This window comes from Arvicola amphibius, chromosome 10 (assembly GCF_903992535.2).
Source record: "Arvicola amphibius chromosome 10, mArvAmp1.2, whole genome shotgun sequence".
Classification (NCBI taxonomy): domain Eukaryota; kingdom Metazoa; phylum Chordata; class Mammalia; order Rodentia; family Cricetidae; genus Arvicola; species Arvicola amphibius.
In genome coordinates, this window is record NC_052056.1 from 21,534,970 (window position 1) to 21,607,058 (window position 72,089).

Genomic DNA, 72,089 nt, shown 5'->3' on the forward strand with positions numbered 1-72,089 from the left:
GATTTAATGTGATTAATATTATTATGAAGAGGAGAAATTTGAAGACAGACATTCATATAGGGAAAATGCTATGATCATTGGAAGACTGAAATTGAAGTCATGTTCTGCAAACCCCAAAATGACAAAGCTTATCAGCAAACCATTAGAAACCAAGAGGGAGCCATGAAGGAGGCATTACCCAGCGTACTCAGCTAGAATAAAACTAATAACACCTTGACTTCAGCGGTACCGCTTCTAGAATCATAAAGTAAGAAGTTGTCTTGAGTTCACCTAGATTGTAGTTCTTTATAAAAATATCCTTGGAAGGACGCAGTCAAATATTTTCTCTTAAAATAGCCCACAGAATGGAAAAAGATCTTCACCAACCTCCCTGTCAGACAGAGGACTGATCTCCAAAATATACAAAGAACTCAAGAAATTGGTCATCAAAATAACAAATAACCCAATAAAAAAGGGGGTACAGACCTAAATAGAGAACTCTCAATAGAGGAATCTAAAATGGCTGAAAGACACTTAAGGACATGCTCAGCATTCTTAACCATTAGAGAAATGCAAATCAAAACAACTCTGAGATTCTATCTTACAACTGGAAAAATAGCCATGATCAGAAACACTGTTGAAAACATATGCTGTAGAGTATGTGAAGTAAAGGGAACACTCCTCCATTGCTGTTGGGAGTGCAAACTGGTAAGCCCCTTTGGAAATCAATAGGCCAATTTCTCAGAAAATTTGGAAACAGCCTACCTCAAGACCTAGCAATATCACTCTTGGGTATATACCCAAAGGATGTTCGATGTTACCAGAAGAACATGTGCTCAACTGTGTTCATAGCAGCATTATTTGTCATAGCCAGAATCTGGAAAGAACCTAAATGCCCCACGACTAAAGAGTGGATAAAGAAGATGTGGTACATTTACATAATGGAGTTCTATACAGTGGAAAAAATTGTATCTTGAAATTTGCAGGCAAATGGATGGATCTAGAAAACATAAAATTGAGTGACATGACCCAGACCCAGAAGGCTTTTAGGCATAAATCAAGGAAAACCAGCCAACAATTTACAATCCCATAGAACTTAGACAACAATGAGGACTCTAAGAGAGACATACATGGATCTAATCTACATGGGATGTAGAAAAAGACAAGATCTGAGTAAATTGGGAGCACGGAGATCATTGGAGAGGGTTGAAGGGGAGGGGGAAGGGAGGGGAGTGGAGAAAACTATATAGCTCAATAAAAACAATTAAAATACTTAAAAACATATCTAGGGAAGATGAATACTGTCCCATTTCACTTTTGTCTTAACTTTCTGTACTATGGTTATCTACCTACATTAAAAAAAACTTAAAAGGAAGAATGGCTTACTTTGTACCATAGCTTCAGAGATTTCCTATTATGCTCCTTTGGTCACATTTTCCTGTGCATTGTGTGAGGCAGAATATCCTGGTGGGAACACATAACAAAACAAGGTTCCTCATTTCCTAGTGTCCAGGAAACGAAGAGAAAGGCACACAGAGTCTGGGCTCCTAATATACTAAAGAAAATCTCCCCTCTCAAAATTATGACCCTTTTTCATTAGACTGGCCCCTCCCCATGGTTCCACAAAGTTACTGACTTGAAAATTCCCACAAATGGACCCATAGGAAACACTTAAGATTCAACTGTTATCACCTGCCTATAGAATTTAGGGTGGTTATACAGCCCGAATTTCTCAATATGAGACATGAATAGTGATTATGAGCACGTTTTACATAGTTTTTTCTCTATATCTTAACCCGTGTCTTCCCCTACCTTAAGTAAATTAAATACAAGCCTAGCATCCTTTTGTCTTGTATCTTATTGTTCCATTCTTCAGAAAACCTGAATATTCTGCCTTCTCCTCTGTTTTATTCTTCTGTATGCTTTGTTTATGCTGAAGCTACTTGCCTGAGAGATGCGCTGAGCTGATTTCTTTTTCCTATAAAGTCAGTACATAGTTCTTTATTTTATTTATTTATTTATTTATTTACTTATTTATTTATTTATTTATATGTAGACAGTGTTCTGTCTGTCTGTAAGCTTGCTGGCCTGAACAGGGTGCCAGATCTCATTACAGATGGCTGTGAGCCACCATGTGGTTGCTGGGAATTGAACTCAGGACCTCTGGAAGAGCAGTCAGTGCTCTTAACCTCTGAGCCATCTCTCCAGCCCATTTCTTTATTTTTTGATGTGTTCCTTGGCCCTGTTTTGATATTGCCCATTCACCCAGTTGTATTTATTCCTGCCTCTCTGTGCTTGTTATAACTCTGAGGTTTGGAAAGCCATATACTATCTCTTAGCGTTTCCTTTAAATCAGTGTCTGACTTATAGCACTGAATAATTTTGTTGTTCAACAGACTCCTACCTATGTATTGTCTTGAACATGTCAAACAGTCTTATGCTAAATAATATAATACAGACAAGACTATCTTCTATACATGGTATTGATGTTTCACAATGTTTCACCTTGTTACAATGTATAAACAAGTCTGTGGGGCCACATGGGTAGCATTCAAACAGTGAAACTCATAACAATATAAATTCTAAATGAAAAGTATTTCTTTTATAAACAGTAATAAAATTTATTGACTGCACAAATACTCAGCAATTTTAACATGTTCTCTATACACAATTTAAGAAGAAAAATGTGTCTTCATTAATAAAATCAATTTATAGATTTGAGTGTGAACTTGCTCAAATAGGCTGCTTAACATCATAAATATTTCATCACACATTGATTCCAGGGCTGCCAAGAATCTGTCAGTCATGTTGCAGTCTGAAGAGGGGAGGGATCCACTTCCAGTGCCCTAAGCTCAGAAAAGCAAAATGGCAATATATAGGGGACCGAGCAGCAGAATACTGAACATTTGTCAATTGCTATTTTTGTCAATTGCAGATCAGCTTCACATGGATTGATCACAAGTGCACCTGAGGAAAAAAAGATGAAGAAAACACAGTTTCAATACATGGGTTACAGTCTTAGCTCATGGGTTGATGCTCTGGAAATCCCTGATCTAGGCAAACTCAGGATCTATGAACCGGCTGAATCTCTTAACTGATGTTGCAGAGCAGCAATGTTCCCGTACTTGTAATCATTTCTGTCGGAGTTAGATATTTCTTTGGAGTTCTCCTGCCTTGAAAGAAAAATATACTGAAAGAAATGATTTGAAATACAATTATTTGAACCAAGGCATGTTTGCTGCCATTTGACCCATAGTGATGGACTACAAGTTTGAACTCTGGTAACTTTTCTGAAGTAATAATCGTATTTGAAACACTTTGATTGCAAAGACCATAAAAAACCACCAAAATAGTAACCGAGTTAATCATGAATGCTGTTAGCAAAATAACACTGCTGTTTAAACTTTCTTGCATATTTTATGATCATAGAACACAGCCAGACTTTTCCAATACTTCTAGCCAAGCTACAACTTTCCTCAAGCAAATTCCCCCTTCCAGCTCTTTTCTAAGTATTCCAAACCTTACAGTCCCTCTCCAACAACCCATCCTTCACTATATATAGTCATATACTTTATTTTGTAGTGAAAATAGATGTCAGTATGTTCAACCAGCAGCTACATAACTGAATAACCTACTTATCTTTGTCCCTTCACTATTTTTCTGAGTAGGAATTGTCTTCTACCTTTTTGAGGCTTTCTCAAAAATCTTGTTGTTGAATATGGTTCTTCAGAATATCCACATTTACATTCTTTACTAGGTTCATTCATTCCCTCTTTCTTCCAATCACCTAATCAAAACTCTCAGGGTGGTATAATTAGAATAACAAATTGCATAGTACATGGCAGGTAGCTCTCTCTACCTCTCCTAGTCCACCGCACAGTAGGGAGTGTCTGTGTAGAAAACTGTTCTGAGCCCAGCCATTGCGCTCATGTTGTTTAACTCTCAGATCGAAAGATGAAGCAAGTGTGCTCTATATAGCAACTCCATATTTTCACTTGTATCCTACCTTAGTTATTCACTAGTTTAAGGTAAAATTCATACTATATATCATTATCATCTCCCTCAATCCTTTCAGACTCATGTTACATTGTGAACTTTTTTGTTATTCTTTAAAAACAAAAGGTGTTTCTACTTTGTACATACATTATTTTTTTTTTTTATCTTTTTTTTTTTTTCTCATGGTTTATTTTTTTTATATATATATTTAAAAATTTCCATCTCCTTCCCTCCTCCTCCCCCCTCCCTCCCCTCCTTCTCCCCTTTCTCTCCCCTCCTTCTCCCCCTTCCCTCCCCTCCCCTCCACCCATACCTCCCCTCCCTCCCTCTCAAGACCAAGGAGCCATCAGGGTTCCCCACTCTATGCTAAGACCAAGGTCCTCCCAACTCCCCCCAGGTCCAGGAAGGTGATCGACCAAGCTGAGAAGGCTCCCACAGAGCCTGTCCATGAAGAACAATCAGAGCCCAGAGCCATTGTCCTTTGCTTCTCAGTCAGCCCCCGCTGTTGGCCACACTCAGAGAGACGGGTTTGGTCGCATGATCCATCAGTCCCATTCCAACTGGAGTTGGTGATCTCCCATTAGTTCTGTCCCACCGTCTCCATGAGTGAACGCACCCCTCTCGTTCCTGACTTTCTCCCTCATGTTCTCGCTCCTTCTGCTCCTCATCGGGACCTTGGGAGCTCAGTCCAGTGCTCCAATGTGGGGCTCAGTCACCTTCCCCATCTGTCGCCAGCTGGAGGTTCCCTCACGGTCCTGACTTTCTTTCTCATGTTCTCTCTCCTTCTGCTCCTCATCAGGACCTTGGGAGCTCAGTCCGGTGCTCCAAGGTGGGGCTCTGTCATTTTCTTCATCTATCGTCAGGTGGAGGTTCTATGGTGATATGCAAGAAATTCATCAGTATGGCTATAGGAACTGGCCTTTTCAGGCTCCCTCTCCTCAGCTGCCCAAGGAACTAACTGGGGGCGTCTCCCTGGAAACCTGGGAACCCCTCTAGGGTCAAGTCTCTTGACAACCCTCAGGTAGCTCCTTAAATTCAGATATATGCTTCCCTGCTCTCATATCCACCCTTCCTATATCCCAAGCACCCCATTCCTCCGAGCTCCCCCCCGCTCTCCCCTTCACACTTTTCTCTCCCCATCTTCCCTTGGCCCAGTCTTGCCCAACCCTCAAGTTCCCAATTTTGCCTGGCGATCGTGTCTACTTCCAATATCCAGGAGGATTACTATATCTTTTTTGGGAGTTCACCTTCTTATTATCTTCTCAAGGATCCCAAACTTATAGGCTCGATGTCCTTTAATCATGGCTAGAAACCGAATATGAGTGAGTACATCCCATGTTCATCTTTATGGGTCTGGGTTACCTCACTCAGAATAGTGTTTTCTATTTCCATCCATTTGCCTGCAAAATTCAAGATGTCATTGTTTTTTACCGCTGAGTAGTATTCTAGCATGTATATATTCCACAGTTTCTTCATCCATTCTTCCACTGAAGGGCATCTAGGCTGTCTCCAGGATCTGGCTATTACAAATAATGCTGCTATGAACATAGATGAGCATATGCTTTTGTTGTATGATTGGGCATCTCTTGGGTAGATTCCCAATAGTGGAATTGCTGGGTCCTGGGGTAGGTTGATCCCGAATTTCCTGAGAAACCGCCACACTGCTTTCCAAAGTGGTTGCACAAGTTTGCATTCCCACCAGCAATGGATGAGTGTGCCCCTTACCCCACAACCTCTCCAGCAAAGGTTATTATTGGTGTTTTGGATTTTAGCCAATCTGACAGGTGTAAGATGATATCTCAAAGTTGTTTTGATTTGCATTTCCCTGATAGCTAGGGAGGTTGAGCATGACCTTATGTGTCTTTTGGCCATTCGAACTTCTTCTGTTGAGAATTCTCTGTTCAGTTCATCGCCCCATTTTTTAATTGGGTTAATTGGCATTTTACCGTCTAGTCTCTTGAGTTCCTTATATATTTTAGAGATCAGACCTTTGTCAGTTGCAGGGTTGGTGAAGATCTTTTCCCAGTCAGTAGGCTGCCTTTGTGTCTTAGTGACAATGTCCTTTGCTTTACAGAAGCTGCTCAACTTCAGGAGGTCCCATTTATTCAATGTTGCCCTTAAAGTCTGTGCAGCTGGGGTTATGCATAGGAAACGGTTCCCTGTGCCCATTTGTTGTAGAGTACTTCCCACTTTCTCCTCTATCAATCTCAATGTGTTCAAATTAATATTGAGGTCTTTAATCCATTTGGACTTGAGTTTTGTGCATGGTGATAGATATGGATCTACTTTCATTCTTCTACAGGTTGACATCCAGTTATGCCAGCACCATTTGTTGAAGATGCCCTCTTTTTTCCATTGTGTACTTTTGGCTCCTTTATCAAAAATCAGGTGTTCATAGGTTTGTGGTTTAAGATCCGGGTCTTCTATACGATTCCATTGGTCAACTTCTCTGTTCTTATGCCAATACCAAGCCGTTTTCAATACTGTAGCTCTGTAATAGAGTTTGAAGTCAGGGATGGTAATGCCTCCAGAAGTACCTTTATTGGATAAGATTTTTTTGGCTATCCTGGGTTTCTTGTTTTTCCATATAAAGTTGATTATTGTCCTCTCAATCTCTGTGAAGAATTTTAATGGGACCTTGATTGGGATTGCATTGAATCTATAGATTGCTTTTGGTAGAATTGCCATTTTTACTATGTTGATCCTCCCAATCCACGAGCAGGGGAGATCCTTCCATTTTCTGGTATCCTCTTCAATTTCTTTCTTCAAAGACTTAAAGTTCTTGTCAAATAAATCCTTCACTTCCTTGGTTAGCGATACTCCCAGATATCTTATGCTATTTGTGGCTATTGTGAAAGGTGATACTTCTCTGATTTCCCTCTCTGCTTCCTTATCCTTTGTGTATAGGAGGGCGACTGATTTTTTGGAGTTGATCTTGTATCCTGCCACGTTACTGAAGGAGTTTATCAGCTGTAGGAGTTCTTTGGTGGAGTTTTTGGGGTCGCTTATGTATACTATCATATCATCTGCAAATAATGAAAGTTTAACTTCTTCCTTTCCAAATTGAATCCCCTTGATTCCCTTATGTTGTCTTATTGCTATTGCTAGAACTTCAAGCACTATATTGAAGAGATAAGGAGAGAGTGGACAGCCTTGTCGTGTTCCTGAATTTAGTGGGATAGCCTTGAGTTTCTCTCCGTTTAATTTGATGTTAGCTGTCGGCTTGCTGTAAATAGCTTTTATTATATTTAGGAATGACCCTTGTATCCCTAATCTCTCCAAGACCTTTATCATAAAAGGGTGCTGAATTTTGTCAAATGCTTTTTCAGCATCTAATGAGATGACCATATGGTTTTTTTCCTTCAGTTTGTTTATATGATGGATTACATTAATAGATTTTCGTATGTTGAACCAGCCCTGCATCTCTGGGATGAAGCCTACTTGATCGTAATGGATAATTTTTCTAATGTGTTCTTGGATTCGGTTTGCCAGTATTTTATTGAGAATTTTTGCGTCAATGTTCATGAGTGAGATTGGCCTGTAATTCTCTTTCTTGGTTGAGTCTTTGTGTGGTTTAGGTATCAGGGTAACTGTAGCTTCATAGAAGGAATTTGGCAGTGACTCTTGTGTTTCTATATTATGAAATACCTTAAGGAGTATAGGAATTAGGTCTTCTTGGAAGTTCTGGTAGAATTCCGCATTGAAACCATCTGGTCCTGGGCTCTTTTTGGTAGGGAGGTTTCTGATAACAGTTTCTAATTCTTCGCGACTAACAGGACGATTTAGAGCATTTACCTGGTCCTGGTTTAACTTTGGTATATGGTATTTATCTAAAAAACTGTCCATTTCTTTTACATTTTCCAATTTTGTGGCATACAGGCTTTTGTAGTAAGATCTAATGATTTTCTGAATTTCCTCTGTGTCTGTGGTTATGTCCCCCTTTTCATTTCTGATCTTGTTAATTTGCGTGTTCTCCCTCTGCCGTTTGATTAGTTTGGCTAAGGGTTTGTCAATCTTGTTGATTTTCTCCAAGAACCAGCTTCTTGTTTCATTGATTCTTTGGATTGTTTTCTGTGTTTCTATTTTGTTGATTTCTGCCCTCAGTTTGATTATTTCCAGTCTTCTACTTCTCCTAGGTGAGTCTGCTTCTTTTTTTTCCAGAGCTTTCAGGTGTGCTGTTAAGTCACCAATGAGTGCTTTCTCCGTTTTCTTTAAGTGGGCACTTAGTGCTATGAACTTTCCTCTTAGCACTACTTTCATTGTGTCCCATAGGTTTGAGTATGTTGTGTCTTTGTTTTCATTAAATTCAAGAAAGACTTTAATTTCTTTCTTTATTTCTTCCTTGACCCAGGTGTGGGTCAGTAGTTGACTGTTCAGTTTCCATGAGTTTGTGGGCCTTCTGGGGGTAGCATTGTTGTTGAATTCTAATTTTAATCCATGGTGATCCGATAAGACACAGGTGGTTACTAATATTTTTTTGTAACTGTGGAAGTTTGCTTTGTTACCAAGTATATGGTCAATTTTCGAAAAGGTTCCATGAGCCGCAGAGAAGAAGGTATATTCTTTCCTATTTGGGTGGAATGTTCTATAGATGTCTGTTAAGTCCATTTGGTTCATTACCTCCATTAAGTCTTTCAATTCTCTGTTAGGTTTCTGTCTGATTGACCTGTCCATTGGTGAGAGAGGAGTGTTGAAGTCTCCAACTATTAGTGTGTGTGGTTTGATGTCTGCCTTGAGTTCTGGAAGTGTTTCTTTTACATAAGTGGGAGCTTTTATATTAGGGGCATAGATATTCAGGATTGAGACTTCATTCTGAAGGATTTTTCCTGTTATGAGTATAAAGTGTCCCTTTCCATCTCTTCTGATTGATTTTAGTTTGAAGTCAACTTTGTTGGAAATTAGTATGGCCACACCCGCTTGTTTCTTAGGGCCATTTGCTTGATAAACCTTTTCCCAACCCTTTACTCTGAGTAGGTGCCTGTCTTTGTGGTTGAGGTGTGTTTCTTGTAAACAGCAAAATGTTGGATTCTGTTTTCGTATCCAGTCTCTTAGCCTGTGCCTTTTTATAGGTGAATTGAGTCCATTGATATTAAGTGATATTAATGACCAGTGGTTGTTAACTTCAGTCATTTTTAGTAGTAGAGTTTGTGTGTTTCCCTTCTTCTAGTTGTGCTGGTGAAGGGTCGCTAGATGCCTGAGTTATTGTCGGCGTTGTTGGACTCCTTGGTTTGTGATTTTCCTTCTATTACTTTCTGCAAGGCTGGATTTGTGGCTGCGTATTGTTTAAATCTGTTTTTGTCCTGGAATATCTTGTTTTCTCCATCAATGGTGAATGCAAGCTTTGCTGGGTATAATAGTCTAGGCTTGCATCCATGTTCCCTAAGTGTCTGTAGCACATCTATCCAAGCTCTTCTGGCTTTCATGGTTTCCATTGAGAAATCAGGTGTAATTCTGATAGGTTTCCCTTTATATGTTACTTGACCTTTTTCCTTTGCAGCTCTTAATATCTGTTCTTTATTCTGTATGTTTTGTGTTTTGATTATTATATGGCGTGGGGATGCTTTCTTTTGATCCAGTCTATTTGGTGTTCTGTAGGCTTCTTGTACCTTCATAGGAACATCCTTCTTTAGGTTGGGGAAGTTTTCTTCTATAATTTTGTTGAATATGTTTTCTGGGCCTTTGAGTTGTAATTCTTCTCCTTCTTCTACCCCAGTTATTCTTAGGTTTGGTCTTTTCATGGTGTCCCAGATTTCCTGAATGTTTTGTGTTAAGAATTTGTTAGATTTGTTTAGTTCTTTAATCTGTGAGTTTATTTCCTCTATAGTATCTTCAGAGTCCGAGATTCTTTCTTCCATCTCTTGTATTCGGTTGGAAATACTTGTCTCTGAAGTTTCTGTTCGTTTACTCAGAGTTTCCATTTCCAGTCGTCCCTCAGATTGTGTTTTCTTCAATACCTCCATTTCATTTATCAGGTCTTGTACTGTTTCCCTTACTTGTTTGATTGCTTTTTCTTGTTTTTCTTGTTTTTCTTGGGTATCTTTGAGAGATTTATTTATTTCGTCTACCTTTTTGTTTGTCATCTCCATTTCTTTATGGCAGTTTTTTACCTCCTGTTTAAGGTCCTCTATTATTTTTATAAAGTACTGTTTAATGTCGGTTTCTTCTATATCTTCTGGGGTAGGGTGTTCAATTCTTGTTGTTTCGGGATGTCTGGCTTGTGGTGATGTCATGTTGCCTTTCATGTTGTTGGAGGAGCTCCTGCATTGGCGCCTGCCCATCTCTTCCTTCAAAAGGAGCGCGGAGGTGTTTGGTGTCCCCAAAGAATGATGGATCCTCCTGCAGACTGTGAGGTCCCCTTGCAGGCCAAGCAGCTCTCAGACAAAGGCCTACCTTGCTCCGGGCAGTCAAATGAAGGAGGGGACCTCCCACCGGCCTGGGTGCACTCAATTCCAGGTCCCCAGAGCCCAAACAGGCGGAGCTGTGGGATTTTGTGGCCCCAAAGACGGGAGGATGAGGCAGGGGGAGGGGGGGAGGATTCTGGGTGCAAGCTGGGAAGGGACAGGGAGAGAGAGGCCGTATCCGGGGAGAATAACCCCTGCAGGAAGAGCAGGAAGTGTGCTGGTGGCAGGGGGAGTTGTGGAGAGTCGGTGGTCCCTCTCCGGGCAGCTGCCGCGGTTCGGGCACTCACTCCTCACTCACCCCAAAGAACGATGGGTCCTCCTGCAGACTTTCAGGTCCCCTTGCAGGCCAAGCAGCTCTCAGACAAAGGCCTACCTTGCTCCGGGCAGTCAAATGAAGGAGGGGACCTCCCACCGGCCTGGGTGCACTCAATTCCAGGTCCCCAGAGCCCAAACAGGCTGAGCTGTGGGATTTTGTGGCCCCAAAGACGGGAGGATGAGGCAGGGGGAGGGGGGGAGGATTCTGGGTGCAAGCTGGGAAGGGACAGGAAGAGAGAGGCAGTATCCGGGGAGAATAACCCCTGCAGGAAGAGCAGGAAGTGTGCTGGTGGCAGGGGGAGTTGTGGAGAGTCGGTGGTCCCTCTCCGGGCAGCTGCTGCGGTTCGGGCACTCACTCCTCACTCACCCCAAAGAACGATGGATCCTCCTGCAGACTTTCAGGTCCCCTTGCAGGCCAAGCAGCTCTCAGACAAAGGCCTACCTTGCTCCGGGCAGTCAAATGAAGGAGGGGACCTCCCACCGGCCTGGGTGCACTCAATTCCAGGTCCCCAGAGCCCAAACAGGCTGAGCTGTGGGATTTTGTGGCCCCAAAGACGGGAGGATGAGGCAGGGGGAGGGGGGGAGGATTCTGGGTGCAAGCTGGGAAGGGACAGGAGGAGAGAGGCAGTATCCGGGGAGAATAACCCCTGCAGGAAGAGCAGGAAGTGTGCTGGTGGCAGGGGGAGTTGTGGAGAGTCGGTGGTCCCTCTCCGGGCAGCTGCCGCGGTTCGGGCACTCACTCCTCACTCACCCCAAAGAATGATGGATCCTTCTGCAGACTGTGAGGTCCCCTTGCAGGCCAAGCAGCTCTCAGACAAAGGCCTACCTTGCTCCTGGCAGTCAAATGAAGGAGGGGACCTCCCACCCTCCTGGGTGCACTCAATTCCGGGTCCCCAGAGCCCAAACAGGCTGAGCTGTGGGATTTTGTGGCCCCAAAGACGGGAGGATGAGGAAGGGGGAGGGGGAGAGGATTCTGGGTGCGAGCTGGGAAGGGACAGGGAGAGAGAGGCGGTATCCGGGGAGAATAACCCCTGCAGGAAGAGCAGGAAGTGTGCTGGTGGCAGGGGGAGTTGTGGAGAGTCGGTGGTCCCTCTCCGGGCAGCTGCCGCGGTTCGGGCACTCACTCCTCACTCACCCCAAAGAACGATGGATCCTCCTGCAGACTTTCAGGTCCCCTTGCAGGCCAAGCAGCTCTCAGACAAAGGCCTACCTTGCTCCGGGCAGTCAAATGAAGGAGGGGACCTCCCACCGGCCTGGGTGCACTCAATTCCAGGTCCCCAGAGCCCAAACAGGCTGAGCTGTGGGATTTTGTGGCCCCAAAGACGGGAGGATGAGGCAGGGGGAGGGGGGGAGGATTCTGGGTGCAAGCTGGGAAGGGACAGGGAGAGAGAGGCGGTATCCGGGGAGAATAACCCCTGCAGGAAGAGCAGGAAGTGTGCTGGTGGCAGGGGGAGTTGTGGAGAGTCGGTGGTCCCTCTCCGGGCAGCTGCCGCGGTTCGGGCACTCACTCCTCACTCACCCCAAAGAACGATGGGTCCTCCTGCAGACTTTCAGGTCCCCTTGCAGGCCAAGCAGCTCTCAGACAAAGGCCTACCTTGCTCCGGGCAGTCAAATGAAGGAGGGGACCTCCCACCGGCCTGGGTGCACTCAATTCCAGGTCCCCAGAGCCCAAACAGGCTGAGCTGTGGGATTTTGTGGCCCCAAAGACGGGAGGATGAGGCAGGGGGAGGGGGGGAGGATTCTGGGTGCAAGCTGGGAAGGGACAGGAAGAGAGAGGCCGTATCCGGGGAGAATAACCCCTGCAGGAAGAGCAGGAAGTGTGCTGGTGGCAGGGGGAGTTGTGGAGAGTCGGTGGTCCCTCTCCGGGCAGCTGCCGCGGTTCGGGCACTCACTCCTCACTCACCCCAAAGAACGATGGATCCTCCTGCAGACTTTCAGGTCCCCTTGCAGGCCAAGCAGCTCTCAGACAAAGGCCTACCTTGCTCCGGGCAGTCAAATGAAGGAGGGGACCTCCCACTGGCCTGGGTGCACTCAATTCCAGGTCCCCAGAGCCCAAACAGGCTGAGCTGTGGGATTTTGTGGCCCCAAAGACGGGAGGATGAGGAAGGGGGAGGGGGGAGGATTCTGGGTGCAAGCTGGGAAGGGACAGGGAGAGAGAGGCCGTATCCGGGGAGAATAACCCCTGCAGGAAGAGCAGGAAGTGTGCTGGTGGCAGGGGGAGTTGTGGAGAGTCGGTGGTCCCTCTCCGGGCAGCTGCCGCGGTTCGGGCACTCACTCCTCACTCACCCCAAAGAACGATGGATCCTCCTGCAGACTTTCAGGTCCCCTTGCAGGCCAAGCAGCTCTCAGACAAAGGCCTACCTTGCTCCGGGCAGTCAAATGAAGGAGGGGACCTCCCACCGGCCTGGGTGCACTCAATTCCAGGTCCCCAGAGCCCAAACAGGCGGAGCTGTGGGATTTTGTGGCCCCAAAGACGGGAGGATGAGGCAGGGGGAGGGGGGGAGGATTCTGGGTGCAAGCTGGGAAGGGACAGGGAGAGAGAGGCGGTATCCGGGGAGAATAACCCCTGCAGGAAGCACATTATTTTTTTTAATTAAAAAAATATATCGCTCTATGATTCTGTCCACTCTACTTGAAGTTCATTGATACCTGCCTTATTACCTGCCAGGAGAATTTGTACCCTAGCTGACATTTATGTTTCCCTATGGCAATGATAAATTGCCTCTTTTTTGGCTTTCAATTGTCCCATATGTAATGGAATTCCATTTTATTCCACAGGTGTGGAAACCTGTTCTACACTATGCATTCTTCCTCAATATATTTCAAGCATACCTTCAGTCTAAACAGAAAGAGAAACTTTGTCCCAGGGCACAGAAATATTTGTTGCTTTAATTTGGAAATTACATGCATTTTAGGGACACTGTGGGCAGACATAGAGTGGATGGTAGTGACGAAATGTTAAATTCATGACTGTTTTCCCAGGAATTCTTTGAAATTAAGGCATTTTTAGAAGTAATGAAGATAAAGATATAAAGGATCAGGCTGTGTCATACTCCAGTGGGTCTTTACGTTTATTAGAGATAAAAGGGTGGATATGTACACAAAACACATTGAAACACTTGGGAAAATGCCACGTGACCATGGGAAGAGAATGGAACGATCCCAGTCGAAAGATATCCAGTGTTGCAGGCAGTCAGGATAAGCATAGATGCCCTCTTCTCTAGATATCTCCGAGCACGAAGCCCGTATGGCTTTGCTGATCTCTGCTTTGGATATCAATCTTCTCAAAGTGTTAGGGAATAAAGTAATTTTGCCATGGCCGCCCTGGAGAACTAATACAGATTGTGGAAACCTATTCAGAGTAGTCGGCTCAGCATTTGCGCTAAGCAAACAGAGCATCCAAAATTCTAACTTAAAGAGACATGAATGTTTAAAGCGACCCTCAGGATAGCTTGCTAAATTTGGAGAGCATGAACTTAGAACCTGCTCTGTGTTTTAACTTGTCGCGTTTGCTTTAAGGTAACATTCAGAAAATTAGCATTGCCTTTTCTACTATCACCTACTGTACGTGCTGTCGGTACAAGGCTTCGAGACTATTAATTGCCTCGTAGGTGTCAGAAACAGGAGAATCATAGCCTTTTGCTGCTTCTTTGAGGAGCAAGTATATAGGTAGAGTCATAGGTGACTATTTCTACCTACTTAAATGAAACCTATAAGTAAGAAAAGAAATGGAATGATTGAGCAAAGCAAGAAAATGAGCATATCTAAGTTATGTGAACTAACATGACCAAAGGAAATAATTGACTCTTATGCTCTTTAAATGAAGATTAAGGAAACCAATATAGAATATTAAATTTCACTTACTTCATTAGCCATTGCCTTTCAAATAAATCAGGGTTTCAATTGCAATTGTTTTGTTGAATTTAATTGATGGCTCATTGTTCAAAGTAAAAAAAAAAATAAAGCAATGATTTAATTGTATTTTCTAGACTCTTTATAATGTCATCTTTTTAATATTTATAATATAATTTATATTGGATTGGGATACATTCAATTTTGCATGAAAGTATCTAATACCTTGTCTTCTAACAATTTTACAGTTTTGTCTGTATTTATAAATATTTAATGGTGTATAGACAAATGCAATCATGTAAATTTTTCTACTGCCTTTTTTTCTTATATAACCTAACCTTCTCTCTCTCCAAAAATGTGTCCCTTAAATATAAAATGAGGAATAAAAGGAATTCTGTGATCTACTGGTACACACTGCTATATGTAGTGGTCAGATTTAATCTAGGTAGTTGAATTCCCCGATAGCTACGTCTGAGAAGCCCCTTATGAAATTGATAGGAGAGATTTGAACACCAGTTAAATGATTTTCCTCCTACCTATGCTAAGAAAATTAGTGCTTCCAAAGATTTTGTGTTTCTTTTTCCTCGTTGGTATTTTTGAAACACATTTTTAACTGTGTAGACCAGGTTGCTTAACTGACACCCATAATCTCCTGCTTCTGCCTCCTGGACCCTTAGGTTACAGGTGTGTGGCAGCACACTCAGGTGTAGTAGTGTCTAGAGATTTGATAAATTTTGTAAATAAAAACACGAATAGATATCAAATTTATGAAAATCGAGATGGGATATTTTCTTTCACAAAGGAAACAGTATTAAAAGTTTGCTAAGTTACACATATAATAACAACCATTTGAAAACTTAAGAATTATGTAAGGAAATAAAGGATAATATTATATAATGTAAGACTTTAGAAGGAAACTCACCACTGTATGGATAACTTCTTTTTCTTAGGTTGTAAATATTAATTAAAAATGACTTATTAAAAATGGTTTTAGACTATAAAGTTTGGGTAGTCCAACATTGGCTCTCTTATGCTAGAGGTTCTGAGCACCCAGTTACTGTTTAGTCTACATGACTGAGTCTCTTGGCTACCCAAATGTGGCGCTCAAGCCCTGTAGGGACCTGGGGAATCAGTAGTCCTACATCCACACTGGAATTCTGAAGTAGCCTCTCTCTGCCATTCCTGCTTTGAGTTTACTGTGATAACACCACAGGTCGATGAGCTCACCAGAGAGAATGAAAACAAATAAGCAAAAGCAGTATTTCTGTTTTCCATATCCTTTCATCTGGGCTGCCGCCAACAGTTATGATTCACTTTTGGAGTGGGTCTTCCCACTCCAAATAACATGATAAAAAAAAATCCTTCACAGATGTGCCCAGTAACTTGTATCTTAGTTAATTCTGGATCCAGGCAAGTTGACAGGATTGTAATTAATTATCACAATGTGGAACTATTTGAAAATTAATTATTAAAACCTAATTCCTTAGTAGTCACATAGATTAATATTATTTTAGTTGTTTCTAATTTAAAATACTTTTTTATTTTTATGTTTGTGTAAATAATTGGGAAACGGTAACATACATGACAGTTTAAACCCTTAATTGGTGAATGATAGCAAGATGTAGTAATTCCCTTAGTTACAGGAGGGATTAGTTGTGTGTCCTTGAAATAAATGAATTATTTTTTCCAGATCTACTTGACATAAAATGAAAACATAAAGAAATTTTGATTTTAAAGTCACTATGATTCTGAAATTATGACAAAATATTTGAATTATTCATAATTTGGTCACTTGAACATTTAATTGAGCAAGGCTATCATTGAAAAACATTTTCCTTTTCTTTACTTGTATTATAATTTAAATGATTAAATATTCCTTGAGTCTTTAATGAAAGAAATTTTTAAAGCTCATATTTCATTATTCCTCTTTTGGAAGATATATATATATATATATATATATATATATATATATATATATCCTGTATAATACAAAGTTTGAGCAAATACATGTTCATGAGAAGAAATAGAAAAATAGTATCTGGATTGCTCTTGAACTACTGCCTTAAATTCCAAGAGTGGCTAAGAGGGATAATTAAGGTATTGTCTACTAAGAATTTCACCTTAATGTATCTTTGTCCTAATGAAATGGAGGAAAGAATGTTACTATTGTATGGATGAAACCAATGGAACTTTGCAAACAATGAAGTGAAATAATGTGTCTCAAAAGTTCCCACTTTCTATTTGGTAAAGCCATTCATCCAACATGCCTTCCCACCTCAATGAACTATATTCTCCCAAACTGTGATCCAAAACAAACAGTTAGATCTTTAAGTTGCTTATTTCAGTATGTGGTCATAGCATAGAGACAATTTAATACACTCCCTGTGGGGAAAGGAACTCTATTTTGATATGCAAATACTTCTTTTACCTTGCAATACATGTATACTGCTTGGGAGGAAACAGATGTTAGACGGCAGGTTTGTATGCACCATTGTGGTTTATGGAACTTTTACAGGAGAAATAGACAGTAGCAACAATGTAGAATCCCATTAGGTGGTTATCTTACAGAAAAATGGCTATCTGGAATGACAACATAATCCTAGTCCTCAGAAATATTGCCTAGACTACTGGACTGTCTAGAGATAGCTGCTTCTCTGTGGCCTGGTACCTGACTCTTAGAATGTGAGCAAAAATACTCACATGAATAAGAAAAATTTAAAAAGAGTACACAGCAGCCATCTGTAAACACATTTCTATTCCCCGAATGACTACAGACAGAATGTTTACTAAGGACAAGGAGTTTCCCTAGAGGACTAGTTGAAGAGGCATGGGGAAAAATCCTGAATTATTTCTTAACGAATCGTGTACACCTGAATATTGGAATATTAAGAAAATCACCTTCACAGCTCAAACTCTTGATTGGGAAAATGGTTTGGCTTGAAGCTTATGCTCAGTTATGCTCCTAAGCGAAGAGAGTAGCCCATTTCACACCTTAGCCGTCAAATCTCAGTAGATGAAAAACATGCGGCTGCACAAAAAGTTTCGATGTATTCCTGAAACAAATGGTGTGTGATAAAAAAGCTCATTTGCAGATCGTTGCTAATTGTGTCTCCTATATATCCCTTTGCTCCGTTCCATGTGAATTACAGTGGTAAAACTGATTATGTATTTCAATGGAGGAAAAAAATTACTGCCTATGCACAATAAAATTTAATGGCCTCTTCCTGAGTAATGTTTAACATTGGTTCCAATGGCTTAGGACAAGTTTCTTGGTGGAATTGTGAATAATTATGTATTCACATGTGAACCAAAGTGAGAAGAGATTAGAGTTCTATTTCAGGGACACTAGAACTGCCAGATATTATAAATAAAATATAATGAGTAGAAAGCAACTAATGTCCTGATTACTCCTCTGAAATATTATTATAGTAGTTCCTGAAATGTGATTTCCCCTCTTCTAAATGGCTCTGAAAACTTTGAGACATTCCTTCTGCCTTTTTGTATTAAGTGGTTAGAAGATGGATCTTGGTTAATGCATTTTCTTATAGCCAGATATAGCAATCATCGTATGAAGGTGCTTCCTAAAATAATACTTGGCCGTGTTTCAATAAGTTGTATTATGAATCTGTGCACCTTCATCTCAGGTGTTCTCGGGGTTAGACGCATAAACTCACAACTGCCTACTTCTACACGGAGTACCCTAACCAAATCAGGCTATCTGCCATCATCCCATGCTATTCCCATTCTGTGGGGCAGCCTTGGCCATATTCTATTAATATTACAACAAAAGGCTGTTACTTGCTTTGTGATGACTTAGGATCCCGAGTTTCCCTCATGCAGTTAGGGAGAAGCTAACCTTCAGCCCGAAGCTGACCTCCAACCCAAATCTTTTAAAAACCATGTCGGCTCTATCTTACCTGCATGTTGCATGACCTTCTCTGCACTCTCCCAAGTAGATGTCCAAAAGTATGTTTCTGTCCTCAAGCTTTTTCCTGTGGAACACACCATGGGATGCCAATTGTCCATAGAAGTTATTAAATTAGGTACTGCCTGACCTGTTTTCAGGTCTTTACTGGCTCTTTAAATCTGAAGAAAAAAAATTGCATTGACCCTAAAACAACTAGAAAAGAGAACACATTTAATGGGGTTCTCATTCTCTTACTGTCCAATTTGTTCCTCAGTTACTTGATTAACCTTTTCACTTGGACTTCTAGTGCTAGATTACAAAACAGACTTCAATAGCCACTTTTCTCTGGTGCTTATCCCTTCTTGTAGATTAAACTCTGCACTTCTGCTTCCAGCTTCTCTGCTTCTGGGTCATCATTTCTTTTAAGAATACATCCAGTTTCCATTTGCTCAGACTGCATAAGATTATAGGGACAATGAGGCTGTGTTTTATTTTCTTTTGTCTTAGTAAAACATAAAGTAAGAGAAAATAAGAAAATATATTTTCTTGGATCATGGAATAGAAATGTTTCAAAATATTATGAATAATCTACAGAATACTATTACATAGTAGTACCCAAAGGACCCCCAAAGAGAAGAATTTCCTTAGGAAAGGGCTTTTCTTAAGTACTTAATCAAACATTAAAGAGGATGCACACTGCAGGAGCCATGAATGTAAGAGTGAAAATCCATGCAGGGCCATCAGCAGAAGGCTGAGTATGAACAGATGCATTATGGATGAGAAAGTGGTGGTTATTTTTTCTGCTGCTGTTGGTCTCATGCTAACTGATGGGTTAAGATACTGCCTTCTCTCAAGATGCTTTAATTTCTTAGAATAATTCAATTATAAACTAAATGTATTATCTTTTCCAATTAAGTAGATTAAAACCTTTAGAATTAGTAACAATTTAAAACTAGGAATAATAAAAGAAAATATGAACAAACGTTTTTGCATATATACACATAATATATTTATTATATAATAACAAAGTAGAGATTATTTAACATTTCTTCCTCTACTTCCTCCTCTTCCTCTCCCATAGAGAACATCAGAGAACAGACTGGGGCTATTCTGATTCTCTTATTAAAGTATAGTAAGAATAAAGAATATCTTACAATTATATATTTACTCTTCCTGACCCTCTTTATAGCAGTTTACATAGATCTAACTGAATCCCTTTAACAAATCTAAAAGCCAAAGCACATCTTTTTTTCTGTTTTAAGGACAAGTTAAGGATAGGGGCTGAGATTAATCTGACCAATAATAGTTACACAATATGATGAGATAACTATGCAAAGAACTTGGGAAGAGATTCTGAAGATAGAGCAAAGACTGGCTGCTTACTTCACTAAGAATCCTTTTTTTTTCTTTTTTTTTTCACCTTGGAAGACAGACTATAAATGATGGTAAGAGTGATTAGGTACGAAGCAGAAAGTATGAGGATATGACTAGTGGGAGGGTACCTTGTGAGGCTCCTAGGCCAGGGCTAAGGGGAATGAACTCCTGTTTTCCAACCTCTCCAATCCACTTTCCATTGTCTGGACTGCAGACAATGTGGTTTTGATGTGGGATGTCCTTATGTATATGTGTTGCTTTTATTTGTTGATGAATAAAACTATTTTGGATTTTGGTGAATGACTTAGAGTAAAGCCAGGCAGGAAAACTGAAAAGAGATTTATATAGAGAGTAGGAAGTGTCAAAACTGCCATGTAACTGCTGAAGGGGAAAGACACCAGAACATTACCCATATGCCACAGCCTTCTTGTCTGAGTTTTCTGTCCTGCCTGGTTCCTGCATTTATTAAGTCCCAAAGAAATCACACAGAGGTCTACATTAGTTATAAACTGATTGGCACATTAGCTCAGGCTTCTTATTAACTCTTATAAATTATATTAACCCATTATCATTATTCTTGACTATGTTAGCCACATGGCTCAGTACCTTTGTCAGAGAGGCAGTTACATCTTGCTTCTTCTGTAGCCGGGTCACAACTGCAGAGGAATGGGCTTCCTCCTTCCCACAATTCTCCTTTTTCATTGAGTCACCTCTACTTCCTGTCTGGTTGCCCCACCTATACTTCCTGCCTGGTTACTGGCCAATCGGAGTTTATTTAAAATATAATTGACAGAATACAGACCATTCTCCCACACCACAGCCTTGTTTTGATACTTATACTAATAGAAATATGTTAATCCAAGATGTACAAGCTTGCTAGGAATATGCCTGAGCCATTGATCAAACAGTGTCTACTACTTTGCTTGACTAATATTCTATTTGGAACTTTTTCTAGAGAAGTATGCCTTAGACACTAAGTAATTTACAGAGAGTGGTATACCAAAAGATGCAGCTGTCTTAGAATTAGTAGGAAAATATGGATATTCTATTAATAAGAAAGCAAAGTGTAGCTACAGAGAAATGATTAAAGGTAAAATATATGAATCAAAGTAGAATGAAAAGAAGGTCCTTTCCAAATGATAGGTGATGTGTTTCCAAAATGTAATTATAACTAGTCAGACAGCATACTTTGGTATATGTGAGATCTGTAATGAATCGAGCCTTTCATATCTACACGTCACAAATGAGCTTAATTGTTTAATAATTATTTTTTCAAAGTTATATTTGTACCAAGGTGATGTATGTATATTTTTAATATTAAATTTTATCTAAAAATTTAAATGTGCTGAGAATACAACTGTCATTCCTATCAAAACCTTTCCTTGAGATGCTTGTATCACATTGCATATTTGAAAAAGTAGACACATTCAGCACATTTGAAACAGGCAAGCATAGAAAGTGGCTGAGCTACCTGGGATTCTATTTGCCTTAATTTATTCACAAGACTTCTTCTAACAGTGTCCATGGTTTCCTAGGTAACTCCTCTGAGCACCCAATATATACAAATACCATGTTCCTAATATTGTACCTACCAACCTTTGGAAACCTGAGACTCTCACAAGCACCTGGCTATACTAATAATTTTTTTAAAGAATGGGAATGAATAACTCACCCTACCAACCCCATTTCTGTCCAAAAAATCTTTCATAACATATAATGAATTTAAGGGAAATGGGCTGATTTTATATATACTGACTGGTTGTAGCTGCATGGTCAATGAGCATAATTCTGAGAAAATTTCAGGGAGAATCCTCAGTTACAATCACATGTCTGTGCATAATTGGATATTCATATGGTTAAGATCACATCCATCAAGGTAAGGCACAGTGAGTCAAAGGTTACATAGTCTAAGCCTGTCCATCAGAACCAAGAATGATGGAGACGGTTACTCTTAGAAACCAAACTCATCCTTCTCTAATATCCTGTAAAAGCTACACCCCAAAAGCAGGGCTAGGCCTTGAGTTCTCACTCCTTTAGTCAGTCCCATTCTTATCATTCTATATCTTTCCTGTTACTCTGTTCTTAAATAATGTCCTTGCTATTTTGAATTGTGCATGTAATTTTATTTCATTTTTTTCTAAAACCATATTTCTATGTGTAACCTAGCTGTCCTGGAACTCATTCTTTAGACCAGACTGGACATAAACTCAGAATTCCACCTGCCTTTGACTCCCCAGTGAAAGGATTAATGGTGTGCACCACCACCACCTGGATCAATTCTTTGACTAAACACGAAACTAAGGAAACACAAATCCAGACACTGACCACCAGACCACCAGTAATACATTACTAAATCATTTCAATAATTCTTCAACATTTATTTTCTAGCACATATTTCTTATGCTGAAAACATTCATATTGACTCACTGATATAAACAAAACAGATGAGATGGATATATATGTAATTCAGGGTATGAAATCTTCAAATCCCTGGCACACTACATACTCAGGTCATTGCTTTAGTCTACAGCTACAGTAATGTTATTGACTGGTTGCAGAAATGCAATGAACAAGTATATGCATGTACTTCATTGTCACAGGTAATTAGCAGCAATTATTGATGAATCCTAACCATGATGAAAGTTATAAGTTAAAATTTCCATGAAATGCAATGTTAAGTTTTAAAATTGCAAAAGATAATTGCATTTATTTATAAAAATGTATTCATTATGATTGCCTTATTTTACTTTTCCAGTTTGTTGGAAACCAATAATCAATTTATCTCAATATTTACATTTCATCTTGTATCATTTTGATTTCATATCCTTTCTCCATGTCAAAAGGCTTAGAAATTCACGTTAATTTCTGTTTTTCTTCCCAAGTTGTGTAAACTTTCTAAATAGTTCTCTTCAGTCATTACTTGGAGCAAGAACCACAAATATTTGCTTTGCTCTGCTGAAAGGGCTTGCACCCAGGGGCTCACAGTCTTGCTTTAGGAATCTATTGCTAATAACGGTTGTCTCATCAGCAAGGCTAAATTGTAATATCAAGAGTTTTCATTCCTCTAAGCAAAGTGTGGAATTAGGATGGTTTCAAAGCTTTAAGTACCCATCAATGGGAGAATTTCCTAAAATTTCCTAAAGGACATGTTATGTTTTTCTCTATTCTGTGTGTGTTGTGTTTTGTAAATTCCATGTGAGCAATCTAGAAGACTAAATAGAAAAACGATCTTACAATATAACAGAATATATTGTTATGAAGGCCCTTTAATCAGGTCTGAACTTATATGGTAGAGAATGTTGTGAGGAAGACCTTTAACTCCAGATTTTTCCCTTTGAATGTTCAGGAAATTCTAAGGTGAACTTCTGTTTCCTGCAGAGCAGCTACCAAGAGCAACTTTCTCAACAGCTGTGAAGCAGCAAATGAAATATTGACTGAGTTTATTGTCATTTAATTTGCAGTGATTTCAGTGTTTCTCAAGTGGCAGGCAAGACACAGGGTATAATTCATTTGTTCCCTTCCTCATAATCTGACATTGCAAGACTACATTTCACATGTTAACTGAAACACAGGAAGGTTAATGCAGATTTTGAAAGTAATTAGTAAATAAACATCATACCATACATTTTTCCTGAATATGTTTTAAAGTTCAATATTAAATAGTTTATGAGTTACCCTTCTTTTTTGATGCATGTTTTTGAATGGATTTTATAAGTGTCCTAAAGATGTTTATACCCAGACGTTGAAATGTAATTTCAGTTTCTTAATAAAGCAGTGTTTTGTTGGTTGTCTCTAAAATCTTGGGTATTACAGTTTTGCTTGTAAAACTTTTCCTTTCAGGCTCAAGGGAACTCTTACAAAGTCTCCAAACGGGATCTTGAATTTTTATCCTTTAGGGATTCCAAGTCTTCCACAGTCTAAAAATATTTTAGACCATTCCTAACTTTTATTTTTATTTTGCATTGGCTGTTGAAGCACTCAATGCAAGTTTATGTAATTTAGAGATCTTGTGTTTCTCTGACCTCTCAACTCTACAGATATCCACCATATCTGTAGTCCATTTAGATACCAGCAACGATAATTTACTAGATATCCTCCATGTGAATTTTCTATGATTGAATAGACTTTATGAATGAATAGACTTCATTCATGGCATCTTCCTTCCTTTATAAATAGTAATGCTTCTCTGTTAAATTGGTGAAGTTGAACTAAATGGGGTAGAATGAATAGCATTAAAGGAGACCAGAACCATGAGAGAGAATCAGAAGCCCAGAGAATAGATGGTAGATAGTCACCAGTGTATTGGTGATCCCGGCTCAGGGCTTGATGAGGTAAAGTGGGTTCAACAAGTCAGACATCCTATTGCATGTTAATTAGCAGTTTATGATTGGTGGACATAGCAAACCCAAGATTTTGGACACAGAAATTTACTGTTTACTGAAACTTGACTGTTTACCCTGCTGAACAACCAGAATGATAGCTATCTTTGATAAATGGATCTGTGAGGATTTCCTAACGTGAAGCATAAAGATAATATTATTTTTCATTTTACCATGCCTAGGCAAAGCTTTTCTATTGTAAACAATTATATTATGTTGACACAGGTGACTGAATTTAATATTTCTAATAACAATGCTGTATTTGATGAATACGGTTATAGGCCTGATGTAGTGTAATACAAAATCATTTTATTACATCTTCCTTTGAGAAATTAAAAAGGAATATAACTTTAAAATGTATTGGACTAAGAAATGTAGAAAAAAGGATAGGAGATATTTCCTAAAATGGGCTTTCCATTTTAGGCCATTATTTCTTAAAGAAAAAATAAAGATTATTGCTTCCAAGGAAGTTTAAAGTGGTCATGTTAGAAATTTTATTAAAGTATAGTATAAAATCTTTTTTTTTCATATACAAAATTTTATTTTTTTTATTTTTTTTCTCATGGTTTATTTTTTTTTATATTTAAAAATTTCCATCTCCTTCCCTCCTCCTCCCCCCTCCCTCCCCTCCTCCTCCCCCTTCCCTCCCCTCCTTCTCCCCCTTCCCTCCCCTCCCCTCCACCCATACCTCCCCTCCCTCCCTCTCAAGGCCAAGTAGCCATCAGGGTTCCCCACTCTAAGCTAGTATAAAATCTTAAAGTGATGTTAATGACTCGTCTCTTGCCCTTTGAGATATTTTCAAGCTTTTAACATTTGATGTACCTTGTGAGTTTACACAGTGGGGTAAACCAAAGAAAATTTGGCAAATATCTGACCAAGCTATTCATGTGTTCAGATTCCCTGGAACTGACAAGTAGTTGAACCTGCTTTAGGAAATGATGTTGTAAGTTGAACAAATTATATAATATTAAGAAGTGGTACATGGCCAAGTTGTGGTGGCACACGTCTTTAATCCCAGCACTCAGGAGGCAGGCAGATCTCTGTGAGTTTGAGGCTAACCTGGTCTACAAGAGCTAGTTCCAGGACAGGCTCCAAAGCTACAGAGAAACCCTGTCTTAAAAAACCAGAGAGAAAGAGAGAGAGAGAGAGAGACAGAGAGAGAGAGAGAGAGAGAGAGAGAGAGAGACAGACAGAGAGAGACAGAGAGAGAGACAGAGAGAGAGACAGAGAGACAGAGAGAGAGAGACAGAGAGAGAGACAGAGAGAGAGACAGAGAGAGAGACAGAGAAAAATTTTTTTTCAATACAGGGTTTCTTTGTAGCTTTGGAGTCTGTCCTGGAACTAGCTCTTATAGATCAGGCTGGCCACACTCTCACAGAGATCCATCTGCCTCTGCCTCTGCCTCCTAAATGCTTGGATTAAGGGTATGTACCAATACCACCCAGCTTCAGATAGGAAAAAATATAAATAACAAAGAATATATGCAGTTCCATAACAACATGATTACTAGCATGAAAAGATTACTTGATAGCTCTTTGTAGAATGGGAAGTATTTTGTTTTGTAAACCTGTTGATACATGTATTTTACTTACATAAGTGTTATGACTGTGTCTTATTTCTCTGAGATGTCTCCCTCTATATTTAGCACTAAATAACCTTGAACTCTTTATTATCTTGACCCTGCTTCTCAAATACTAATGTTTCAGGCTTGCACGAGTTTATCTGATATATTTTTCTCATTACAGAGAAAAAGAAAAGTTGACAGTGAGGGAATTGCTAAAATGTGTTATTTTTTTCAAGGAAATGTCAGTGCTCCATAGGTTTACTTTACTATTTCATGCAGAAGAGTTTGGGTTTGCCATATATCTCCAGAATTCATTGCAGTACTCACGTGGCATGACCTAGCTCCACCTTGGGGAACTTGGCCTTGGGGAAGTTAATATCCATGTGCTTCAGTTTATTCATGGGTAAAATGAATGGTGAAAGAAAGCCCAGACTATGATACTCAGTAGTATACCTAGAGAAGCACTTGAAACAACTTGGCATAAAACATAGCTATCATACATAGTATCAACTGTTATAGGGGAACAGAAAAATTAAAAGAGGAAATTTCTATATAATAGTCCCAATTTTATTTAAAAATTTTTCTCTTAACTCAACAATACCTTAGGAGGATCCAGCATACTTTGATATTTTCATTGTTTCAGTATCTTCCATGGAGTTAAGTCTATGATGTTAAAAAAAAAAAAAAAAAAAAAAAAAAAAAAAAAAAAAAAAAAAAACCTCCAAATATGCGTTGGTTTTAATGCTGTAGTCTGGAAGTGAAAGTCAAATAAAAAACATTCATCCCTACATATAACCCAAGTTATCAGAGCTATGTAAACCCCAGAACGACAAGGCAGTCAGATACACTTTTATTCAACTTGGGCCTTTGTTTCCTAGCACATACTGTGCTGTAACTGATGATAGCTGAACCCAATATGACGAGTGACAGAAGGAACCATTATCAGTAGCACCCACTCCACCCCACCAGCCTTTTGATTAAGTTGCTGAGATATAAACATCATCTATAATTGTGTTCTTTTAACTGAAGATAGATGACCAAATTAGTCATTGTGCCACAAGCATTGCTAGCTCGTGTTTATCATTTCCACTGCCAGATTTCAGAAAAACCAAAACAAAAATTTCTACCTTCTTTGAGTTAAGGGAGAGTGTGAAGTTGAGAAAAGACAGAGCAGCAGGCAGCAGGCAAAGGATGAAGTAATTTCCTTTGGTAGGAACAGCTGTAGATCTAGACAAGAAAGGGGCAAGAAGTACATTTATGTCATGGATGGAATTAATATAAATCCCCAGTTTTACCCAGATGGTGTGATTTCACAAGTTTCATTTTACAACACTCATTTTGGTGGTAAAATGGTCAATTTCTGTACTGGATCATACTTGTAAATTTTCTAGCAAAGTGTCAAACTTTTCATGTAAATACTTCCAAAGCAAACCTTATTTTTAGCAGCAACTACAGGAAGAAGCCTTGAGCATCTTCTTTGGAGACATTTATGTAACTGTTTTCTGTAAGAACTGAAAAGGAGAAAAAAAAGAAATAAAAAATAATCGAACATGTTGTGAAGGAACATTCCGCTAACATGGCTGAATTAGTCTGAAACTAAATTTCAATCCTTCCTAGTTACTTTGAAGGTTTTAATTAACTTTACATTGCAATGCTTCAGAGCTGCTCAACTGGTGGAAATTTCACCTTCAAGTGAACTTTGGCTGGGTGTTATTACACACAAAGCCCACCTTTGAATAACCAACAAGAACGGTGATAAACACCACAAGATTTTTTTTCTGAATTATAGATGGATATACAAAGAAAAATAATGGTCTACTGCTACTGCTGTAAGGTTTGCTGTGGGATGGAGGAGGTCAGAGCTTTTAGTGTTTTTTATATAAAGTGATGAAATGTCCCGTTGATGGTGACATTTGAACACTGACCTAAAGTTATCAAGTCATGCAGTATTGATTATGTGCTACACAGAGTTTAGTCATGGGAAAGCAGCTGTCAACCACAGTAATTTATTGTTTGATTGAACAACTCAGTAGTATACCTGGTTTCTGGAACAAACATAGTTCTGAAAATTCAGATGAACTGTTAAGGTGAATGTTTAGTTCCACTTTTTTTTTCTTTTCTTTTTTTTTTTTGGACATAGGGTTTCTCTGTGTAGCTTTGGTGCCTATCTTCTAACTAGCTCTAATAGACTAGGCTGGCCTCAAACTCACAGAGAATCGCCTACCTCTGTCTCTTGAGTGCTGGGATTAAAGGCATGTGCCACCACCACCCGGCTTGTCTTACTTTTTAATCCATGGAGTTGAACTTTGAAACTCACAATTGAAAAAATATGTATGTGAAAAGTTGGTAAAGTAGGGATGGATATTTGGGATTTCTCAAGGATGCAGACTAGTTTGGAATGTGCAGTCCTAATGACCATACCTAGTGCTACTACTTGGGCTACGGGTAGTACTTTGAAATGATTAACTGAATTTATTAAATGCTACTCCATGATAGAAGGCTGATGGGTCACTACTTTCTAGTAAAACTTTTAGAGTAGCCAGGTGGTGGTGGCACACGCCTTTAATCCCAGCACTCAGGAGGCAGAGGCAGGTGGATCTTTGCGCGTTTCAATCCAGCCTGGATTGTAGAGTGAGTTCCAGGACAGCAATAGCTATACAGAGAAAACCTGTCTCAAAACATCCCCCCCGATAAAAACACCCAAACACTCAGCCTATCTTTAATATAATATCAATGTGAATTATTCATTACTTCGTACCATTTGTATGTATTATAGTTCTCCAGAAAAATAATACTGGCATTGTTTATTTTCTCATTTTTTTTTATTAAAAATTTCCATCTCCTTCCCTCCTCCTCCCCCTTCCCTCCCCTCCCTTCCACCCATACCCCTACTCCGCCACTCTCCAAGCCAAAGAGCAATCAGGGTTCCCTTCACTATGTTAAGTCCAAGGTCCTTCCAGCTCCCCCTAAGTCCAGGAAGGTATGGTGGAGGAGGACTGAGAAACCAAGGACAATGGCAATGAACATGAACTCTACAGCATGGATGGGCTCACTGTGAGCCTTGTCAGTTTGGTTGCTCACCTTCCTGGCATTGATTTTTTGTAAGCAGAGTCTTCTTTTGTGTTTCCTTGTGGCTCAGATTTGATTAATCCCACAGAAACCATATTAATTACAACATTTTTTGGCCAATGGCTCAGGCATATTTCTAGTTAGTTCATATATCTTGAATTAACCCATTTCTATTAATATGTGTATCATCACGAGTGTGTGGCCTACTGGTAAGTTGCCTAAGTTTCCAGCATGTCCTGTTCCTTTAGAAGCTACATGGTATCTCCTTGACTGCGCCTGGTCTCTCTCTCTCTATCTCTTCCAGTCTGGCTTTACTCTGCTAAGCCACTGACCAAAACAACTTTATTCATTAAGCAATAAAGTATCACATATACAGAAGGTCATTCCACATCAGTATGGAAAAAGACAAATGCTATTCACATGCCTATATAATATACACAACGAAAATATCCAATTATGTATCTCCACATCGAACTTAAGAAATATACATATAGGCACCCACAGTATTTTCTTAGTAAATATTTTTAATTCTTAAAGAACTGCATACAACATGTTTGGTAGTATTCACCCAAACTCCTTTAACTCCTCCAAGATCTACCCCTATTTTCTTGTTCCCAACATTACATCCCCTCTTAAAAATTTCAATAACGATTAACTTCGTTTTGTGCTGTCCATTTACTGCTAGGTACGGTGCCTTCCACTGAAGAGTGGTTGACCTACTGTGGCGACACCTTATAAACTGGTTTTCTCCCTCCATAAGAAGCTAGAAACTCCACCCAGTTCCTTAAATAGGAGTGAGGGCCCCAAAGCCGCTTTCTACTCTGTAGTAAAAAGTTGACTGGCTTGGTTTTGTAGGAGTGTTGTGCAGGCAACCATAGCTACTTGTGCTTCTGAATGTAAGGCTCAGAAGATTTGTTCTTTAATTTTTTTAAGGAATTGGATCACAGAATATAGGCAATAGGGGCTTGTGAATCATGTGACTGAAAAACTTAAACAGCACTCAATATATTTTGGGGTTGATTTCTTGAACAAAACACTAGATTTTGTTTGTTGTTTTTTGTTTTAAGCCTATCATTGAAAGAGATTTATGGTAATATGAAGGTCAATTAACTATAGCTCTGACCACATCTGCAAGATCCCTTGAAAGTAAAATAGACATTATAGTTTAGCTAAATAGTCTGGAAGAATTTACCCTAGCTGATGAGATTAACCTGTAGACTGCATTAAAGACATCAAGATGGCTTTAAATAAATAAAATAGAATAAAATAAAAAGTTCAAATTCTTTGTCCTACTCTCATCTTTATCTAGAACTTCGTAATAATTTGAATAATGTATTTTATTATATGAGGTATAGTAAATATAATATGAAAAAATTCAAGATAATGTCTAGTTGCCATAATTTTCCTCCAGTGAAAGTCCTGTTCTTAGCATAATACAAAAAATTAAAAAAACATACGAGTGAAAATTCTTTGAAGATCATCCTTACACAAGTAGGTCAGTATGAGCATAATATTATATTGTATTTATTTTAATTTATGCGTAGTGAGATGTATGTGAGGTAGCATATGCATTCCAATAATTTGCAAATCCATCACAGTGTCATGTCTACAAATTCTCTTTCATGGTGGAAGTGATTTAGATGGATTTGTAGTAAAATATATACTTAACTATCAGAAGAATACTTATCCTAAGAGAAGGAAAATGAGGAGTCAACAGATTTTCAGAATTAATTGAAAACTAAACAGAATTTTCTCAGATATAACATGATGTTCTATGACAGTCTATTTACAAATTGCTACTAACAATCTGGTGCTGCCTATAATATACATAGGTAATTATAATGGAAATGTAGAGATTCATAATTAGAAGGAGCAGTCTTTCACAGACTTTCATTTTATTTGATTATTTTACTCTGAATCAAAAACAATGGCTGTATTATACAAATGTGAGTAGTAAGAACTGGCAATCATTTTGGTTTATTATCTCTAAAAAATCATGCATAAGTTCATAATTTAGGAGCTAAACCACTAAGACCATCACTAAATACATAGTTAAGACCATGAATTATCAACTAATGGTATCTTAAAAGATTAGATAGTAATGTTTATTTCTTGTCCATATGGCATGACATTTATCATTGTGTTCTCATTGTTAACTGGATAATGCATAAAATTTTTCTATCAATGAATTCAGAGCAAGTCAAAGACTGATGTACTGTGTTTATTTGGTACTTGCCTAGAGAAGTTACATAATATATTGCACTTCTTGGATCTATTGTAAAAGATGTATTAGGGGAATAGAATTTGATAAGCATCAATGCCTGCTAGGAATTATTTTAACAGAAGAGTTGAAGATACTGATACACTGAAGATAATATTCTTGTGCTGAAGAAACTACTTGATATTTTTGCTGTAGTAATCCATATTAAACACATGTTACACTGAACATATCTAAATACATACAAATATACATGAATAAAAGGCATATACATACAAAGGAACAGAGAAAATAGAGGTAATAATACCCACAGGTTTTATTAAGGTCAATCATCAGCTTTGTTGTGATGCCAGATATAATTCTGTAAATTGTTACCATTAGGAATAAATACTTAGACACTGAATGACTTCATAAACTGCCCAAGAATCTGGAAATACTTTAGAATTTATAGTAACAAACAAGACAAATTTTAATCATCAATTGTAGTTGAAACATTTATATCAACCCTTCTCTCCCTCCTCCCTGAGGCTCAGGAAAGGTCACAGAAGAGGAAGTGGAAAACCTGAAGGAGCCAGAGGATGAGGTGACATGCTATGAAATGTGAATGGCTGTCTTTTGGTCATGATATAGCTTTGACAAACAGGAAGTGATAGTTATGTGCAGAAGATCAAGCAAATTATTAATTCCAGCAAGGATGAGGGAGCGTCCTTGGGCAGAGGAACTATCTGAAGTTGAAACTTGCTAGGGTAGAGAGAATCACGATTTTTGGTACTTGGTAGGCTGCTCAAATGTCAGTGGATAACCACACAACAACGAGCTTAGGGGTAGCCTGAATTGGGCTCAGTGTTCTTTAAAATAAAAACTATAGGACATGAGGTTGGAAATAAATATGTTACAGGAGGTCCGGAAAAAGTTAATAGAGAAGTGGGATACATGTGATTCAGATACATTTTTAATGTGTTTGAAATTTTCAAAGATTATAAAAAGGAACATTGAGGCTTACCTCATATGCATTCAGATGTTGGACAAATTATGATGCTATTGAATAGAATAAAATGTAAGTGGAGTAACATATTTGAGAAATATTCTTGGATCTGTGGGGGCTATTTGTCGGTCAGTAAAATTTATATATTGGCTTATTGCTAAACATAAAGTCAACTTTTGGTATTGAGTTTACTGTCATCAGAAAAATATTTGCAGCCTAGAACATTCATAAGTACTTATATAATATTTTCTGCTTTTAGAATGGAATATACAGCCAGAAAAAGCAACAAAGGTCATAAAAATTACATCATATATCCCTTAGTGTTCCCACTGAATTGCTCATGTCTAATAATATTGCCAGTAATTGATAGCACCACATCTCTTCTTCTTCACTGAAGAATCTTGCTGAATTAGTTCCTCCCACAGAAGACAATTCTCAAAACCCAGGCTCCAAATTCAATGAAACTATATAATATAAATTTTAATATCAGTGATCCCAAGTTTCTAGTTTTAAACTATTTCTCCAAACTGTTATATTAAAATGAGAGATACCTGAATTTCTAAAGTCTAAAGATAGAGAGACATTGGCTTAAAATTCAATCACAACAGTGGAAAGGGATCACAGGTTTGTTAGTTTTCTTTTGGAAATTGTAGAGAATGATTTGTAAGTCTTTCTCTCTAATTGATAAGGTAGCTAAAGCTGTCTCTTGCATATTAAATCTTCATACAACTAAAAGAAACTTCTGAAAATAACTATATCAATCACTTTCCCCTATTAAGCAATTTAGGGTGAGAACAGCAGTGAAATAAGTCAACTGTACAACTCCTTAAAGCCTTAAAGGTACAGAGACACTCACTGAGCTTGGCAGCACATGTTATAGGCAGGAAATGGTGGAAGTGGCTGCAGCTTATCATGCTAGCTTACATTCAGAATGTTTAAATTCAGAAGGAAAAATCAGATAAATCCTTGAGGATTAACTTGTATTTATTTATCAATATAAGCTTTTATTTTGTTTATTAATCAAATGTGTGATTTATTAGTGTACCCCATTCCTGCTTAGATGTGTTTATGTTCATAAGCATTGATGTAATATTTAGAAAGACTTTATATAGAATCTTTGATCATAGAAAAAAATAATAAAACCCCAGAGACAGATATTGGGGTTCAAGCTGAAGAACAGAAAAGCGAAGAAGCAAGTCACTGGCTCTTGCCTCTACCTCAGTCAGAAATGGATTATCCTGCCTTCGCAAAACATCAGACAGACTGTCTCCTCCCCTTTTATAGTCCTCTCTAGTGCTGAGATTGAAGGTGTGCATCACCACTGCCCGGCTTCCATGGCTAACTAGTGTGGCTGCCGGGATTAAAGGTGTGTGCCACCAGTGCCTGGCCTGTATGGCTGACTACTGTGGCTGATTTGCATTTTGATCTTCAGGCAAACTTTATTTATTGAAACACAAATAATATACCATTATATTTAATTATTGTTTTGGTGCTGAACACACTACATAATTCCTCGACAACTGAGTTACATGCAGAGTTCACATGCATGATATATGATCATATATGTACACAAACATATATACACATATATTAATATATATATATATATATATATAAACTGTATTTTCATTTCTTAGCTTTTATTTTTCCTTTGTCTATTTAGGTTTAGACTTACTAGTAGAGAGGGTAATTATGGAGGAAGGTTGAGAGGAATGAGTGCTCAGGCCATGGAATATATGTGTAGGGATGGAGCGTCTAGTCTAATCAATTATCTCAAGTCTGTAAAAAAAAAAAAAAAAAGACCCATAAATGTGGGCTATTATTTTTAGCTTACATTATTACTTGTTGTAATTGTCACAATTCAATGTGACTAAGATGTGTACCAGTCTCACTGACTTGTAAGACCTAAAGTGAAGAGGATGAATGATGTATTTCAAAGGATTGTTTTTTTTTAAATTTTGAATTGATGGATGTGACAAAAAACAACAGACTATAGCATTTCATATATCTTGGGCTCAAGTTTATATTATTGAGCCTTGTGGAGATTTTCTGGGCATTCTTTCTTCTATTTTACTCATTTATTGAGCCAGTAGAGCAGAAAACATCAAAATCATCCTTTCAGTATTATCATACTACAAAACAAGTTTTCCCTCCTTTGTAGTAAGCTTCTTACAAAAGTAAGCAGTGCTTCCTTCAATGTCAACATATTGGCATTTGTGAGATATTTGCATTATTTGAATTTACCTCAATTTTAATTTTAATATTCTTTAAGCGGTATTTTTTGTTATTTTACGTTTATGCTCATTCTTATCTAGATTCTTTGTTTTTTATCGCTAATCCTCAAGAAGCAATAAATTCTTATCTAACTTATATTAAAAGACAACTTCAGTTTTAAAAGGCAAAATGAATGGTATTAAATTCTTCCTGTTTTAGAAATATTTCAATGTGAAATTTACTTTGTGAATTACTACTGAAAGTAATTTGTACTTTGAATTAACTTGATGTACTCTACAAAGCTTTTCTTACCTAAAGATAGTTTTCTCCTAAAGATTATACATATGAACTGCAGTGATTGATAGTCATTCATGTTATTTTCTATATCTTATTTCATAGCTCTAGTGTTCTATTCATTTTTCCTGAGCACTGACCATGCATTTCCATCCTTCCCATCTCAGTCTTCCAATATAGATATATAGATGATATAGATATGTTATAAACACATACACATGTTTTTTTCTAAGACCCATCATTTATTTGTTGTTCTGCTCTTTAAGACTTATTTTTTACTAGCCTGAGACTTTGAAGTAGAAGTTGTCAGAGAGAACAGCCTATGTGTCTTGGTTATCTCTTCCTGGTGTTTTTCTTGCATTCCTTAATTCTTTAATTGGTCAAATCTTTAGAGTTTAACATATCCTGTGGCCTTATTCTAATTATTCTTAGTATGTCATTTCTTAAGAGGAAAACATTTGCTATATGTGTGTGTATGTATGTATGTATAATGTATGTATGTAAAAAAATTAATCTCAAAATAGGAACACAAACTTTAATTCCTAAAATTTACAGTTAGAGGTGCTATTATGAATAAGAGGTGGTAGCAATGGATATAGAAAACAAAACAATGAAGACAATATTTTAGAAGTTATACAAAAAAATGGTCTGTTATGGAACCAAAACCCAGAGAAGTCAATTTGGAGAAACAGTGAAAATGCTTTTTTTTCTATTTGACTTAGATGAATATACTCGAAACTTTTCAAAATAAATTTGCATTGAGATGTAAGAATGAAAATTTGGTTAGTACTTGGAGGCTATGCAGCTCTATGCTCCCAGACATATCTAACACTGGTCTCCTGATTAGTGACAAATGACTGTGGTCAAGAGAGGAAGATCAGCCCCTCTGGCTCTCTGAAGTGTCAACTTGTCACTCTATGGAAATAAATTTAATAAATAAATATCATGGAAGGCATAAAATATAATTAACATAGTTTATGTGACATGGGAAACTGAAGATTAAATAATGAAAAACCCAGAATGAGCTATTCATTTCTTGCTTAGTTTCAATGAAAGCTACAGTTGCATGGAAATGGAACTGGGAACATGGGTGGTATGTGATGGGAACAACTGACGGAAACAGCTGTCTTGCACATTTTTGTCATCGCTACACTGCATTTCTTCACCGTGGCTTTGGGACAGGATCCTCTTCGAACTATGAGGTTCTCTTCATCTACAATTCAACAGAGTATGCCAAAGATATTTTAATATTCAACTTTTGCACAGAAAGGGAGATAGTATTATAATTTATTATCAGTGCTTTTTAGTAGGGTTGGGAAAATCAACTCCTATTATTATGGCTGTCCTAGAGAAAAATCAATTTGTATACCTTGGGCATGGATGATGGATGAAAGAAATGAAGGCAAATGAAGGTTATAAACAAATTTCTCTTCTTTCTTTTATGTTTTAAAATTTTAATTAAAATGTAATTTTATCATCTTCTCTTTTACTGTCCTTCCTCTAATCGTTCCCACATTTTACCATAATCTCTCTGAAGCCAATGGCCTCTTTTTTATGTGATTATTACTATTACCCATACATATTCATAAATATATAAATACACACAGTGTGAATTTGTGTATATGGTTTCAGGGTTGACAACTTTATATGGAATATCAAATAAAGGTATCTTTTCTGAGAAAGACTAATTATCCCCCCTTTTTATCTTGAAAAACCAAAAATTTAATAATCAATCAATAAATAAATATTTAAACAAAGTTATCTGAAAGTGGAAAAAATGTAGAAAAGTAACTGGAGCATTTTTTATAATAAAATATATTTAGACAAAGCCTGCAAACTAGTTGGGTAAGTTTGCTTCTTTTTTTCTTATTGCTAATTTATTTTATGGGTCATTAGTTGCCTGCAGTTTTTTTTTTTTCTAGAGTTAAAGCCTGTATGAATCATTCCCTCTATGTTAACATGTTTATTGCCATTGTTCAGGTTTTATGGACAGCCATATTGTTAAGATATCATGAGTATAGCTTCCTTTATATGTTGTGAAGGTACAATCTCCCAGCCTACATCCCTCTTTCTGCCCTGTTTTCAGGGTTGCTATCCAAGTCTTTGGCACACGAGTATTACTAGAGACATCCCTGTCGGACGGACACCACAAGATCAGTTGATCTCTTCTTTGTGACCAGTTGTGTTTTTTGGTAATGGTCCATCTGCTGCAAAGAAGCTTCTTTGATGTGGAATGACTTATCTTTACTAGACTACCATTATAACTGCATTCTAAATATTTTCATCAATACCAACTGTCAGGAGAAATATTTAGAATGATCTCTTGATTGTGCATCATGAGAAATATTTAGAATGCTGTTATTGTGGTAGTCTAGTAAACAGATGGTAGTTGGTTCTCCTTTAAGATCTATGACTTCAACAACCCTTGATACTTGTCTAGGTATCTAGTACAATGTATTATGTCTTTCTTGTTAAGAGGGTTCATAAGTTACCTTTCATGATATCTTGCCATACTCTTTATTACTTTAGTTCATAGGTTTAGAGCTGAATATGATTATTGATTACTTCCTTACATTAGAAGCATATATAGGATCTTCTGGTATTATGAAATATAGACTCCAGGAAGGAGGATTTCTGGTTAGATCCAGTTCAAATATTCTAAGTCCTATGTCTTAAGTGTTCAGTGCCTGGACTAATAAGGATTTCTCTTCAGCCTCAGTCATAAGGATTATTTTGGGAGTCATTTGGGCTACCCTAACCAACAACTCTAATTGTGGTTTCTCTTGTTGGATAGTCTATGGCTTTTATGGGGAGTATTGTCAACTCAAGTGGCATACTTTGTGTGTTTTGCACAATTGTAGGGAATATGAAATAGTGATTCATTTAGGCTTTCTTAAACATCCTTATTTCTTTTAGCCCCCCAATTCCTTCTCTAAAGACCCACTCACCACTCCCTTAGGGAAAGGTAAATAGTTTGCTACAGGTGATATGAAGGAGACAATGAGAAAAATGAGAAGAACTGCATACTACACTTCTAAGGTTGGGATAAACCCCAATGATAACTTGCCTCCTATTTCCTTTCTAAGTAAACGACACTGTTGTAGAAATAGGCAATATATTCTGTAAACTCGTAGCCAGTATTTCTCTACCCTAGGCAGCTACAGACTTTTTTTAGGCAAGACTACAGATAATGACAGAATAAGGTAACATATAATAAAATAGTTTATACATTAGAAAGAACTAAATATTAACTACATTCATAATGTCACATTGGATGTGGCATGACATTGACTTTAAATTCTTAGGGACAATCTGTTTCTTGTGTTTTCTTACCAAGTTCTTATCACTTGTGAAACACAATTTTTCCCTAATATTTTAAATATTTTCCTTTCTCCACAATCTAAATTTGACTTCATGGTATATTTATTTGTTCAAAAACTTATCAGAACAAACACATTATATTTTCTACCTTTAATTTATTATAAAAATATAAGAAATTAAGTTATAAGAGTTGATGTTCCTTTCCCATGGAATGGATGTAGTTGTATTTGGGTTCTAAGTTTTTTTTTTTGGCAACTACTTGAAGCATTCACATATTTGTAGTGGCTCAATACACCAGAAAATGCTCAGTCCAGATTCTTCATTCCCAATTTTACTGGTTGAAGCCTAAGTGAATCTGTTGGGAGTGTAATGATCTAACCAATATCTCCTTAGGATGAGATACTAGACACTCATGTAATATGCATCAAATTGTGTTTAAATATATTGTGTGTAGTACTAGAGTCAATCTCTGGATCTTGATAGCAAGCCTGTACTTTGAGCTCTATCCTCAACAAAGATGCATTTTCTCGTGAACCATAGGACTTTATGTTTTCATCTCTTTTATTGCTGTTCTTTGATAACAATGTCTCACACTCAAAACAATGTCTGATAAAGTAGGCCCCAGGGCTTTTGATTGATTATTTGTTAGTTTTGTTCAGTTTTGCTTAGGGTAACATGCTCAGAGCTCCTCCATTTATATTCTACAAGTATAAGTATACTCCTTTAGGGTCCATTGAAAAGCACTCGTTATCATTTTCTGAGGTTTACCTATCTAATCAACTGCATGCTTTTAAAATAGTAGTTTCTTGTACAATATTTGTATATACTACACTGTGTTTTGTGTTATGAAATACACTCTTATTCATTCTTTATCTTTCAATGAAATCAAGTTATTCAAAGTCCAGATATATTTATTAACTTAATGAAGGTAATGTAGCAATAAGAGCTAGTATTCAGTATACACTTTACATATTTGGAATAGCCAATTCCAACTTCAATAGAAAACCTATGAAGTAGATATTAGATTGAGCCTAATTGTACAAGACAGAACATAATCGTGCACTGTCAACAGTTAAACATAAACTAGAGACAGATGCAGAATTTGAGTTGGGTAGTGCTAAATTAAGTGTTCATTGCATAAAATAATGCAGTATATTCTTAATTGAATTACCTAATTACCATACATATGTCAGATTAGCATGTTCAAGCTCATCATCCAATGGATAGTTTATTAATATGAAACATAATTTTAAGAATCTTATAATAGACCTAGTAATTTGTGGAATAACTAAATTAAGGGGAAGAGTACTGTTCAAAGTAAACTCTTAAGAGCCAAGTTATATTTGTAATGAAAAAACCTACAAGACATTTTAAAAGAGCTTTTTTCAAAGCAAAGATTTTAAAGATTTTTCTTTCTTCTTTCTTTATTTTTCTTTTCTTTTTTGAAAAAATAAAGCAATGGTTTTCTCATAAATCAAAGGTTATCTGAAATTGAAAGAGAATTATCTGGACAATGAAAATAGGCCAGTTGTTCCCTACCCTATGTTAAGTCCAAGTTCCTCCCAACTTCCCCCAGGTCTAGGAAGGTGTTTTGGCCTGGAGAGGGAGGGAGTGGGAATATGGGTGGAAGGGAGAAGAGGGAAGGGGGAAAAGGAGGGGAGGAGATGGAAATTTTTAAAATATTAAATAATAATAATAATAATAATAATAAAGAAAAAAGGCCAGTTGGAAAGGGCAGTGGAGACTCAAGAGGCCAAAAGGAGTAAATGACGTAAAACATCGTGAAGCACACTGGATACTTGTGTGAGAATACCGTAATGAATTCCATCATTTTGTACAAGAATGTGTGCTAAATACAGTAATAAATCATGTCACTCTTACTGATAAATTCCATAGAACATTTGTGAAAGTATTTTTCCTTTTTCAATTTTTTGTCTTTATTTCTCATATCAGCATATGTTTACTAGAAAGAATAATGTTTCATTATGTTATTTTCCTGCATGCACATTAAGTACTTTGGTCATTATGCTTTCTATACTCTCTGGGAATAGCGGTAGACCTAGCTTAGTCCAGTTCTTCCCTTATGGCCAATATCTGCCCCAACTATACCCTGAATGAGTTGAGTTCGTGCTGGAAGTTTAAACATGTTCATGCTTTCTCCTCTTACGTGGGTTTACGTTTGTTAAAACACAGAAATCTAATTTACCTTAAACACACACTATTAAACTTGCTTATTTAGGCTAATACTGTAAATTTTTTTGAATGTTCTGGAAAAGAAAAGTTCAAAGAGACTTGTTAAACCTCATTATGACAGCAGGAGTTTGTGCATCTCTTTTATACCACCAGTATAGTAGCTTTAAACAGTGTGAAACTAAGCTCATGGGATATTTTGACTACTGATTATACATGTTTTCAGTCCTGAGTATCTGTAACCCTTCCCCATATTAAAGGAGATTTGCTTCCTTTAGATTATTCAAGTAAGTAAATTATCTCTAATCCTAGGAAATAGCTGTGCAATCAATTAGGCACTTTGAAAAATCCACATGTTCCCTTAGTACTTAAATGGGAATATTTTTAATTGTTTCTGAAAATGGAACACTTGAATATGATATTGGCTCTGTGCACATCCCTTGAATAAATGGTTCTCAATATTGATTTGTATTTCAGATGGCATAGAAAGTAGCCCTGCTGTTCTCTCCTAGCATAGGACCCTTCTGAGTGATGCTCCATTTACACAGCATCCTATGCATTCCTCAAATACTTCTCTTACATGCTTTATTAGTCAAGCTGTCTTTCTGTCCCTATATTCAAATGAACTGTAGAGGTTATTAACTTGCCCTTGGCAAATAGATTTATTTTTCCAAGATAAATGCTTTTATAAATTTAATGTGTGACAGTTTTATTACAAATTGTAAATAGAATGTCTGCCAGATTTTTATGATAGCCATCACCAACTCATTTGGACCCTTATTACATTTTAAGCCTTCGTGTTCCTGGATCCTTTTTCTTTATCATCAGAAAGTCTATTTGGGATGTGTTAGGTTTTAAATTTTAGTGCTGGGTTCATATAATTGGCCCTTTAAGCAGTGACCAAGTCTTTGACAATTTGATTATGCTATCAAACACTAAATTTATCGTTTATGTTTGAAATAGTCTTTGTGCTGTTTCTTTTCTAATGTCTTTTCAGATATAGAATTGTATCAGCAATAACTTTGTGAATTCACTTTTGTCAAAAGTTGTATTAAATTCAATTAGATTAGCAATTTCCAGGCTGTATATGATAAAAGTGGATCATATTATAATCTGGAAATGATTTATTGATTCCTAATGATTTAGCAAATGTCAAGTTAGTATATAAAATGACAGCTATATTAGTGATGCTTACTCTAAATTCTTTACTATAATAATATAAAAATTTCTCACTGACCTCTGTACATTATATTATCATAGAAGTTCAATGTCCTCAGAGAAATCAGTGAAAATATGACCGTGAAGTTCTTCATCCATGACCAAAGTTCATAAAGGCTTAATACATGCACTGTTTTTGTCAAGAACATATATATATATATATATATGTGTGTGTGTGTGTGTGTGTGTGTGTGTGTGTGTGTGTGTGTATATATATATATATCTCCATCCAGTAAATGGGGGGAGGGGACTACACAATAAGTGAGTATATAAATTAATGAAATCATGTTTATAACCAGCACATCTCTGTTTTATCATACCTATAACAAGCAATCCTTAAATTATCTGTTTCTTTTTTGAAAGTCCAATGCTTTTGAGTCTTCATGCAGTAGCTATGTCTGTTGATTGATATATATATACATATATATATCAATCAACAGACATAGCTACTGCATATATATATATGTATATATATATATACATATATATACACATGTGTGTATGTGTGTGTCTGTGTATGTATGTGTATATATATGTATGTATATATATGTATATATATATATAAAACATTTTTACTGTATCTAAAATGTCAAGACCAATACTTACAAGTCCTTTCTGTATTTGCAAAGCAATTCAGAACATTAACCAAATGTTGTACTCTGTAAACTGTGACTGATCTTCTCACTGAGACTCAAAGAAAAGCAGACAGTGAGTGAAACGACGCGGTGGAAGAGCATCCAATGGATGCATCAAGGAAGTCTCTGTATGACAAAACAAAAAATCTACTATTTGCCCAGACAAACTTCTCACCTGTGATGTGATGAGAAACTAAAATTTACTGTCAAAATGATGAAGGACTTTAAAATAGTGCTTATTGAAATGAGATGTGCCTTGATGGTTTCAAACAGGTCATTGAAACTTTCATTTTATAAACATGGATTTTACGGTTACAGCAAACTTTAATGGCAGGTATTTGCTTCATAACACTTGGCTACTGACAGGAAGATTCAGGGAAGCTCCTTCCTCTAACTATATGTTTCTTCTGTATAACTGCATTTCTCATTGCGTCTACCTCATTACCAGGAATATAATAGATACTGTTCAGAAGCATGACATATTTCCATGGAATACCCTAATTTATATACTGGAGCAAAGATAAATTATGACCTTCAGTTTTGAACAATTTCCCATCCTGCAGTTAAGTGAGCATGAACTCATAATGTACTGTGATGGAGCAAGGTGGCCTTGCTCTAACTGGAATATATATGTAGCTTCTTCTCCACTTTAACTATAAGAATCTCTATTCATTGTCCTAGACAAAGCTTGGAAATGTGCTGTATTTTGTATTTATTTAAACATCTTTTGTAATAGAAACATGTAATAAATGTTGAAAAATGACTAACTTAAATCAGCTTCATTCTTCAAAGTATTAAGAGAAAGAAGAGGGTGGAAGGGTGAGGTTAAAAAGGGAGAGAGAGAAAGAGATGAATGATAGATGATAGGCAGATGAAAAATAGATGACAGATAGACAGCAGAGAGATAGAGTGAGAGAGAATAGTAGTATTAATTATTTTGCTTAGTAGTTTCTAGAGGTAAAATAGATTAATTACATGACACTGAACTTAGAATTAAATCCCCAGGGTGCAGTCTCAGGCATAGTACTTCAATGAAGACTGTAATAAATCAATTTTCTCTATATTTATAGCTGGAAACTTCTGTTTTGTAAACAGAGGAGATGGAAGTGTTAGCAGCATATTTCCACAGCACAGCATCCACTTTGTAGATGCTATGAGGATCCATTTGGTGCCTATGATAAGTGTTTCTTAGTTTATCTATTTTTAATAGTTACTGCCAATGGTATCAGCCTGAATGAAGTTTGTGTAGATTAACTAAATTAAGCTTACTTACTATTATGTTAATAAAATAAAAGAATAGCCATCAGGGTTCCCTTCACTATGTTAAGTCCAAGGTCCTCCCAGCTCCCCCTAAGTCCAGGAAGGTGAGCAACCAAACTGACAAGGCTCACAGTGAGCCCGTCCATGCTGTAGAGTTCACGTTCATTGCCGTTGTCCTTGGTTTCTCAGTCCTCCTCCACCGTCAGCCACATTCAGAGAGTCCGGTTTGGTCCCCTGTTCCATCAGTCCCATTCCAACTGGACTTGGTGGTCTCCCGTTAGATCTGTCCCACCGTCTCAATGGGTAAACTCACTCCTGACGGTCCTGACTTCCTTGCTCATGATCTCCCTCCTTTTGCTTCTCATCGGGACCTTGGGAGCTCAGTCCGGTGCTCCATAGGGAACCCTGATGGCTCTTTGTCTTGGAGAGGGGTGGAGTGGGGGTATGGGTGGAAGGGAGGGGAGGGAAGGGGGAGGAGGAGGGGAGGAGATGGAAATCTTTGATAAAAAATGAGGAAAAAAAAAGAAAAAAAAAGAATAGGAAGCAAAATAGAGTTTGAGTGAATTAAATGATTACAAGGAATATGTTTGCAACCTTTCCTGTGATTTGCAAAGTTATTATTGAAAATACAAATTTACATTTATAGTTTGGAATGTGTTTTATTCTTAACTCTGACTACATACTATTTTGCTAATACTATACTTCCAAAAAAACAAAAAAACCCAAAGGGTAAAAACAGAATGGAATGATCAAAACAAAGGAACGAACATAATCACCAAAAGTCAAATGCTTCTTTCTGGTAGGGATTCAACTTCCCTTGTTAATAGACACAGTATCAATAAGCACGTGTTATTTTCTAGTTAAACACTATTCCCTATCACTATGGATTTATGCAATCTAACAAACAAATGAACTGACGTGTATTGCTTATAGTATAAGAAACTCCCATTCTGCTTTCTAAATTGTTCAGTAGAGTCTGTTCTAAGTATGTACCCATGTGTCAAAATATGGCTGCTTTGTAGCACTATTTAATCGATAGCATGCACTCTGAAGCCCTCCCTTTCCAAGGCTTCCATGAGCCACCTCCTACCCCTACTTCTCAGAGTGCTTACATCACCACATGTTTTCAATCAGACTCAAGACTTCATTCTATAGTGATTAACTACTCTATCTTTGGATTTAACGATACAATCAGACTCAACAAGCATTTTATTTAATAAGAGCTGTTTCTATGATGATCAAGTTTTCTTTGAAAAAAAACTGTGTATAAAGAAACAACTATATACACAAACCTAGGAGAATTGTTTCATTTCTTAATTTTTTTTAAGTTAAAAGTATTTTCACTCTGGTTGTAGTTTCCCATCCTAACTCCTCCCAGATCCCCACTGCTTCCCCGTCCACTCAAATCAAACTATTATCTTTCTAATTTTAGATGACAGTAGTAATTGCACAATAATAGATACAGAAACAACTATGGCAAAAGTTGAGCAATTGCTATGTGAGCATTCTATTCTAAGTAGTGCACTTGATATAAGATGAATGCTAATATTCCTCACATTTCGTACTGGAGTAAAAGAAGGTTAAACAAAACTCTAGTCACAGTTAAAGCCTGTAATGGAAACAGAATTCATTGATATATCAATAATAACTTTCAAGTAATGATTCATTTTCCTATAATGTATTATAGACAAAAACACACACACATAACCCTTTATTTTTTACATTCATTCTTCATTTGCTTATTTTTACTCATTCTTTATTGTCTCTAAAACAATGCAAATAATTAATTACTTAAACATCAAGCTTATCCCATGAATAATTGTTTTAAATAGAGTCAAATATTTTAATAGTGATTTGTATATTAGACCATTACTTGACTGGAGCAAAGCTACATTACGCGTATATGAATGTTATCTATTCAACCAGATGTTACTTGTTAACATAGGGATTTGTACCTAAACTTAAAAAAAGTGAGCAGAAGAAAAAATTGTCCCATATAACAAATTGTTTAGTTATAGCATCACTTAAATGTTCCAAGATAAATTAGTTAATAACAAGCTTATCATATTTTAATGGATGGAACTATGAAAGCACATTTTGTGTATTTAGAGCAAATATTTTGCAAGGATGTTTCTGCATAGAAGTCATGCTAGATTCATTACCTCTTATTCGCAGTAAAATCTACATGTCGAAGTTTCTAAAAGGAACCAGTGTAATAGGAAGTATATAAGCTTCCAGAGCAGAGCAAAGAGATGCCCACCTACTGTCCCTTATCTCCCATTTTTCTCTCATTATCTTCCATGACTTAGAACACATTTTCTTCACTGATAAAAGACTCTTCCTTCCCATAAGTCCCTGAGGAATGACTGGAGGCAGTGGAAGAAATACACACATGCAATCATTGGATGTGATGCCCAGCCCAAAACAATGATTAAAAGAGATACCCAAAGCACAATTTCTTAGAAATTCTTGGGAAAATGAAGCTAGGCATGTTGCAGAGACACTCCAAAGAAAAATATGCAAATTAAAGGTCAGCAAATTTTCTACCATTTCCTAAAAGTCAGTATTCAACATGTCTGTCTTCTTATGGAGTTGTGATGACTTTGGAGTAATTTGCTCTGGAACTAATATTTCTACTTTACATAAAGGAAACTTTGGCAAGATTATGACGAGCTCTGATGCTCCATTACTCTAATATTCCCTGGAAGCAAATGACATGCAGAAATGTTATCCATTCAATCAGATATTAGCTCACAATTAGAGCCCATTAAGCTGAATGTTAATTATCCCTTGTTCTTTAAAGACCCATTTTCTGGACATTCAACAGGAGATTTTTATAAAAAAATATGATTTAGCATTCTAAACACACAGTTCACTTTACATAGTCTCAAATAATAAATTGCTTTTTCACAATAAAGACCTCCTGCAAATGACTTACAGAGATTTGCATTATCCTCAATGAATCATTCAAATAGGATATTAAAAGCAGCTCATACTTGTAAAACATAAAAACAGTAAAGAATTTGAGAGACGCTATGTTTAATTGTTCTTAAGTGGATGTTCCCATTTCAATTAAAAATCAAACATATAATTTAGCTACATGAAAAAGTGGTATCTCATAATAAACATATGGATAGATTTTAGTGAGAACTTAAATAGGTATATTTTATTTCATGAGAATTAAAAAGAAAAGAATCTTAAATATGCAAAAGTCAAGATTTTTCAGGTATTGGGATAAATAAATTTGTTCAACAATTTTTGATATTATATTTTACTTTCAGCATTTCTTCTCTTTCCTCCTTCCAAAATCTCCCATGTACCCTTCTTCTTCAGAGTCATGGCCTCTTTTTTGTTTTTACCAATTATTATTGCATGCATATATGTATATACACATATATTCAAAAATATAACCAGTTCAGCCTATAGAAAGATACATCCATATGTTTTCATCACTGTCCATTTTACCCTGGACGACTAATTGATGTGTTCCTCCCTGGTGAAGGCTCCATCTATGATTTCCAACTTTGCTTAGAGCCTGTAGCTCTGTGTTTAGGGTAGAGGCCTTGAGGACTCCCATCTATCCAGTCTGGAAGGCTCATTAGCGTCAGTCTTGTTTACCTTACATGTGGGTAGTCATATTGCTCTAACTTTTTCAGTGTAGCTTCTGATGCATAATCTTACAGGAATCTTCCCAATCTTCTGGCTTTTATAATCTTTCTGCCCCTTCTTCCAAAACATTGAATTTATGTTGCTAGCATTCTAAGGAGAAATAAACGATCTCAATGTGACATTTCAAAGTAAGGATAATAGAAATTAAGTGCTTCTAGCTATTGGACAGATAATATCTTGTTTAGAACTGTAAGTTTTAGTAGGTTAAATGTTAGACATGTGTGGTTAATTTTACTTAAACCAATTAAAACTAAAACTTCATCTCATAGATCACATTAAACATATTTCAGTTATTCAAACAGCCACACTTTTGGTTATTAAGAAGCCCTGTTGGTTGGTCTATCTTTTCAGAGTGCTGCATTGAAACATGTCAGTCTAGACTTTTTGTTTCCTTTCATTAAATGATAAAAAAGTATTTCCTTATGATTTGCATGTGGGAACAGAAACAATTTTAGTGAAAGTATTTAAAACAACTATGTCTAAATTGTTCCTATCATATTAAACACCTAATTTACAACAAATTATGCCCACTTATTGTTAAAAAATGAAGGAATTTACAGGATGTGTGCCTATGATGTTGAAGATGCAACTATTATTTAATTTCACGATGAAAGGATAATGCATTATTAGCATCATGACTCCAAACCCCCCATGAGAGAATGATGGTGATGTTCCATCTACAATCTACAGGATGTATCAGTCCTGTCCACTAAATAAGAAATGAAGATAAAGGCCTGCCACAAATTTCACTATAAACTTCAAGTAGCTATTTTAAGATAGCATTTAATGACATTGATTTTTAATAATGTATACCATCCAGTATAGTTTAGCAAAAATACAGCACTTCTTTGCAAATAGTTCATTTGAAATTTTCATATTTTAGTTTATTTTCATGTGTAGGTATCAAGGTCTGGTATGTATATTTCTCTTAGATATACTGGAATTTGGTTGTGTTATATTTTGAGTATCAATGGATAAGTGTGACTCTGGGCTTCAAGATTGAAAAATTGGATCTATAAAACTGAAATCAGTAGTCAATCATTTGTTTATTTACTCAATCATATCGATTGCACACAATTTAACTGCTAGAAGCTGTAGCCTGTCATATGATGGGGTACAATAGTAAATGTTATAGTGCTTTCTTCTCACCTATATTCATGCTTGGTGATGTCATAGATAAAGAAAAATCACAATATTGGCTGGAAAAAGTCTGTGCCAAAAGTACCAAGGTGCTTGACAAAACCAGAAAGAATTAATTCAGTATTTAAATGTGTCTCTGAAGACTTTTAGAAAGAAATGTCTAATTTAGTGATTTCATAATGTCTATGGTTTATCACAAAAGTACAAATTGAGAGTTCGAAATATTCTTTGAAGGAAATGAGTATGGAAATAAATATATGTGACTATGTGTCTGCTGTATGTGTTTGTGTGTGTGCTTTTGTGTATATATGCATAAGAGAGAATGAGAACTCTTTGTGAGTTAAGGGGTGGACAAAAACAGGAAGAAACATTTTATTAAGTAGTACTTGGCACTTGACACAAGAAAAACAATAAAATTCCACACAATTACTGAGATTATTATCTATTATATCTATATCATGATAATTTAAAATATTGTTCCATCATACATGTAAACAAAATGTCAGCTGAAATGAGAGAACCAAGGGGTGATTAATGTCACTGTTAGTAAGAAAAATATTTAGAAAGCACAATGTCTTTATGTAAATATATTAAGTGCTAAGTATCAAAAAATATGTGCAATCAATTAAAAATTATTAGAAATTAATGTATCCTTGGTTTGTAGCATATCCCATTTATTCTAACAACACACACACAAAAACTTCATGGTGAAAAATAAAAGCAAAAGTCTATTCAGTTCCCTTGGTCGACTTCTCTGTTTTTATGCCAATACCAAGCTGTTTTCATTTACCGTAGCTCTGTAATACAGTTTGAAGTCAGGGATGGTAATGCCTCCAAAAGTTCCTTTATTGTATTAGATTGTTTTGGCTATCCTGTAGTGGTGAACTGCGGGCAGGCCTGCTTTTCATCCCCCCGGATCCCACATGGCTAGCTTTACACCCGAAATAACAACACACAAACTGTATTCATTTAAACACTCCTGGCCCATTAGTTCCAGCCTCTTATTGTCTAATTCTCATATCTTGATTAACCCAATTTTAGTAATCTGTGTAGCACCACGAGGGGTGGCTTATCGGGAAGATTCTAGCCTGCATCTATCTCAAAGAGGAGACTCATGGCGACTGCTTGAAGCATCTGACTAACTTCCCTCCTTCCCAGCATTCTGTTCTGTCTACTCCACCCACCTATGTTCTGACCTATCAGGCCAAGCAGTTTCTTTATTAATTAACCAATGAAATCATCGGATAGATAGAAGACACACCTACATCACTCTCCTGGGTTTTTTGTTTTTCCAAATAAAGTTGATTATTGTTCTCTCAATGTATGTGAAGAATTTTGTTGGGGTTTTAATGAGGATTGCATTGAACTTATAGATTGCCTTTGGTAGAATTGCCATTTTCTGGTGTCCTCTTCAATTTCTTTCTTCAATGCCTTAAAGTTCTTGTCAAATAGATCTTTCACTTCCTTGGTTAGAGTTACCCCAAGATACTTTATGCTATTTGTGGCTATCGTAAAAGGTGAAGTTTCTCTGAATTCCATCTCTAGTTCTCTATCCTTTGTGTATAGAAGGGCTACTGATTTTTTTGAGTTGATTTTGTAGCCTGCCACTTCACTGCAGGTATTTATCAGCTATAGGAGTTCTTTGGTAGAGGTTTGGGGGGTCACTAATGTACACTATCATATCATAACAAATAACAAGATAACAAAAGTTTGACTTCTTCCTTTCCGATTTGAATCCCCTTGATCTCCTGATGTTGTCTTATTGCTATTGCTAGAACTTCAAGAACTATGTTGAAGAGATATGGTGAGAGTGGACAGCCTTGTCTTGTTCCTGATTTTAGTGGAATTGCTTTGAGTTTCTCTCCATTTAATTTGATATTAGCTGTTGGCTTGCTATATATTGCTTTTATTTATTTTTTTTTTTGAGACAGGGTTTCCCTGTAGTTTCTAGAGCCTGTCCTGGAACTAGCTCTAGTAGACCAGGCTGGCCTCGAACTCAGAGATCTGCCAGCCTCTGCCTCCCGAGTGCTAGGATTAAAGGCATGCGCCACCACCGCCCGGCTTATATATTGCCTTTATTATATTTAGGTATGATCCTTGTATCCCTAACCTCTCCAAATCCTTTATCATAAAGGGGTGTTGAATTTTGTCAAATGCTTTTTCCGCATCTAATGAAATGATCATATGGTTTTTTTTTCTTTCAGTTTATTTATATGATAGATTACATTGATATATTTTCATATGTTGAACCAGCCCTGCATCTCTGGGATGAAGCCTACTTGATCACAATGGATAATTTTTCTAATGTGTTCTTGGATTCTGTTTGCCAGAATTTTATTGAGAATTTTTTTGCATCGATGTTCATGAGTGAGACTGGTCTGTAATTCTCTTTCTTGGTTGGGTCTTTGCGTGGTTTTGGAATCAGGATGACTGTAGATTCGTAAAAAGAGTTTGGCAATGACTCTTCTGTTTCTATTATGTGAAACACATTAAGGAGAATAGGTATCAGCTCTTGTTGGAAGTTCTGATAAAATTCTGCATTAAAACCATCAGGTCCTGAGCTTTTTTTTTTTTTTTTTTTTTTTTTTTTTTTTTGGTTGGGAGGTTTTTTATGACAGCTTCTATTTCCTCACGACTTATAGGTCTATTTAAATTGTTCACCTGGTCTTGATTTAATTTTGGTAAGTGGTACTTATCTAAAAACAAGTCTATTTCTTTCACATTTTCCAATTTTGTGGCATACAGCCTTTTTTAGTAAGATCTAATGGTTCTCTGAATTTCCTCAGTGTCTGTTGTTATGTCCCCCTTTTCATTTCTGATCTTGTTAATTTGCATGTTCTCGCTCTGCCTTTTGATTTATTTGGATAAAAGTTTGTCGATCTTGTTGACTTTATCAAAGAACCAGCTCTTTGTTTCATTGATTCTTTGGATTGTTTCTATTTTGTTGATTTCAGCCCTCAGTTTGATTATTTCCAATCTTCTACTCCTCCTGGGTGCATCTGCTTCTTTTTTTTCTAGAATGTTCAGCTGTGCTGTTAAGTCTCTAATGTGAGTTTTCTCTGTTTTCTTAATGTGGGCACTTAGAGTTATGAACTTTCCTCTTAGCACTGCTTTCATAGTGTCCCAAAGGTTTGGGTATGTTGTGTCTTTATTTTTGTTGAATTCAAGGAAGACTTTAATTTCTTTGTTTCTTCCCTGACCCAGGGGTGGTTCAGTAGTTGACTGCTTAGCTTCCAAGAGTTTGTAGGCATTCTGGAGGTAGAATTATTGTTAAATTCTAACTTTATTCCATGGTGATCTGATAAGGCACAGGAAAAGTCTAAGTGAAGATGAAGTGAAGGGATTATATTTAGTAATATATTTTATTCTTATATATAAATAACTAATAACTGTGTAAGTACAACTAACATCAGATTGTAGGGGTATGCATAATTCAATATCATCAATCTCATCAATATGAAATGCTATGATTGCCAGTGATGGACACTCAGTATCAAAGTTATATGCAGCTCTTTTTTCATATTGAACCATGATGATTATTAGTTCAAAATATAGCTATATTAATTTTCTTTAAGAGGTAAAATAAAAATGTAATATAATCAAGAGTTTCATTGCCATTGATAGTAAAGTTAAATTTTATGCTTTAATAAAAATCTCTTATAGAAAGAGAATAATTGGATGAAGAAAGCAGAAATTGAAATAAAATAGAGTTGAACTTAAAAACGAGGAACACTTGACTTGAGAAACACCAAAAGGTCAAGTTCCAAAAGTGTCATATGTCAGAAGATAAGTTTTAGGATTTCTGTAGTGACATCCATAACCTTGTGTTCACCTTGGATATGTGCAGTTAAAAAATGAACTTGAAATACACAGATCTCTTTTTTGTTTTATCCATGAGAGCAATTAGGATTATATATGTTCTTACTTATGAAAATATTTCAATAAACTCCCCATTCAAATCAATACTTTCAGCTTCTCTTAAACTATTAGATTTCATTTTGTAGTGTCCAGTCCATTGACAGAGGGGAACAAAAGCATTGGGAAAGTTATTCAATCCTTCCTCCACCCACAAAGTAACAGAGGAGAATGAGAAAAGTCTGAAATTGTTCAAGGGTTTATTTGGGAAAGTTTTCTCTGAGCTAGAAGTTAGAAAGCATCTGGGAACTGTCATTCTGTGATGATGGATCTGAGCAATGAGGCACATGCTTGTGTCAGAAACAGAAATAATTCTGTACTCATAATTTAGCCACCATCAGATAACAGGCGGGGGAGTAGACACAGAGGTGTGTGGTTTGACAAAGAGGGAAAAACACTGATTTCTTTGGTAGAGAATTTGACTGGCAATCATCCATCTTTATGAGAATACTGAGCTACCACCTTTAGAGTCCTCACTCTAAGACATTATCTAACACCTACAAAAAAGCCTGGGAGGTGATGCTGATATTGTGGGAAATACTCAGAATCTGAAGTTACTTAAGCCACAGAAAAAGTTTCCTATTTTTTTTATCTGTTATTGCAGCTTGTTCTTCCTATAGGATGTATATGTATATTTTAGAACATATGCACACATGTTAAGTATGTAGAAAATATAACATGTCTATTTGTGTTTGCCTAGGTTGGATAGAGACAGAGACACACATGAAAAGAGAATCACTGACAGTAACATTGGATCTTAGCTTATTTTGGAAAATATGCTGAAAGTACACACTTAAATTAACTTGAGGAAAAATTTCAGAAGACATTGAACTTGTGTAGGTCTCTTACCCAAATATAGGGTAGGTATTTATTTCAGGCATTCACTTCTTCAATCACATTCCTGAAATATATTTTCAAATGTTTTTCTATACCAGCATCTCCAAATATATCTACATATGAACATCCTTTACTCAAACTTTATTATTGGAATAGGTCTCTTGTTTTCATGAAAATTTAATCTTAATCACACCAACGAAAGTGGAAAACACAAGTTAAACTCTGGGCAAATTGATTGTTATGTCTCAGTGTGAAGTGAAATCAGACAAATCAATAGTCAACAGGACCAAATTACTTCCATGTTTTCTCTTTGATAAAATCTACTTCAAGAAAAACATGAGAATGTTTTTTAAGCACAAAAGCCTATTTTAAATGAGATACAGCCTTTTGCTTTATGTAAGGAACAAAAGACAAAAGGAAACATGCCACGAATGCCTGGGTAACCTGCATGTTATGAAAATGAATAAATAAGTAGAACAATCCAATTTAGAGGGACTTTCACTAGTATATTCCTCGGGTATCAGTAACACACCAAATCAGAACATCTGTACATGTGAGGGCCAGACCGTTTCCTCACTATATAAAAATCAAGCAAAGAATTCCACTGGAGTAAGCAAGCAAGCAAGCAAGCATGCAGACAAAAACATTTTAAGTTTTTATAAAACCTATAATTAAGTTAGGAATGATTTTAAAAAAGGTGTGTAGACTCTTTATTCTACAAAGTATAAGTGATTTCTGTTAAACACTCAGTTAACAGACACCCTCCATAGGCTATTCTAACTTTTAAACATTGATATAGGATTTGTGTGTGTGCATGTATGTGTGTACACGCATGAGCACACACAAGCATGCTCCCATTTGTGTTCTTAAAAGTGGCACAAGAAGTCCGAGATCAACATTATATCTCAGGACACCTTCTCCCTTGTTTTGAAATAGTATCTGTCTCTGGCTTACATTCCCCATTCACCTAGACTAACTGACCACGGAGCTCACGGAATCTGCCTGACTCTTCCTCACTGGGATTATAGGCCCCTGCCACCAATTTATTTTATGGATTGTGGGGTTTGAACTCATGTCCTCTTGTTTGTATAATAATTTACCATGGAACTATCCTTCAGCTCAAAGGATTCATTTTAAACAGTAACAATGTCTGTTTATCATTTGATTTTAACAGCTCTGCAAGGTTTAAGATTGATCCCAGATTTTTTTTCCTTACTGGGAATGAAAACCTTCACATACTCAGTATTCAATTTCCCACTGAGCTCTCGAAGGTAGCCTTAGATTATTTGATACAGAATCTTATTGTTTCCCAGAATGGAATAAAAGTCACTCCACAAGGCTAAAATTTTAAATCTACCTTCCTTAAAATGGCCAATCCTTAAGATTTCATGACTGTGTTTCCAGTCACATATTAAGACAAGACTTCAATATATCCTTCTTGGTAATGGCATTAATCATTTACCATCTCTAAGTTACTGGTTCACATCACTAATGGCCCAGCTGAGAATGGCCTGAATTGTGGAGCTGGAGATAGCACAACAGATAAGACCACTTTAATCACAAGATTGATGGCCCAAGTTCAATCTCTAGAACCCAAGAGCCAAATGGGATGGCATTCATCTATCATTCCAATTCTTCTAGTACAATATGGGAGACAAAGACAGGAGGAATGGTTGGAGTGTATAGGCAGGGAAACTGGAGTACACAGAACAGCCAAGGGAGTAAACTGATCCCCCCCATTGTCCTCTGCCTCCACAAGTATGTACAAAGTTCTCTCTCTCTCTCTCTTTCTCTCTCTCTCTCTCTCTCTCTCTCTCTGTGTGTGTGTGTGTGTGTGTGTGTGTGTAAGTGTGTGTCTTTCCCCCTTACACACACATACACACACACTCTCACTCTCTCTCACACACACACAGACAGATTTTTTAAAAAAGAGATCACTCTGTATTATATTCTTATTGCCTTTGTTGTGTGCAAAAGCCCCTCATTTGGTATTTACACAGAATGTGGCTAAGTCCTTCTAAGAAAGCATGTGTTCTTCGTGTTAAGAATGGTATATTTCTGTTTATGAAGTTGATGATTTAATAGGTCATGGGATGGTTTCTTCATATGATTTTTTGAAGTATATTATCCTGCTAATGGGTAAAATGTGGTCTCTCCATGTTGTAATGGTAACTCTTCAGGGATAGTCAGACCCTTTTTCTGTCAAAATTTTGGCTTTTCTTGATAATAGAATTTCTGAAGTGACATAAAGAGACAACACAAAGTGTTTTAATTAAAAATATATTGGAGAGGATCATCGCAGTTTGGGTAGACTCAAAAGAGAACATCAATGGGGAGAGTGGCTTTTTTTTGCATTTGCTAACGTATGTTTATGGATGTTTTGATAATGTTTAATTATTCATATATCTGTGGTGATTTGGAGGTATGGATTCTATTGACAGGAGTCAGGTGTTATTACTTTGCGTATTATTTTGTTTATTATTTTGCAGTTCTTTGATATCTTGAGAACATTCTGTGTAAAACATTAGCTTTGTAGCGGTATGGGCCTCAATGGACAAATCATTTGTTGGCCACCCCAGTAAGTTGTGCACTACTATCTCCCCAGCACATCCTACAGGCAGGACAGATTTCAGGTTAAAGGTTTTGTGACTTGGTTGGTGTCACAGATACACTATTGGAGACCTTGCCTCGTTACAGAGGATGATCAGTTCAGACTCTGTACTCTCCATTTCTTGGGGTCTTCACTAGGACCCTGCTAATAGATTCCAGGGAGTTTCTACTGCACTAGGTTTCCACATTGCCCCAAAAATATCCCTCAATTCTCTCCCTCCACCTCCAAAGCCGGATCCTTCCTGTTCTTATCCTTACCTGCCCTCATTTTACCCACAAAATCTATTCTATTTCCTCTTTCCTGGGAGATGCATAAGTGACTCCCCACATGCTTAAACTCTCCTTTACTTAACCTTTCTTGGTCTGTGGATTTTAGTATGGTTATCCTTTAGTTAACAAGTAATATCCACTTATAAGTGAGTAAATTCCATGTTTGTCTTTTGGAACCCTGCAGAAGAGTAAGAGGAAGAATTGTAGGAGGCAGAGGTGTTGAGGACCCCACAGGAACACAGCTTACAAAATCAACTAAGTAGGGCCCATGGGGGAATCACGAAAACTAAAGTGTTGCATCATGTTACTTTAACTGTATAAAGATGTGTTACATTTGCATATGCTGCATGTGTTTAACAATGTAATGATGGGTTGCTTTGGCTGCCTAAGGCACCTAATTGGTCTAATAAAAAGCTAAATGTTTCATAGCTAGGCAGTACAGGGATAGGCGGGACTGGTGGGCAGAGAGAGTAATTAGTAGGAGGATTCGAGGTTTAGGAGAGAATGAGAGGATAGACAAAGAAGGAGAAAGAGAGGGAGATAATCAGAGCCAGCCAGGCAGGTACCAGCCAGCTGTCAGCCAGGTAGACACAGAAGAAAGAGGAAAAGTAGAAAACACAGAATGAAAGAAAATTGAAACCCCCCGAGGAAAAACTTGTTAAATTGAGTCATAAGAACGAGTGGGACAATAATTAGCTAGAGGCTGAGCATAACTAATACTAATTCCCCATGTCCTTATTCAGGAGCTAGTTGGTAGCTGAAGAAAGACTGTTGCACTGACCTGTGGCTCTGAGTTAGGTCCTCTGCAAATAAGCGATGGTTGTGTGTAAGCTGGGTGTTTCTGTAGGGCTCCTACCAGGGTGAATGGAGTGTCTCTGACTCTTTTGCCTGTTTGTGGGATCCCTTTCCTCCTAATGGATTGTCTCATGAGCCTTAATAAAATGGCTTACACTTACTTTTGCTTCAACTTTTATTCCGCATTCATTTGATGTGCCTGGGAAGTTTGCTCTTTTTTGAAGGGAAGAGGATTAATGGATCTGGGGGTGGGGCTGAGAGGAGTTGAGGGAGGGGAAACTGCTGCCTCTGGCCAGAATGAAATCTATGAGAGAATGAAAAGAATGGCAATAAAAAGCACTGTCTTTAGAAGTAAAATGACCTTAGTCAAGAGCCATAGCTTGTACATTTTCTTGAGATTTCAAGAGATTTAACCAGCCCTGGGGCTCTCTGACAGACAAGGATTTTGCAGGTTCCTGAGAGCAGAACTCTTCTGCTTTGGTGGGAAAAGGACAAACAGTTCCTCACATGGACAATAAGACAAAGATCCGATAAAGATGGTTCACCATGACTTTTGACCCTTGATTTTTCTCAGACACCTATGCTGGAATGTTAAACAACACATGGCTGTTTGTCCAGATAGAGTCTCTGAGAGGAAATTGAATTCATGAAGAGACAGGGTATTGTAACATCACTTTCAAGGCCATCCCTCCCTTCCTAAGGTTCAGGAAATATGGACGAAGAGACAAAGAGAATGCAAAAGCTGAAGGATGGGGATGAGTGAGTGGAATGGTGGTCATGGCATGACTATTGCACACAGGAGCCCATGGTAGCTGTGGTTAACCTTTGGTCAACTCAGCTGAAGTTCCAGCATAAATGCAGAATTTCCTCTTCAAGTGCCACCCTGTACTGAGGAGCTATTGGCAATTGATAGCTATACGAAGAAAGAGAATCATTCCTTGGGGAGCATGGCCTCTGTTAACCTCTGGCAGGTTTCCTGTGTTCTGGTTGTTGGCTTCACATCCATGTTCATATGAGTAAAACTAATTGGATATAACATGAAATCTAAAAGGGGGGGGGGGTGAAACTGATAGTGAGGCCTGGTGGAGAGAGAGAGGGAATTTGGATACAGAATTGGGCAGCTTTTGTCGCTTTTCATTTCACATACACATGAAATTCTCAAGAATAAGGAAAAAATATACTCAAAGCAAGAGTGAGAAGGGGGTGGTTAGAACATGCCTTCACTCTGAAGAGTCTGGAAAGGGGGTCAGCAGGTCTCTGTGAGTTCCACACCAGGGCAAGGTATTGACTAACTGACTGAAACATTTCCCTTTCTATTGAAGTGTTAAGTCTGAATAGAGAACTGTCTTGGTGTTTTTACAAGATGGTCCATTCTAAGTCATCATTTTCTTTTCAGGAAAGGATTTGATTTTCAAAATTCTTAAATTTTATCTGAAACACCTGGCACTTAGTTTTACTTTCAGATCTGCCCTTCAGTATCTTGTTAAAGCTCTTATCAAGTATGTATTTGAATAGATGTCATTTTCTTTATAAATCTCGCATACATATTTAATGGCATATTCAAGCTTGGTATGATCTGTTTTCTTAAACTTTGTGCATGTGATTGTAAACTAGAATAGCCTTTGTGGAGAGATGTTTGGGTCAGAATCCTTAAAGTCACTTTTCATCTTCTGATGATATGCACATCCTATATAGATAATCAGAGATGTCAAGAAAATATATAAGGCAAGAATGCTTAGGTATTTTATACCAGGTTTTGAAATCACACACACACACACACACACACACACACACACACACACATACACACACACACAAACACACATACACGCACACACAAACACACACCACTGGAGTGGCCTGTGGCTATCTAAGTTCCTGAAGTCATAGAATCACTAACAGCATATTACAAAAGATTATAGAAAGTTCTAGAGAGGACTCTAGTGGCCTCATTAGTCAGGAAGACAATGATACTCAATCATTATGATAGTTAAAACAAGGATCTGCATACATATTTTGGAGTATTTATATGTAAAATAAAATAACAAATTTTAGTAGCAGTTTACTCAAATTTCTGTTTTGAAAAATTTCAGTTTTCCAAAAGCTTTACAGGCATAAAACTTACTGTTTATACTTAAAATTACTGCTATTACACTTTAAAAAATGTTTAGAGAAGAAACCTCATAGGATTGTTACAGAATATCAGATTATTTACTATTGTAAAAGTTAGAATAATCTTCTCTAAGTTGCCTAAGACTGTTCTGAATTTTGACTTCCCCTATGTGACTTTACTTATGTTAGTCCCTTTTTGCTGAAAAATCAGAGAATTCCTGAAGCTTCAGGCTATATATTTATTGCCTAGCATTGAGAAACAAGTATTAACCTTTGGGGAAAAACACTTGAATTCAAGAAGTTACATCTGTGGCAAATGTGAGAACCACTTTGCTTTGCCACCCATCATTGTTCTCATGCAACAAAGAGTATAAGATTATCACTGACTGCTCCGAGACTGTGAGCAGATGCCAAAATTTCTTTGGCTGATGCCAAAGTTCCACATTTATATATGCTTTGGCCCTTTCAGAGGTCAACCAGGAACATAGCCCGAGTGAATTCTCAATGAATATTGAATTGAATGGACAGTTATATAGCTCTTTCGCGTTAGCTTCTAAAGTTACATGATATAGTGTACAATCATGGAGATATTCTTGACAGCTTTATGTCCTTATTTTGCATTGAATTTATTGCGAGAAATGTATTACCAATTCTTCATCACTGTTCTGAAAGCAATTGTGGTGTATTGATTAGAGATCATTTGCCTACACAGAAGCCATAATTGTTTCTGAAAGGTTATTTACTTGTGGGTTCATTTACAAGTGTGCAACTGAAATGCTCTGTGGTTTATAATAACATTTATAGCTACAGACCTGTATTTTTACTCTTTAAAATATGTATTTTCCACTTAACATGCCTACCCTTATGATGGAAATGAGACTTAGGAAGTTTTGTATTGCTGTATGATTATATTCAGCTATTGAGAGAGACACAACTGGTTGCTAAATCACCTGAGACATAGGCCAACCTTGGCAGTATTTCTCTGTTTGAAATGGTCAAGTTAGAAGTGCTGTGGACTTCGTTGTATCTTCATGTCTATCAAGCACAACTAGTTACTTTGAGTGCATAGTGTTTAGAGAAGTAAGTGGCTTGAATTTGATTGACTTCTTCTGGTTGTTGCTATTCATATTTCACTCACTAAAATTTTAACACTCTACGGTGACTAACATTTCCTTTTCTCCTGCATTTGAAACAGTGCTTGATAAAAACTGAGACACTTTCAACATTGTACTTTAAATCAGATTGTGAGACTACCTTGGCGAGGGATGAGTCCTGCTAGGTTTTAAACCCCACATCCTCCCAGCCATAGCAGGAAAACTCCACATTGTAGATTATTTCATGTCTCCAGTGCCAGTGGCCGCAGTGTTTTGCAGAAACCTTCAAGAGAAAGCACGCTTGCTTCTGTCTATTGTGTCATCTGTCAGCCTCGGGGCAAGACAAAACAAAACACATGTTTACTTTTCTATGGCTTTTGTTTATTGAAGATAAATGGATACACAAATAGCAACTATTTTCTAGCAGAATGTGTCTGAGTTTTGTTACTCAGCTTCCGTTTAAAATTTAGGAAGGAGCAGGAGCATCATGACACAGTTGCTGAAGGATGTGGACTCACATTTGCTTCAAGAAGCATAGAAATTCAGGATGCTGAAATGCACTTTTTGGCCAGAGCATCAGCCCAAGAAATGTCTGGTCCCATCAGTGTGTGTATAGGATTACTTTAAAATGAAAAATTTCCAGTTGATTAGATCAATTTGAATACAATGATGCTGGAAATAGAATTCATTACATAGAATCTACTTCATACACATCTTATGAATATTTTCTTTGGAATTAGACTCTTTAAATAGTAGTTCAGCTTTAAAATTATGGACCATGACTTTGAACACTTTTTTATTGACCATGAGCGAGCTTGAAATTAAGTAAAAGGTCCGGTCATTTTAATTGCTGTGCTTCATATAAAATCAATATAAGTCCCCACTGTAATGTTTCCTTTCCTTCTTTTGTCTTACATTTCAAAATACAAACGTAAGAATATTCTTGCAAGTCTTTATTTCAGGTAATATTAATATTTTTGGAGTAAACTAATATATACAAATAGAAAAAAAACATTTTGAATCAATTTTTAAACTCTCTAAAGTTAACAATAAAACTAATTCATAATGCAAGTTCTAGAATGACAGACTTGTTTCTGTTGAGAATGTTGTCTCTTTTGCTTATGTCTGTGAGGACTCTGGTTTCCCCTGCCTATGGTGACTTGAATACAAATGACCCCTATAGCCTCAAATATTTGAATATTTGAGGTGCCCAGTTGGAAACTCTTTGTGAAGATGTGAAGGTGTGACGCTTTTGGAGGATGTGTGCAGCTGCATTGCCACACCGGTTTTCTCTGTCCACTTCAGCATCTCTATTGGTATCATCCCCCTTCAGTTCACATTAGGGCAGCCGTGTTTTGGGGACTTTATAAGTGCTGCTTCTGACATTACTAGGAGCGGCAGTTTCACAGAGAACTCTTTATCCTGTGGTCCTTACATTCTTTCTACTTCATTTTCTGCAATGGTTCCTAAGTCTTAGGTGTGGGATTTGTTTTGCAGATGTATCATTTGGGAGAAATAGTTTTATCCAGGGAAGAGCACACCACTTGGTTATTCAAAATGGTTATCCCTGAAGATATACATATACTAGCATCATTGAGACTTAAGAGCTTGTATTTATGTATTTAGAAATGTGTTTTTATATACGTGTGTGTATGTGTGTGTGCTCACACTTGTGTATGTGTGTATAAAAAAGAGCAATTAAAGAAAAATAACGACCATAAATTTGAAGGAAAACCATGGTCTTATAGGAGTATTTGGGAGGAGGGGAGAGAAAAGAGAAGGATGAAAGGGTTTAATAATATTACATATTATTTTAATTTTATATTTAATGTATAATATTTAAGGACAAAGAAATAATTAATAAAAAGACTTGAGCCATAACCAGCTATGTTCTTTCTGTGTCTTTTGCGTATAAATCACATGTGGGCTCACAGCTGTCCTCATTATCACTCAGAGGCACCATCATCATAGACTGTATCCACCTGAAACTAGGAGCACATTTAAACGCTCCTCTTTATAAGCTGGCTTGCTCACGGTGTTTTGTCACAGCAACAGAAAGGATCTAAGACAGGCCCATGACAATAGAGCTACAGTAGATTCAAAGATAATCTTAACCTTTTGCCTGCTCTATGCATGTGTGCTAGTCATTCTTCAGAGCACACACAACAGGTCAAATTCATTAATTTCATGAAGTAAAAGTAAGGATTCTTCCACCTTGTGAGCCATTGATTTATCGCTTATCTCATTTGTCTAAATTTATATGAATTTTCTTTTACATGGCTTTCTTGAAGGATTTGCTCCTTACTGCCTTGGTGAAGAAGAGATCATAAAAAAAAGCTTGCTCATTTTTACATATTGTTTCTAGATTTATTATTCTTGAGTAAGTTGGTCCTTTATGTATGTATTTTTTTCAATCAAGTGCTTTATCTGAATCGAGCTTTTCATGCATTGGACATATCAAACAGCCCGTCACAAGTGGCACATTTTCACGCTGTCACAAGCATGCTACAGGAATGTAACCAAATTATTCTTTCAAGGGTTTTAAACTCTTCCAAGCCACATCAAACCTCAGTCCAATCTCACTGTTGAAACTGATTCTTTTCTTTTCCTGTTGCTTCCTTTAAAGGCTTTTAGCAAATCATTTTTTAATTTATTTTTTATTTTTTTGCCACAAAGCTAACCATTCCATCATTATTTCTGCACAATTATGTTTGGAAAAATGATATTTGAGTCCAGAGGCAATGGCAAAATGACAAACAATCAAGTTTAGTAAAAGATCACTCAACTACTGTGGGTACTCACAATAATTTCCTTGTCTAGTACAATTTTTGTTTTGTTTTGTTTTGTTTTCTGTTCAAGAAATTTATACAAAAAATTAAGCATTCTCTTACTTAATAAAGGTTGTGTATATATAACATACCAGAAAGATTTTCCTGACTTAAAAGTTGCCCATCTCATATGATTAGTGTTTTTATATAAAAGTTATTTGTTAAATTACAAAATATACCCTAAGTAATTACAACTTTATTATAGTACTTATACAACTTAAAGTTAAAAGTGATGATTTTTTACTGATACAACTTAAAGTTAAAAGTGATGATTTTTTTTATATAATTATAAAAATTGATATGGAATCATACCAATTTCTCCCCTCATTTTTCTGACCGGCTCATCCCAGGTACTCCTCCCATGCTGCTTAAGTTTATAACTTTTTTCTTGGATTATTATGGTTGCATATTATACATATTGTTCCATAATATATATCTATCTATATCATCTATATCTATATCTATATCTATATCTATATCTATATCTATATCTATATCTATATGTGTTCTAGATAAAATAAAGTAAAAAATGTAAGATTTGTTATGAATAATTAAACAATCATTTCATATTAAAAATCTTCAAAACTAGAAAAACTGCCATTTCAAAACCATAGACTATTTTCCTTTTAATGTCAAGTTCAAGTTCATTTCCTTCTAGACTTAATTCATTTTGAGAGGGAATACTATGAAAATATGAAATTTTTTTATGAGTCCTTTAAATTAGTCACATTATCTGATAAAGTTAAAATTGTAATATAAGCATTGTGAATCACAATTTAGTCTCTATTTAAACATTTCATTTGTTTCCAAAATAAATTTTTATCTCTTATTTTTGTGTTTCTATTTCATAAAGAGCATTCTTCCTATTATCTAACTCTCTAATTGATGGACCTCACTTTCTGTCATGATTTTCATGGGTTTGAGTCTATCTGATTTAAAATGTGAATTGTGTGCAGCTCCCTCAATTATGTGACCTCCAGAGTTATATGAAATTTATTAAGGATCTGTTTTAAGTTAAGCTCTGAGGTGCTACAGATAAACAAATAACTAGTAAATACTTCCCTCAAAGACTTTGCATTTAAACAAAGGTATGGGCATGAAAAATAGACTTATTATGTAAAGAAATAATAAAAATGATTAATATTAGGTGACTTCTAGTCAAGGTTACCATAGTGTGTAATTGGGAGCAACTGCCCAAAATGGAATTGAAGCCTTCCACAAAAGTTATGGTGATCAAAGTAGATTTTTGCTTGTTGACGTAGAACAAAGTAGCTAAGGACTATAATTTTCTTGTTCATTGAGTTTACAGGGTTATTAGGATCTAGTCCACACTGATAGAATGGTAGAAGAGTAGTCTTATGGGGTACTTGGAATTGATCTCAATAATAGCTGGAGTGCTTTGCATATGTATGGTACTGGGATTGATCCCAGAACTATTGAAAAGAAGAAATATTTTTGTATTGTTTTAAGGCAAAGTAGACTAACAATGTTTTTATATAAATTGTGTATAGTTGCCTTTCTGGGGTATATATTTAACAAAAAGAAATGAGGCTAGCCACAGTGTTAAATTTCTGATAGAAGGACAACTTGAGAAGAATTTTGAGAGAGAAAATATAACAAAGATAAATGTTTAGAATAACCACAGCATAGTTGTTGAGTGGCCTTTGGTTGAGAGAAGATGACTCAGCAAAATTTAGGAATCATATCAATTTTTCATCTTGTATGATGATAGTAAATGAGATGGGATAGTAGCTGGATATATTATTTTTCACTAAAAATGGCTCTCTTCTCTCTATAAGCTTGAAGTCTGTTCAATTAAGTGTTACCCTATGAATTTCTTTGGGTATTAAAACAAGATAATAATGCTTTCTGTATAATACTCTCTTTGAAACTTTAAGTAATCCAGAAACATTATTCTACCAACCCAGACTGCCAAACCAAGAATGACATGGATCAAAAACCTCCATGAAGCCAGATGTTGTTGTCCTCGTCTGAAATCCCAGGATAGACACATACTCAGTTCCAGGCTGGCCTGGGTTTTATGCTGCCCTAAAAATTACTACATAACCAATAATAAATAACTTTCTTCTCCTAAAACATTGATGCACTACAGGGAGTTATCAAATTTACTCTGCAACTGTAACCGAACCTGTTCTTTCTAATGTAGATATGTGCACCACTAAACAGATCAAACACAAGTGTGAACATGTTAAAAATAACCATTAGGGCTGCCTTTGTATGATATTACTGACACTAGAAGACACAGAGCTCAATGAGTTCCATTAGAAAGTTTCCTTTCCTTACCATTTATTCCTTTTTGTCATCCTTGGTGGAAAGTTGGCATAACTAAATAGTTAAAGGTCAACTGCCTCTGTCTGAAGTTTAGCTCTACCACCTCCACTTTTTTGGGGTGACCTTCATCTGTTAGGTAAAGGTGGCCAAACAATAGGCCCCATGTGATTTGTGTGACCATAAAGGGAATAAAAATGTTTTTTGTGTACATAGAACTTTAAATCACATTAAGTACTTTGAAGGGGTATTCTTGCCATTTTGGTATTCATAATTAGACAGTTTCAAGCGCATGTAAAATCTGAAGGTGATATGTATGCGTTACTTCACTTTCCATTGAGGCCAAAGACAGTATAAAAGAAAAGATTCCCAGGGTTTTCTTTAAAGAAATATTCTTACTTTTGTTATTAAATTGAGATTATCCTCACAAAACTGTTTTTTAAAAACCTTTAAATTTGTTGAATTGGTGTCCATAATGTGTCTTCATATAAACTGGAAGTCTTCTTTCAAGACTAAGTGAGTTTTTGAAAATTAAGTTTGATCGTAGAAAGAAGAAGCTACCAGATTATCAAATGACATGAAAATAAGAAATAATCTCTTGTATAACATACTTCCAAAATATTTAAAATCACTCATTATTATCCTTTTTTATTTTCCAATGGAAGGCACAGTGTTCTAGACTTCTTGCATATCCTGAAGGTTGAGCATCACCTTCTACAAAGGTGTTTCTCCTGTATAATGAGTTCGGCCTCCCACTGCAGTGAACATTTATTTCAACCACAGGTGTTCTAAGTCCACCAATCTGTGCTCTGTGCACAGGTCCTAAGTAAACTAAAGCAATGCCAGCGGGAGTAAAACCTCATACATGGCACATAAGTTAATCATCTGGCACTTCAAAATATATAAAATGGAGACAATAAAAACATTTACCTCTGGAGCATGAGTTAATAAATGAAAAAGTAATAATTTCTGTCATACATAAGCCATTCAAGACTTACCTACCAATATTTAGTAACAGATCCCTGTTTCGAGAAGTAATCATTTACTTAAAGTTTTCAAAACCTTGAGAGATAAGTTTCTTTATCCTTTTGCTCTTTCTTCCTAATCCAAATTTAGAAACGTCAAAAACACTGAATAAATATTTTAATTACTGTTCTCCAAAAGCAGTAGTCCAGTTTAAGACAGTAATTAAAATGATTTGGAAGCAAGCAGGCTGGGGAAGGTGACATTGTCATTATCATTCAAAAGAAGCCAGGAAGATGCTGTCTCCACCCCCTACCCAAACCCTTCTCTAAATCAGGAATGTATCTATATCTCATTACTCATCATAAGAGTTCAATTAAATGCTTATTAATGTGCTATAAGGCTTCAAGTATTTTCTCAATGCCTGCAGTAAGAAATGTACAAGGTATAAGTATTGATGGAGAATGAAAACGCTTTGTTGAAGGTCCGCTTTCTCCTGTGTAGCCTAAGAAGGACCTGGGATGGTTCTCATTGTCCATGGATAATATTTAAGGCACACTTTAGCTAAACCAGCAATTGGAATATAAACGTCAAAATAAAATCAAAAGGAGGAACTAATCACCCACACTTTCTTTTTTCCTATTTTGTTTTTCTGTTTACTTTATTTCCCTAAGCTGGGAACTGAACACAGGGATTTGCATATGCTCAGTAAGAGCTCATCCTCTGAGCTAACTTCTTCAGCAAAACAATCCCATATTTTAAATAGGGAAAAGAATGCTTTTCACAGAATTTAGAGAGATTATAACCAGCTAGAGAAATGTAATCATTAATTAAAGTAAAATACATATGATTTTACAGGTTTTCAATTTTAATATTTAGCCCAATATTAGCATCATATTTTCATTCCGATATATCTTTATAATGATTTGATTAGTCTACCACAAATCATGTACCAAGATAATAATAATTTTGAAAAAATATTTTTGCTTTTCAAATATGAACAAAGACAGTCATTTTAAGACAGTATTTTGTTAAACTTGTTATAATGAGCATGAGATGATCTTAGATTCCAAGAACTAGTTTTTAAAAAGGAGGGGAAAAAAGCTTGAGATATTACATTTCTCTTGGTAGAGAAAAAGGAAAAATTACAAGGGTATTTTGCCGTACCAATCGAAAACAGCTGTAACATACAAACATGAATATACTGAAAGCCCAAAGGCTCAGTCAGTCATGCAGGCTTCTTGTCTGCTACTCTGTGGTATTGTGGAAATTAGAAAGGGTGCCCTTTTAAAGGGCAAAATAACTGTTAAGAAAAATCAAAAATTGTCATCAAGGAACTGAACCTAATCCTTCAAATGCCGGAACAGCACAGGCAGGGAGCCCTTCCCTTTCTACGAAAAATGGCAACAGAGGCCAGAAAGGCCAGATTATACCAGGGTCTCTGCAGGTCCAGATGCCCGGAGGTGAGTCAGAAAAGATGCTCAGTGCAAGAGGGAACAGAAAAAACAATTTGAGTTATGGGACAGAATAAGGCCTTGATTCCAAAAAGATGAGAAGGAGCCAACAAGCATGATCAGCTCAGACAGGGAGGAGGTGAACAGAGGACCAGCGGATGTTGTTCTCATCTGTCCTTATTGATTCCCTGCGGGACCATTCGCTAGCAATAGTTTTTGTGAGCTTCAGGGGCATGAGCAGGCATGGTTCTGGTAAATTGCAATAGAATAAACCCTCTTATTGCCTGCAGATAATCTTCCCAGGTTTGTGAGGCTTAGAATTTCCTTGGATTTGCAGAGTGAGTACACACACCTTTTCTTTTGAGTCCATACTTTGTGTACAGCCACAGTTTGACTTTTCTTTGTATGGGCTGCCTGTTATTTCATATCTTGTACTCAGACGACACTGTGAAGAAATCTTCACAGCAGCAGTGGCTTAAACAAAAATATGTTTCTGGCTTAAGGTGCATGGGTAAGGGTTGAGCAGGTGACACAGACGGTTGTGTTTCCTGGGATCACACAGTGATTCATTTTGGTCGACATTTCCACCCTGTAACTACACCCAAACATCCCTGGATCAAGAGAAGAAAGTAAAAAGATTCCATATATGTGTGGTACTGCTGAGACCAGAGCTAATAAATGTTTGTAAGAGTCTGTTTCTATTTTTGTTCATTTATTTATTTTTTTATGTGCAGGGGAGGGGGAAAACACTCATAGCATGGCAGGTATGAATGTTAGACGTCTAATCTCCTTCCAGCAAGTAGTTTCTGGAGACCCAATTCATGCTGTCAACCAGGGCAGCAGCATTCACCTTCTGAGTGATCTCCTTGATTCTGATCATGACTTTGAATGGTGCCAAAGGCACATTTCTTTATTCCTTTTACACATCCTCTCTCTCTCTCTCTCTCTCTCTCTCTCTCTCTCTCTCTCTCTCTCTCTCTCTCTCTCTCTCTCTCTCTCTCTCTCTCTCTCTCTCTCTCTCTGTGTGTGTGTGTGTGTGTGTGCATGTGTATGTGTATGCATATGTGTGTGTGTGTGTGTGTGTGTGTGTAGGGGTCTTTAAATACGGGAATATTCTCGAAGGATCTTATGCGACCCCTCTTGCACATTTTCAGTTCCTAAGCATGAAGTGGTCATTTTTGTTCTTCTGTGTACCCCTACTGTTCTATGTTCCCTCACCTCAGGTCCAAAACAATGGTTCCAAGTGATCATGGACTGAAACCTTTAACCTCTGAGAAACAATAATCTTTATAGTCATGGAGAGCTGAGTGATACACATCCCAGAACACATTGGCCATTTCTAGTCACATGGTTCAACACAATTTCCAAAGGAAATGTAAGGAATACAGAAGACAATATTTTGTTTCAGGAGCAAAGAGTGGTATTGCTGGGTCAAAGTCATAACAAATTTAGCTTGAGGAGGACTAGTGGAAGCCTGATTATATCACTTAATTTGCATGATCCACTTAACCACTATCCAGTTTTAGACCCATATCACTTCTTGTCCAGGTCATTTCCAGAATACTCATTTTCCTGGAAGCCTTTTAGCACTATGCATGCCTTTCTATCGTACCCAGGCACCAGTCATTCTAAGTGTACTCTGTAAAACATAGGGAAGGGTGCTTCTCATCAAGTATATTAGTGGCGGAAACAGAAGCTATTTTGTTTTAACAACTGCAGCACACAACAGGTAGAATATTTGTCGAGGAAATTAAATTATACTAATATTTTCATTATCATATATATTTAAAGGTTCTTCTTAAAATTTTCACCTGGCCATTATCATTCTAGTGAACAAAAGGGGATCAATGGATCTATACGAAATATTGCAACTTAATTCGAAATTTTGTATTTCATTAAGGAATAAAAATAAAACTCAACACTGTCTGGAAGAAAGTATTCCTCCAGTAGACAGTGACTATCCATTGCCTGTTGTTGTTGGAAAAGAAGGTGTCTCAGAACCTCTCTTGTCCAAGTTCAGGATTCTACCAGGAGGCCACTAATCCAGAATTTACATTCCCTTTCAAATGTAAAATGATGTCTGTCACTAAGATCGTAAGCAAGTTACCTTCAGTAAAGAGACTCTTATGAAATGCACACGAATATAAAAATCTCAAAGTCCATTGACCTTGATCCCTATACCGCATCAATTTCATCACCACCATTCTCAGATTATGGATTGATTCTCCTTTTTCTGATTCAATACCAATGAGGACAAAGATGAGGCAAGGGTCATCCATGTTTTTAACATGGATGTCCGTTCAAAAAGACACTTAAAAGAGGTTTGATATAGAGGGGACAAACCATTATCTGCAGTGTCAACCCTATCCTTAAGTGTTTCTCATGTCTCTGAAGCAAGTATGTAAACAATAGATTAGAGAAAATTCTTCTGGGTAGTCTGAAAGACATGCATAGCTTTTCCTCATACCCAAAGGAACTGTACGGTTTAGTGGAGTTATAAAATAATACTCTTTATACGTAAACTTTAAAGTCTTATGGATGAATTTAATTTAATTTCCACTACTAGAATACTGTGTTTGTGAGGCAAAGGAGAGAGAGAGAGAGAGAGAGAGAGAGAGAGAGAGAGAGAGAGAGAGAGAGAGAGAGAGAGAGATTTTTGTTTTAAAACATCTTTAGGGAATAAACAAAAAGACAATATAGCTAATAAAACCTGACTCTATTTGGATTCTGATTTTGTATCATACATCATGACCTTTACTCCTAATGTATCTTTGAGGCAATTATCACTATTGCTTACTAGGGAAAAAAGCAGTATATTGAGATTGTGTTAACAACAGGAAATGGTATCAATGTAAGGAGCAGAATCATTGTAATAAACTATGGAAGTCTTTCAATAAAGTCTTCTCTTGGGAGGGAGATGGTTCATCAGGAAAAGGTGCCTGTCCCTGAGCATGACAGTCTGATTTTGATCTCCGGGGCTCACATTATATATAGAAAACCAACTCCCAGATGTTGTTCTCTGACCTCCACATGTTTGTCATGGCACACATGTACCCACATATATGCATAGGCATATACAGTGCACAAAATAAACAAATGAATAAATATATCAAAGAAACTGTTTAAATAAAGTGCTTAACTCCATCCTCACTACACAATCACACAGAGACATACATAAAGACACACACACAGATTCAGAGTATCATAGCTAGTCATAGTGCAAATGCGTGTCATTGGTACCTAGAAACAGAGGTTCTTCTTTTCGTAAACTGGCCACCTCAAGTCCAGGGAATCGATGGGTGTTCATGTAGTGTCCCTAAACTATAATTACTTTGGAGCTGTTGGAATGACTCAGTTTGCAGTTGCCAGGTCAGACTCTAATCCAAATGATACATGTTAGGAGACGTTCTGAGAGGAAAAGGCTCACGCTGCACAAAAACATGCCACAGTAGAAGTGTTTTAGAGAAATAGATGAGCAAGCCACACCACCAACCACAGAAACTGGAAAATGCAGATGATGTTTCCCTAGAGACTCCAGAAGAAGTCTGGTCCTGACCTATTGCTCCCTGCATATCAAGATTTGGGCTTCAATCCAGTGAGAAAATGCACTGTGGTTATACTAGAGCACTTGGTTTCTGGCTGCGATAGCATCAGCCACTGGATCTAATACACCATACCTCAGCCTTTGCTCAGACATTCTATATATTCAAATAATTCTATGTGCGCCCAGAGCACTTGTGCCTTGGTCATTAATAAATACCTTATGATCACCACAGTCTCATCAAATAATATCATTAACTTTATTGTCCTTTCTCTTGGGGCATTTTGTTCATGTAGCTGTTGAAGTACCTCTGATATTCCATAGTGTGCCTTTCCGACTATCTTTGGGGATTTATTATTAACATTATTATTGGAAGAGGGTCAGAATTACAGTGTTTCCCATGGAGCAATGCTTCTGTGACCTATCAATGCTTGAACAAGGCTGTCCTAGAGAAATTGTATCTGATGTCCTTGACTAACATTTATTTGCAAGTCACTTTATTAACTGAATTCTTAAAACTAGTGGATGGATGTACCACTTGCCCGAATATGAATTCTAGTAAACAGGAAAGGACAAAAGCCATTTTAAGTACAGGAGGATAAATCAGCTGGTAGAGTATTTTGATGGTCTTCGTGAGGGTCCAGAAGAATTTCTACCATGACACTTCTACACTTAAGAGTAGCTTAAGGCAAAATGAAAAGAAAAAAATGGCAATGCCGAATGAATTAACAAATGTCTCTGAAAACAATTGCCGCATTATAATTTATCAATATCAGTATACCTGCTTCATAAAGGGAGGATATAGAAGGCAGAGAAGAGCAACATGTCTTTGGAGACAGAATCTGGATGTCAGAGTAACTCAGGCATGTTTCCTGTGTCCTCCAATCAGCACACTAAGGAAGCTGCCTACCCAGCTGTTATTTTATATGTGATATTAGTGTTGGTACAGCTGTTGTGTTCACCATGATCCCGTGTTTCCCAATGCTTAAAGGAAGCATGATGAGGAAATTCACTACCATGAAGTGAAATATGTGCCATGGAGTTTGGGGCCTGGCACACATCAGGTTGTTTTGGGGTTCCAAAAGAAAAGGATGGTCTCGGCTTCATGTGGAGTGTATTCCTACAGCTGGAGATGCCTTGCCTGAAAGGAGACATCAACGGATGTATCTGAAGAGTCTGTTCAACAGGAGTCTTGTTTTAGCAATGCCTCTCACTACTTCTTATTACCTCAAGCTGTGCACTGAATACTAACTGCCCTGCCTGCTTCTGTAAGCCAGGAGTAAGATTACGTTTCTGAACCACTCAAATGTTAATTGACATCGTGGAGAAATTGCTCACGGTATAACCGTCCTTTAGGCAAGCTCCTCATGTCTAGGAATACATGCATGTTTTAGGGCATGC